Genomic DNA, 72,089 nt, shown 5'->3' on the forward strand with positions numbered 1-72,089 from the left:
GTATATATGAAGCAAAACTGTAAATGAAACAAAACGTGAAGTGTCCTTTTCATACATGAGATAATGAAATTTTGAAAATAATAAATCAAAAGGGTACGAGTAAAATATACCCAATTAACCCAGTAGTATCACTAGGTTTTTTCCTCCAAATAGAGGACTCAAAGATATGTGTAGTTGGTGAATAACCTTTTAAAAGTGGCATTTTCAGACCTGCAATTTATAAAGTAATTTTATTAAAAGGTGTATTTTTGAATTGTGATTCCAAAGACACCAAATTCCAATTTTCTATCAGCTCCCAATTGGAAGATAAACTTGTAAGGGGAATGTAAGATGGAGGCAGATCCAATGCTAATCTATAGGAGAGATAGGCTTTGCTGTAGTGAAAAACGTAACTAGCAGTACTTCACAACCAGGACATGTAAAACACAACTGTACATGTCCTACCTTTTAAATACACTGCACCCTGCCCATGCGGCTACCTTTTCCTACCTTAGGGGTGCCTTACATGGCCAAAAGGGAATGTTTTGGCCTGGCAAGTGGGTGCACTTGCCAGGTCATATGGCAGTTTAAAACTGCACACTTAGACACTGCAGTGGCAGGTATGAGACATGTTTGCAAGGATACTCGTGGGTGTCACAAACGGTGCTGCATGCCCACTAGTAGCATTTGATTTACAGCCCCGGGGCACCCCTGGTGCACTGTGTTAGGGACTTACTGGTAAATCAAATATGCCAAAATTGGAGAAACCAAATACCATTACATTTTAGGGAGAGAGCATTTGCACTTTTGCACTGGTTAGCAGTGGTAAAGTCCTAAAGCTAACATAAAGAAAGTCAGAAAAATTCAAAGAGTTTGGGGATAGTCCTGCAAAAAGGGGCAGGTGCAACAGAAGTCTATTGCTCTTTGTTTACATGCAGCTATTTTCTTTTCATCAAAATAGCAGCAAATATATCTCAAAAGGCACAATAACCTCCCCCCCTCGCTCACCCACACCCTACAAAAACTAGCCATCACAGTAGTGGGATCACATACTGCACTCACTGATTCAGTGACACAGGAAGGAGGAGACACATCTTCCTCCTGCCGATGTTATTATTGTGTATTTTATATAGCGCGCAGCTACCCCAACGGGGTGTCCCGGCGCTTCTGAGTGAAAGCAGAGTGATAATCCTGGGGGGGTTAACAAAAGAGGAAAGTTTTTAGTGCCTTACGGAAGGGTAATTCTTCCTGAATCATCCTAATTGCGATCGGGAGTTTGTTCCAGAGAGTTGTGGCACAGACCTGGAAGGTTTTACCTCCAGAACGTGCTTTCTTGAATCTTGGTATGGAAAGCAGATGTTGGGAGTTGGAACGGAGGTTCCGAGAGTTACAGTAAGGTAGCTAAAGATGTTAGCTAAACTCTTGGAGAAATGTGTGAATAGGCAGCTAGCTCACTTTTCTTGAATGCAACCTTCTGCTACATGACAGCCGGTCGGGCTTCCGCGTGGGTTATAGCACAGTCTGCCCTACTCGAAGTTTTGGAATTCGTAAAGGAAAACCTTGAATTAAATGTATCTCTCAGGGTGATGCTACTTGATCTATCTTCAGCATCCAATACCATTTCCCATTCCATCCTACCTGACAGACTCAAGAGAGTTGCCATCAGAGGGCTTAAAGATTCCCCCGCGAGCCTCTGTGTCTAAACATCTTCACCTTCTCCCCTGGCACCCAGTTACTAAAAGAATTAAATTTAAGTATCTTGTTTTTGCTTTCAGTGCCTCGGTGCAAAAGGGACCCTTCCATCTTTGGAAGAGGTTCAAGCCTACATTGTCAAGTCAGACTCTTGAGATCGAATAACCTCAAGCATTTTCAGCTACCTCGCATACACAAGGCTAGAAGAGGCGGTAGATCCCTGGTCTTCCTTGCCTCCAGGCTGTGGAACGCTCTTCTCCTCCACTTGCACTGCAGCCCTTTGAAACCTATTTCTTAAAAAAATACCTTAAAACCTTGCTGTTCGATTTTTGTTTATATTCTCGCTTTCTTTTCATGTGCCGCTAGCACCGGGCGGGACGCCTCCTCGGAGGCAGCTGTACACTATGCACATTTCCTGTATTTTGTTGTATTGTACTGTGTACAGACTGACTTATAAAAAATGTGGTAGACTTGCACTTTAACTGGTAGGCAGGGGCGGCTGGTGACATTTGAAAGTGGTGGGCGTAAACTAATTTGTTGGGAAAGCCAGGGTACGAAAGGAGAGAGATGGGGTAAGATTGGTCCCGAAAAGCCTAGCAGGATATGCACACCGTTGATCACATCTTAGAACGGCTGGTCTTTATGCGTTTCCTAAATAGCTAATGCTTGGTGTTGGAGCTCTGTAATCAGCAATACTTGCATTGGCTTCTAACTTATGTGATTTCAAGTCCTGGCTCAACACGATCATGTCAACATATCACCATAGCGATACCAAAGGGGATGGACTCACCCCCAGTCAACTGATCTGGGTTTAATCCATCATCATTCTTTAGCTCACTCCACCACCCCAGTTCAGACAGGCTGGACTGTTCCCATGAGGCACAGGGTCAAGACTGATTTGCATATGTCTGAACTGGGGTGGCGTGGTGAGCAAAATAACGATGGATTAAACCCAGATCTGTGACTGGGGGTGAATGTTTTGCCAATGTGCAACATTCTGTCCATCATCTTGTGTGTTTTGAAGATATCACCGTAGTCGTCATGAAACTAGATCAAACAAAAGAGGGTAGTGCTTAACTGCCCACCGCCTAGGATAGCAGCTGTAAAATAAAGTACTCACCAATTCCCATCTCAGCCCTCAACCCTGAGATCAACTCGGGCCTCATGTCATTCTCCTCCCCCCTTTCACAGTCGCCTCATTCACCCCTCTCACCCCAGGTTCGATGATCAGTCTTGGACCTCCACCATCGCTGTGCGCCCACTTCCCAGTAGTGGTGTCCAAGTGAAGAGGCGTTGAGGTCGTGGAAGAAAGGCAGGAGCCAATAAAACCTCATAGCTAGCAGAACATAAACTTTTATAATAGAGAATTGTCGCTCTGGGCAGGGTATGCCTTTCCTTGCATCTGCAATATCTGAGATCTAATGAGCGTTTTAAATTCCTTCCAGATGCCACAGTCAAAATCCATTAAAGGTGATCGGTCGTTTTAAAATGGATTCTAAAGGACGCGAGTTTGTGCCTAATGGACCCCCTCATAGAAAATATTTATTTAGAAAAGAGCTCTGGCGCAGGCTCCGAAGTACTACGGGACACAGGAGGGAGCACAAGCGTCTGTGTGGTCGGCAAAATCATTTTAGAGCCAGGGAGGGGAGCTTTGAGGACAGTTTAGTCAGAGAGAACATTTAATGTCACTGCATTTTCAAATTATCCTCTGCCAGCAGAAATCCTTCATAAGCGAGAAGGTGAAACGAACTGCAGTTTGTACAGTAACCTTAGTCTGCATTAAACCCAACATGATTGCCACATTCCGAGAGGAGAGGACTGGCAGGCAATACAATCTAGTCACCCTGCGTAGTAGAGGGAAATTGGAAGATAACTGCTCGACAGGAGCCAGGCTGATGGACAGGCCTTGCCTTTGTGAGTGAGATACTGTGAAGGAACAGATTAAGCTAAAACTGCAAGGCTGAGAAATACGAAGGCGTTGAACCTTCTGGCCACCCACCACCGCCAGTCTGAGCCTCCACAGATCAATTCCAATCACTCATTGACCATCTCGAGGAAGCAAAACTGCTACCTTATGACAAACCTGTATCGCATAGGAGGGCCTCCACAGCTGCCCGGAAAAAGCACTTAAGAGTGAGGTTAAAGGGATTCGTTCAGAGCTTGTGAGTGAGGTTTACAGCGTTGGCGGACCCCTCAGTGGGCAGAATGCTCCTGTTTAATAACTTGGCTCAGGGCCTCAGTGTGCCCAGGCCGTAATGTGCCTGCTCTTGAGATTGACGCCGTCGGCTCGTACCATAAATTCTATGAGCACAGACAATGGCACACTTTATTCATAGCTTTCTACAGGTCTTCCTGAGAGGCTTGTGCAAAACCCGGTTCCTTTAAAACACAAACAAGTGACGCTTTAAACAGATCCCGCCGAACCTGGATAGGGGGGGCACGATGTCTGCTCGCCCAGTCCCCTTTGCAATCCCGGGGGCTGCGGCCCGCCCCCTGCTCCTCTCTCTAAGGGGAACTTGAGCTGGGAACCTATCTGCACATGCGCGGGCCAGTTTCTGCCCAAACTTTCACTTGCGCAATACTGCTGCAGCTGAGTGGACAGTCACTCAAGCTGCAGCATGCCCAGCCCCCCCCCCTTCGCACTCCGGAAAAGTCGGGTGTCTCCCGGATTCCCGGCCGACAGGTAGCGCAATCATTAAATATTTGTATTTTTATTTTAGCGATGACTCGGTGGGTCCATGGGACTTAGTGGGGCTAAGCCCCTACGCCCCAATGGACGCACCGCGCTGTCCTTTCTTCCTACCACAGGTCTTGTGGTAGGAAGAAAGGACAGCAAGCTACCTCGGAACCTCCTTAGCTCTACACCACCAGTAGGATACCTCACGCCTTAGCTCCCCTTCTCATCCCCAGAAGCATTCTACCTGTCTCCCTGTCTCTGTCCCCCACCCCAAGCACAGAGACCCTTTAACCCCTCACACTAATGCCTCCTCTTCCAGGCATTCACCTAAGACTGGATTTATCTCTTTTCACTGGACAAAAGAATACAGACACTATGGGCCTCACTCTATGTACCATCCCACCCCGGATGGTAACTGAACACCGGGAAAATATATTTTTACCTTGTCGTTATTGTAAAGCACGGAAAACCACCTGTGGCAGCCTGAGAGTGCATGTACCGATAGCAGGGAATTAGGTATTTACCCGCTGAGCAATTTGTGCACGATTTTATGTTTTAGACCTTAGGACGCCAGTTAACATGCCGCACAGATTTTATGGAGTTTGCATGTAAGATTTCCACCAGATGTTACCTAGCACAAATCTTACATTCAAACAGTCGTGAGGTGCACATCTAGCGTGCAAATTAAATCTCAAGCTGGAACATGCATCTGGATTTGTGCAAGAAGAGTAACAAGTCCCTTTGTCTATTTAGTACATTCAAAATAAATGTGGTTTGAAAATATATTTCTAGTAACTACTAGAGCCTGTTTAGCATTTGATTGATGTGTTCAAAAACCCCCCGCCTTGCCATCCCACTCATCTCTTGAATGTTATAGCAAGCCCTGGCCCACACATACTGTGCAGGGAACTTCACCTGAACCTGCAGGTACGGAAATACACCCATGAACTTGATAACCTTTTAAGATCCCTTTCTTGTGGTATCTACTCAGAGGTTATACTGACATTTCCTGCTGGCAAACACTTAAATTTTTTTTTTTATCGCAATGTTTGTGTTAAAGTTGAATTTATAATTAGCAGGAGCAGTGCTTGCCTTCACCACAATCAATGAAAGAATAAAGCATAACACTTTGCACACAGTACCAAAAAAATAAAAGACTATGGGGCATATGTACAATAAAGTGGCGGAGCGCGGGTCAGCTAAAAAATAGCAAATGCCACTTTAGGAGCGCAGGGATGCACCGTATTTACAAAAATACTGTGCATCTCTGCATTTCTCCCTGCTCTAGCGCTAAATTAAGCTGTCTAGTGTCAACACAGGCACCCTTGCACCATAGCGCTATGGTGCCTTCGTTGGGGGAATGGTTGTTTATGTGCAGGAAGGGACACCTTCCTGCACATAAACAATAATTTATGGTGTTTTGCTGTTTCTATGTGTGTTGCACACTGCAGCACACATAGAAACAGCAAAAACAAGGAGAAATAAAGCATTTCTCCTCTTTTCGCCATGTTAAGACCAGGTTTTCCCTGGTCTTAATTTTGGCGCTGTCTCCTATTTACGCCACCCTTGTAAATAGGGGGCAGCATCAAAATCAACCGGTGTTGCAGTGGAATGTCCACTGCAACACCCATTGCCTGCCCCTTTCATGCTAAATATTGCGTGAAAGGGTGCCTTATTTAAACTTAAAGTGGCCTAATGCTGCCTTGTAAATAAGGCGAGGCTCCTATCATCACAAGAACGGCACTAAAAGTGACATTCCTGTGGCGATAGGGGCTTGTAAATATGCCCCTACATCCTTGAAAAATATGTAAACAAGCCCCTTCCTTTTTCGTCACGTTCCTCAATATGTGTTTAATTTCGACCAAATGTTGTTGACATGTAATTTACAAACAGACATTTCAGAAGAGCGTAGAAATCGTTGGCCACTTCCCATCCGACAGTTTGAGAAATTTCTTAATTTCACCACCGTCTTAAAGGGTACAAATGCCCAGGCCTTGAAAGAGGAAGTTCTTACTAGCTCTCTCCTATCTTCCTGAAGTAAAAAAGTTAAAAAATTGAGCACATTAGGAAACCCTAGCCACAACATGACTGAACGTTCCAGATCTCTCCCACTTCCTTCCATGCATATATTCTCACGGTATCACCACTGGGAAATTGTATCATTTGAAGCAACCCACTTCCCTCTTCTACATGACTAGCTTGCTACTTCTGCCATCTTTGCTCCTCTGGGCAAACAAGCATAACAGCCTTAAATAAGAAATATAAAGAAGAGCCAAAACAAGCCCATCCCAAAATGACATGAACTGGTTAAACATGTTGCCGTTTGATTGCAGGGGTTGGTCAATGCTATGGGGTGGTGGAGTATTATAGTCAAAGAGCAGATCTCGATTAGGAGTGCACAGTGTTTCGCGGAAGCAGGACTCATTTCAGTCCTATCATTTACTCTTTCAGAATTAAGTGTGTCTTCTTTAATCTGCAAATGGCCACACTCCATCTCTTTTAGTCAGCTGAGCATGAGCTGTTGATGGTGAATACAGAGGCTTTCCTGAGATGCTTGATCACTTTACACTTGAAGGGTGTCCATAGTTCTTCTTAATCTCTTGCAGGAACCCATTTGCCGATAGCTGTTTTTAAAAGTTTGCGAAATGTCCTTTTGTTCACCATCTCGATACAGCAAGACATTTTATAGTATGACCGAAGGCTCATGTTATGTCTATCATTCAGTTTAATATAACAGCAGCCAGTTCAGAACAAAGAAGCTATAGAATAGCAAAATTGTATTTTATTTATAAAGTTTTATATAGCGCTAGCTAGATCCTGGGGCATCAGAGCACTTTACATACACAAGAAAAGAAGAAGATGCATTACATCGTAGAACATGAGGAATCATAAAATATATAAGCAGATACATCACACTTAAATATACATTGGGGGAGTGAAGAACGTAGGTGGATTGAAACAGTCAGATGACCCCCCTCCAAGAAGAAGTCAGAGTGAGAGGGGAGACCATTAGTCTATCGATGTCTAGGTTGGTTGACTAGGTCAGGGAAGTATTGGTTGAGGAAAAAGTAGTTTCAGGTCCTTTTTGAAGCAAGGGAATGATGGGGTTGCATCTGAGGTCCGTAGGGAGTGTGTTACATATCCTGGGAACATTACCAGAGAAGGATCGGCACTAGGTCGCTTATCTTTTCAGTTTCAGGGGGGTGAGAAGAAGTGAGTTGGTGCTTCTCAGAGTTCTTGATTTTCCTGCTTTAACCAGTTTGTTGTTCAGGTAATTGGGGGATTGTGTGTGAAGGGCCTTGTGAGTGATGCAGGCCAGTTTGTAAATACATCTGCCTTCCATGGGGAGCCAGTTGAGAGATTTGAGGGTAGGTGTGATGTGTTCACATCTTTTTCCACCAGTTATGAGTCGAGCTGCCAAATTAAGGACTGACCTTAGTGGGGCAAGGTGAGCTTTTGGTGCACCTGTTAGGATGGCGTTCCCGTAGTCTAGTTTAGAAAGGATTAGGGATTGTACAATTGTCTTAAGATCATCCTGGGGAATGAAAGGTTTAATATTCTTGAGGTGTTTTAGAGAGTACAGTGCACCTTTTGCAGAGTTCTTGATGTGGTATTTAATTGACAGGTTCTTATCGAGGGTAATGCCTAGAGATTTTACCGAATCCGATATGACAAAGGAGCAGTTTAGAGCATTAAGATTTTTGAGCCAGGCTTGGATAGGTTGGTGGTTACTTTTCGGGGAGAACAGTATTAATTCCGTTTTGTCCGGGTTCAGCTTTAAATGGTTTGCGTTAAACAAGGATTGGATTTTGGTAAGCGTGGTATTGAGGTGTACGATATCCTTAGGAGATTTGATTTTGTGGTATATGTGGGTGTCATCGGCATAGAGGTAGTATTGAACCCCTGCTTGCTTCAGAATAATTGCAAGGGGTTCCATGAAGAGATTGAAGAGGTGTGGTGAGAGAATTGATCCTTGAGGGACTCCAAGTTTGACACATGATGGTGCAGAGAGGCAGGAGTTGATTTGAATTTGTTGCAAACGGTGCTGAAGGAAGGAAGTGAACCATTTAAGAACTGTGTCATTAATGCCAGAGCGTCTATTCAGAGTCTCAAGTAAAGCTGTATGGCTTATTGTGTCGAATGCCACTGATAAGTCAATAAGGATGAGGAGACAGGCCTCACCTTCATCTAAGGCTCTGTGGATATCATCTGAGATATTGAGCATCACTGTTTCAGTGCTACAACCTTTCCTGAAACCCGATTGAAGGGTGTCCAGCAGGGTTAAGTCGTCCATATGTTTGTTGAGTTGTTGTCGGATGGTAACTGAACACCGGGAAAATATATTTTTACCTTGTCGTTATTGTAAAGCACGGAAAACCACCTGTGGCAGCCTGAGAGTGCATGTACCAAGAGGAGGGAATTAGGTATTTACCCACTGAGCAATGTGTGCATGATTCTATGTTTTAGACCTAAGAACGCGAGTTAACATGCTGCACAGATTTTATGGAGTTTGCATGTAAGATTTCCACCAGATTTTACCTAGCACAAATCTTACTTGCAAACAGTCGAGAGGTGCACATCTAGCGTGCATATTACATTTCAAGCTGGAACATGCATCTGGATTTGTGCATGAAGAGTAACACGTCTCTTTGTCTATTTAGTAAATTCAAAATAAATGTGGCTTGAAAATATATTTCTAGTAACTACTACAGCCTGTTTAGCATTTGATTGATGTGTTAAAAAAAAGACCCGCCTTGCCATCCCACTCATCTCTTAAATGTTATAGCAAGCCCTGGCCCACGCATACTGTGCAGGGAACTTTACCTGAACCTGCAGGTACGGAAATACACCCATGAACTTGCTAACCTTTTAAGATCCCTTTCATGTGGTATCTACTCAGAGGTTATACTGACATTTCCTGCTGGCAAACACTTTAAAAAAAATAAAAAATCGCAAAGTTTGTGTTAAAGTTGAATTTATAATTAGCAGGAGCAGTGCCTGCCTTCACCACAATCAATGAAAGAATAAAGCATAACACTTTGCACACAATACCAAGAAATAAAAGACTATGGGGCATATGTACAATAAAGTGGCGGAGCGCGGGTTAGCTCAAAAATAGCTAATGCTGCGCTCTGTCACTTTAGGAGCGCAGGGATGCACAGTATTTACAAAAATACTGTGCATCTCTGCGTTTCTCCCTGCGCTGGCGCTAAATTAATCTGTCTAGTGCCAACACAGGACCCCCAATCACCATAGCGCTATGGTGCCTACGTTGAGGGAATGGTTGTTTATGTGCAGGAAGGGACATCTTCCTGCACAGAAACAATAATTTATGGTGTTTTGCTGCTTCTATGTGTGTTACACACTGCAGCACACATAGAAACAGCAAAAACAAGGAGAAATAAAGCATTTCCACTCTTTTCGCCATGTTAAGACCAGGTTTTCCCTGGTCTTAATTTTGGCGCTGTCTCCTATTTACGCCACCCTTGTAAATAGGGAGCAGTGTCAAAATCAATCGGTGTTGCAGTGGAATGTCCACTGCAACACCCATTGCCCGCCCCTTTCATGCTAAATATTCCGTGAAAGGGTGCCTTATTTAAACTTAAAGTGGCCTAATGTCGCCTTGTAAATAAGGTGAAGCTCCTATCCCCACAAGAACAGCACTAAAAGTGACATTCCTGTCGCGATAGGGGCTTGTAAATATGCCCCTACATCCTGGAAAAATATGTAAACAAGCCCCTTCCTTTTTCGTCACATTCCTCAATATGTGTTTAATTTCGACCAAATGTTGATGACACATAATTTACAAACAGACATTTCAGAAGAGCGTAGAAATCGTTGGCCACTTCCCATCCGACAGTTTGAGAAATGTCCTAATTTCACCACTGTCTTAAAGGGTACAAATGCCCAGGCCTTGAAAGAGGAAGTTCTTACTAGCTCTCTCCTATCTTCCTGAAGTAAAACAGTTAAAAAATTGAGCACATTAGGAAACCCTGAGTTTAGTACAAAAACACTAGCCACAACATGACTGAACGCTTCTGATCTCTCCGACTTCCTTCCATGCATATATTCTCACGGTACAACCACTGGGAATTGTTATCATTTGAAGCAACCCACTTCCCTTTGCTACATGACTAGCTTGCTACTTCTGCCATCGTTGCTCCTCTGTGCAAACAAGCATAACAGCCTTAAATAAGAAATATAAAGAAGAGCCAAAACAAGCCCATCCCAAAATGACATGAACTGGTTAAACATGTTGCCGTTTGATTGCAGGGGTTGGTCAATGCTATGGAGTGGTGGAGTATTATAGTCAAAGAGCACATCCCGATTAGGAGTGCACAGTGTTTCGCGGAAGCAGGACTCATTTCAGTCCTATCATTTACTCTTTCAGAATTAAGTGTGTCTTCTTTAATCTGCAAATGGCCACACTCAATCTCTTTTAGTCAACTGAGCATGAGCTGGTGATGGTGAATACAGAGGCTTTCCTGAGATGCTTGATCACTTTACACTTGAAGGGTGTCCATAGTGTAGCGCCGTAGCGCTGGGGCAGTGGAGACCTAGGCCGCAGAGTGGGGCCTGACTAACTTTGTGAGTAAAGACACGTACACACTAGCTGCTGGTTAGGGCCGAAGACCCCGAGCGGTCTCGCGCCCATTTATTTATACTCAGGGGCTGCCCCGCCCCTGAGGTGCATGCGTGCGTGCGTGCATGCATGTGAGGACGGTCCGGGTGGCACTGTTACTACATCCCTCCAAACTCACGGATCAATAGTCCCGGTCATGGCAGTTTCTGGAGGGGACGCAGAACCCACACTTAGTCCTTAAGTCTTTGGCTGGGAGTCGGGTTGGGCCTGAGATGGTACCTTTGGCTCTGTTGACTCTCCGTCGCTCTCTCCTCTCTGGACTGCCTTCCTGGGTCTGGGGTTTCTCCTGAGGTGCCTTCCAGGGTATCGTTGTTCTCTGGTTCAGGTCTTGATGACAATGTTTCCCCTCCTCCTTGGCTTGTCGGCACTCCGTTGTCAGCATCACCAAGGCCCTCATGCTCCGCTTCCTCAGATGTTTGGCTTGCTTCGTCACACTCTCGAGGGACGCGTTTGAACCACAACACATTTCGTGTGACTGCTCTCATGCCTCGGGTTGCGGATATCATGGTGCCTTGAATGTTCACAATTTCCCACGTTTCGGGCTCATAGGCAGTGTCATACTTCCAGTTTGGGTGACGGTTCTTGGGAACAACTTTGTCGCCGACCACAAGGGACCTGGGCTGGGCTCTCCTGGCCCGACTGGCTCTTTATTTGGTGCGTCTCCTCCTGTTTTGGGTGGCGTTCTGGTCTAGCTCTGGCGGGCACCAGGAGGGGCCGTTCGGGACACAGTCTCTTGGTACTTTCTTGAACAGCAGATGTGCCGGGGCGCATCGGGTGGTCGAGTGAGGGGTTTGCCGATATGCGCACAAAAACTGGTACAGACATTCCTCGGCATCTCCACCTCTTTCTACGCCAATCTGGAGCGCTCAGTTCAATGTTCGCATGAACCTCTCGACTTCCCCGTTGGCTTGGGGCCACTGCGGGGTGATCTTTCAGTGACGGATCCCTCTGGCCGCCAGGTAGGTCTGGAACTCTCTTCCTTGAAAGGGTGGGCCATTGTCTGACTTTATTTCCTCAGGTAGGCCCATCATCGCAAATATTCGTGCCATTGGTTTCCTTACATGTGTGAATGCAGTGGATGATACCACTTCTACCACTGGGAAGCGGGAGTATGAGTCTATTACCACTAGCGTGTGGCGCCCGTCCGGGAATGACCCAAAGTCCACACTGAGCTTAGACCACGGCTCATGACACGGGTTTTCAGTGATTACAGGATGCGGAGCTGGGTCCTGGCCAGTGATCGTACACGAGTGACAGTTGCGGACCTCCTCTTCGACCGCTGCGTCCAGTCCGGGTTGTCTGGTCCGGGACGGTAAGTGACTTCGAAACGGTATGTCTGCAGGTGGACAGCCCACCTCTCGATGCGGGGAGGGGCAAGCCTGGCCGTCCTGGTGAATAGTGGCACTAGAGGTTTGTGGTCGGTGACGACTTTGAATTCGTGGCCATATAAGTACAGGTGGAAATGCTGGCATGCCCACTTAATAGCTAACGCCTCGCGCTCGATTTGCGCATACCTCATTTCCGTGACGGTCAAGGCCCGACTGGCATAGGCGGTGGGTACCCATTCATGGGCTTCCGTCTCTTGCATCAGGACGGCTCCGAGACCGACCGGGCTCACGTCTACAACCACTTCTGTGCGCCGGTGCGGCCTGAAGTATGCCATGACCTTGTCATCAATCAATGCGTTCTTGACCGCTGTAAATGCTTTATCCTCCTTTGCGGACCATGTCCATGGCTGACCTGCTTGGGTCAGCACCTTTAAGGGTTCAGAGAGGGATGCTAGGCCTGGGATGAAGCGGCCACAATATGTGGCCATCCCTAGGAAGCTCCTGACCTCCGTAGCTGATGTTGGTTTCGGCGCTGATCTTATTGCTTCGGTCATTTTCGGGTCCACCTGAAGTCCATCCCTTGAGAAGACACACCCTAAAAACTCTACTGATTCTTTGTAGAAGGAGCACTTGGCTCGATGTAAGGTGAGGCCATGATTATCCAGGCATTGTAGGGTGGCTCGAAGGTGTATGTGGTGTTCTTCGAGTGTCTTGGAGAAGACCAGGATATCGTCACTTAGATTTATGACTCCTGACAATCCCGACAGCGTTTCCCTTATGGCATTTTGAAAAACTTCGGCGGCAGATGACACACCAAAGCTTAGCCGTTTATACCTTCGAAGGCCACCGTGTGTAGAGAAAGTGGTGATGTTGCGGCTGTCCGGGTGTAGCTAGAGCTGGTGGTACCCGGCATTCAGATCTAGTTTCGAGAACCAACGGGCTCCGTTTAGGTCACTACGATGTCGTCCATCGTGTCCGTCAGATGACTTTCTCTCTTTACTGCTTTATTGGAGAGGCGCATGTTCACGCATAGGCGTATGGCACCGGGTTGCTTGGGTTTAGGGGCAACCACAAGAGGTGAAACCCAGGGCATAGGGCCTGACACCTTCTCTATGACACCCAACTCCTCGAGCTTCCGCAACTCCTCCTCCACTTGTGGTCGTAGGTGAAACGTCACCCGTCTGTGTCTCAACGCCGTTGGCCTCACTGTCTGGTCTATGTGTAGCTTGAAAGTTTTTCCCCTCAGGCGGCCGAGTCCTTGAAACAGTGTAGGGAAGTCTTTCAGCATCGCGTCTGCGTGTAGCTCGTGCACTTGGTGCGCAAACAACACCAGCTGGAGATCTTCGGCAGTATGGCAGCTGAGCAACGTGCCACGCTTTCCTCCCGTTACGTGAAATTTCGTCTTCACCTCCTGGTCGTTGCATGCCACTACTACTTCTATTACCCCTCTCAGGGGGAGCGGGTCATCACTGTCGTAGGTATAGATCTTCGCTTTCGATGGCGCTAACTGTGGACGTGGGGACAGTTTTTTGTACTGAATGCTGTCCATCACATTTACCGAGGCCCCAGTGTCAATCAGAGCCTGTACCGGGGAGCCGGCTATTGAGATCTCACACATGGGGGGTGGCCGTCTTCTCGACCCCTCTCTTCCCACAAACGACACAAAGAAAACATCGTCTTCATCATTCTCCAGGTGGAACGCGATCGGGAGGCGTCGCTGCAAGGTCCCGGGTCTTCCAGCGACAGCTGTCGCACCGCGTGGGCGGGGCCTCTCGTGCTTGGCCCAGGGCGGCGACCGCTGCTGCTGTGGCACACTTTCACAAAGTGATTAGGCTTCCCGCAATTCGAGCATATTTTGCCTTTTGCGAAGCATCTCCCACCGCAGTTTCCACATTTAGCGCGAGGCGTAGTTGGCATGTTCCCTCTTGCTGTGGGTGGTCGCCGGCGGATCATGTCCACCTGTTCTTCCTTAATGGTTGGTGACTTCGCCGCTACTCCAGGCCGGCTCAGTGCAGCCTGCATTTCATCCGCCCTGGCATTGGAGAGCTCGTGCGACCTTGCTAAAACGAGGATTTCGTCCAGGGATATTCGTGGTTGCCTGAGGATGAGGCGCCTGAGTTGCACTGACCTGCAACCCTGGATGAGTTGCGCGCGTATCTCCAGTCTATGGTCTGGTAATACGCAGGCCGTCGCAAGCTTTCTTAGCCTTGCGTAGAATGTGTATAGCAGTTTTTAAAAGTTTGCAAAATATCCTTTTCTGGATTCAGCAAGACGTTTTATAGCATGACAGAAGGCTCATATTATGTCTTTCATGCAGTTTAATATAATAAAGCCAGTTCAGAACAAAGAAGCTACAGAATAGCGAAATACTACAACGCAACTACAATACCCAGCAAACTTAGGTGCTGAACTACCAATGTTACCCACACAGGTGTGCCATTAGTTCTCTAACTATAGGCACTACAGCAGTACTGCATTTCCTCTTTCTTGCTGCTGGGTAGTCAGTTAATTCTGTGTCGGGACCGGAGGTTTCGGATCATGATTTCCTTTATTGCTTTTGATTAAAATATTTAATTACAGCAGCCAATCAAATGAAACCTTTAACATAAACTACATTTCCCATCATACTTTGTTATGCCATCTTCATCTCTGCACCAATCAGCATGTCTGCGTAGTTATAAAACATATCAGCACCATTTTGAACCCTCTCTCTTTTGCTGCTGCTACTCACAACTAAGTACAGTTTACCTTACTCATTCAGTGTGTTCTGCAATGATTTTGTACAGTCAATATGATCTTGTAAGCCAGATCGGGCTGCTGCGTTCATCTCGCACCCAATGGGGGTGCCCAGGAGGTGGAAAAGCATGCTCCGACCATCTCAAGCGAGCTAGTCCTCTTTTAACTTTGTCGCTGCATGTGCTCGCATAGCACAACGCCCGGTCCGAATGTAGTAGGCACCAAATTGACACCACAGTTGTTTAACTGCTTGTCTACAAGCACCTGAGGCCTGTACTTCACTTCCCCAATGCCCTTCTTCTTGGGGCAAGTGTAAATTACCTTATACAGGCACCACCTGAGGGGAATACATCGATCTACCCCTGATAAGCAGGCCTACCACAAGGGTCTTCCCCCTCTTCTGTTTTTAGCCGTCACACTTTGCCCTGAATTCACCTCAAGACTTCCTTTTTAAAGCGCAATGGCAGAAAGCTACTGTGAAGAGGATGATGTCCAAGAGCATACCCTCAATGATAATTACTTTCTAGAAGACTTGCCTAGTTGAAGCGCTTGACAACTCAGCCACACTCTATGTCAAAAAAGCCCTGGCCGCTGCTCTACAGCCATGGATACAGCATCAGAGAAAGTACACTATACACATGCCACCGCTCCGTACCTTGCCAGGCCCCATCACACCACTCCTAGACTCTGATAGACCCAACGGGGGCAAGGCAGCAGTCAAAACCTCTGACTGGCCACAGGCAGCCTCTTTACTCTGCTGCTCATAGCATAATCTCCCTGATCATGCATACTCGGCTCAGGATCCTTCCTCCAAACCCACGCATCCCAACCCCCTGTAAGATGGCGATTAATCCGAAGCGCTCTCTGCACTCACTCCTCCTACTCGAATGACATCCATTCCTCCCCTCGCCCCTCCAAGTGCTCCAAATTGGACCTTCTGTGACCCTCTTATTACCCAGATCCTTCTAACCCTTTAGATTTTGATCCTGATAACATTGTTCACCGACGCTCACCCGACTGGACCCCAATTTACCCAGTATCTGACTAAGTCCACTGTGCAAAAGCTTTGACCAAGATGTCTGCAAGCGACTATGATCAGAGTACCCCAGGCCTGACATCCCTGACAAAGTAACCAAACCCCCTGAATTAGACACCAATTAACTGAAACCCCTGAATTAGACCCCTATCTGGCGATATTTCTCAAGCACTCCACGAAGGACACAAAAAGGCAATAGACAGGTCATGGAAGGACTTTTAAGAAAAAGTTCTAGACCTGACAGGCCCCCTCTGCAAGATCTTAGAAATGGTGGTCCCGGTGAAAGATTCAGGTACACTGATTGATCCCGGCATCCTGGCAGGATGGGCCCAACGTGCCCTGTGCCTGCTGTACAATGCCAACTGTGCTTTGTCAGTTGAACATCAGAGATCAATACTCATAAGAATCGATCCCAAGCTACTGAATTAGCAATGGCAGTAGCAGGTCCAATGGCAAACAGACTACTGTTCAGCGACAAATTCTTCAAAGACCTAGGAAAATTTGGCTACACTGTCATGGCACTAGACTAGGTCCAATCATTACATTGCAAAGTTTTCCACCACCACCTTTTTGGCTGGGCTGGCCAATAAAAAGGACAATCAGCCGGCCGTGACACCTCTCAAGGTCCTTCAAGAGGTTTCCATGCTCGATGCCGTGGCTTCATCGATCAACAACGGGGATCCTTCTATCCCAACAGATATCATGGAGGTCAAATCAGATATGGGAGAGGAAACTTCTGTAATCAAGGAAGCTTCTCCACCAATTCCTCCTCAGGTAAGTCTCATTCCTCCAACATCTGTAATCCGTGAGGGCACAACACAATATTTTCTTCTATTATGCACACGCGACAAGCAAAACATGGGTCCTGGAGCCTGCCTAAGAGTTTAAAATAGAATCCTGTGGGTCACCCTCCCGGCACAACCTGCGGCTGCCTCTCCATTTTTCCAGTCGAGAAGAAAACTTCATAGACCAAGAAATATCACAACGTCCAAAAAAGGACGCAATACACCAAGCGTTTATCACCCAACAGGTTTTTACAGCAAATTCTTTGTGGTGACCAAAAAATACAGGGGCTCCCACCTAGTTATCAACTTAAAGGAGTTCAATGGCTGAATACTGTACCCCCATTTCAAAATGGAAGGCATCGATCTGTTTCAAGACCTTCTCCAAAACAAAGATTGGATGGTACATCTAGATTTTAAAACATGCATACATCATGATCCCTATTTTTATTCTTAAAAGGAAATATCTTCAATTTTTCTGGAAAGACCACTGGCACAAATTCAAAGTTCTTCCCTTTGGGCTCTCCGCTGCCCCTTGTGGTTTCACCAAGGTCATGAAACCAGTGGTTGAACACCTCTGCTCCAGAGGGGTCTGGTTGATTATTTATCTGGACAACATTCTGCTGATGATCCAGAACAGGTCAACACTCATTTGTCATTTAGATTGGACTATACGTCTTCTTTGGTTTGTATTAAATGACTCCAAAACTTGTCTTATTCCCATCCACAACATGAACTTTCAGGGTTTTCAAATCAACTTTCAGTTCTTAGACTTCCTAAGCGCCTTCATACTCAGGAATCAAGCAGAACATAGCTATATGTCATCTGAGTGTTAATAGATATTAAATTGTAAGATATACAATTATTATTTTGAAATTCTTTCCTTAGAAGGCCACCCGAACTACAATTACCATGATTCCAAGGGCTGAATACTCCCCAGCTGATTGGAGGAATACTGGGAAAAAAGGTCTTCTGCACTTCGGCCATCGTGCGTAATTCCTTTCTTCCGATTTTTTCTAGTGAAGGAGTGTGGGACTGAGGTGCTGGTGGTGCAAGCATTTGATACGGTCCTGCCCGCTTTGTTCGAGGGAGATGCACCTGTGTTTTCCTTTGAAGCTCATGCTGTCGTAAGCTCCATATGGTCAGGGACTCCCGGAGGACCCCCACCCTTCTGTTAACCAACATAACATTATTAACAGGACGTGAGAGGGCTTTCTTTGGAAGGCGGGGGATCTTTCGACCCCCCCGGCCGTATTTATTAAAATATACAAAATAAATAAAAAATTGAAATTAACAATATTTACACAATTACGCAGAATATGTTACAATTGATATATACAGGTTTTCAGATGGCTAACCTTAACATATTTCTAGTAGAAGGTATTTCTTATCCGAAACTAACATATCAATTCACATTATACAATAGTTAATTTTCTGCGTACCTATTTGGGCCTACGGCAAGGTCAATAACTGGTGTCAGATCCTTATTTCTAAACCACGCCCTCCTGAAGGAGGGCGCATGCGCAGGGGGGCCCGTTTACCGTGGAGGCACATCCCCTCCCCGGTTACCCCGTATGCCCTAGTTAACCATGTCCTCCTGTCGGAGTGCGCAGGAGGGCCCGTTTACCGTGGGGGCACATCCCCTCCCCGGTTACCCCCGTACGCCCTATTAAACCCCGCCCTTCTGTCGAAGTGCGCATGCGCAGAGGGCCCGCTTACCATGAGGGTACTTTGGTCCCCCGGTTACCCCGTACGCTCCATTAACTCCATTAAAGGGGGCCCTTGCATCTCTGCGCCATTTACTGGTGTCATTGTGCACGTGCGGGGTGGCCAAAGAGCCTAGAGAAAGCGTGACTGTCTCCCCCGCACCCATGTAGCCAACAGGCTGTACCTGCCCCTGGAGTTCTTTGAGAGACCACTCGTCTCTCCCTTTGGGCGACCCCATTCGAGAATGGCGCTGCCCCCCTAAGGACCTTACATGTACTGCTCACCAATCATGACCTTACCGCCACAGGCCAGCGTAGTTGACCGACTATCTGGCCCCCCCCTACCCTCCTACACTGAAAGGTCATGCCCTAACCTTAAATTCTCACACCTAGCCATCATATGTTTAATCCAACTATCGGGCCCTACCAACTCCTTGCAAGATCATATCTTCGCCCTATACTCCCTTTCGTAGGCAAGAAAATTCTCTGCAATGGTTTCAACACCAGACGTGTAAAAACGGCCGCCCTCTTTCAAGAAGCACGACTCCCCCCAGATGCACCCCTGGGCTACGGTCTACAATTAGCATGCCTCACTACTGTTGTTACTAGGTATTTGCTTCCATGGGCACAATATGGCCTCACAGACTCGCTTCCCCACTTCGGGAGATCTGAAATGTCCGAGCCAGGGTGTACCCCGAGTACGGACAAGTCGATACCCCTTCTACCCAGGAATCCTGGTGTACCTGTTCATTCAGGCCCCCCCCCAAATGTGTGCTAATTATGCTAGGGCTGACTGATACAGGGCAATTAAATGTGCCGCCATAGGCCACCAGTTGGGCTTAATTGAATGGCATTACGCTGCGCCCGAAAATACACGGCGCTCCTGACGCTGCAACCCAATGTCAGTGCTTCTGAAAAGGCTACCCGTCATTTTATGTCTATCCCCTTACTATGGAAATACCCAAACGCGCTGTGTCTATTAAAATGGCAACTGTGGACTCGGGCCCCCGTAAAGGCAGAGTCCAGCTTCCCGACAAGGGGTGCTGAGGTGTTGCATAGACCTATTACTCCTGAGTTTGGCCAGGCTGGCCAGGCACACCCCTGTGCACTGCCACATCACTATCGTTGTCCCTACCAATTGGTGACCTATGAATATGTTATGTTATGTTATGTTAGGTGCCATTTGTAGAGCGCGCTGACGCCGAAGCTTCCTGGCGCTAATCGACAGAGTGGGAGAGGAGAAAACACGAGAGGAAGAGAAGCCTAGCTGAAGGATAGGAAGAGATGGGTTTTTAATTGTTTTCTGAAAGAAAGGAGAGAGGAAGAAGATTTGATAGGTAGGGGAAGAAGGTTTCAGAGAGTGGGAGCAAGGTAGGAAAAGCGTCGGCCACCGAATTTCTTGGTTTTGTTACGTGGGGTGACTAACAAGTCACAGTGGGCTGACCGGAGGTTACGTGTAGGGTGGTAGGGGCGGATAAGGGATTTAAGGAACCCAGGGCTGGAACAGTGAAGAGCTTTGAAGGTGAGACACTATGGTGAGATACTATGACGATCACGGTGGCCCTGCGTGCACAGGCGCCGTTACTGTAGAAATACAGTTTACTGATAAGGAACATACTGCCATCTTATGTGAAGCAACATCCCACTACATTACTGCGGCCAGCCAAATCTAGGGTTAACACACCAATAAACAATCAACCCAGTGTTGGCACCTCCTGAGTCCTTGATCCATCGCCCATCACACTTGACGTCGTTGCTTGACATTCCTGTACCTGACGTACGCGTCCCTTTGGCTGTCCACCTCTTGCAGTTGTTGCGGTGTTGAGCACTTCCCAGATATCCGCCATGGACCCGGCCATACATAAATGGAAAAGACAAACACAAATGATTAGTGTTTCTGGCTTCCTGACGAATTCTGCAGCACCCATGCCCATATTACATTGCCGTCACATGTTAAGCCTTGCTAAGATTAGCACCAGACGCAGTCCCATAAAGCTTGCAACTGCAAGTGTTTAGCATAGCATCAGTCTGTGTCACATGCGGAATATTTGAATTAGTATTACAGATAGGGTGCCCGGTAGTATGACTCTTATTAAATAATAGACCTGGGGTCCACAGTGAATACAATAGCGCCTTCATGACTCCTTAAGGACGATACACAGTGTGAAGTGCAGTGACTCAGCGCATTCATTGTTACTAAAATTATGCTGCAGACAAGGACATTTCTACCCAGGCCCATGCTAACGGTACTCCGGGAGTCCGTCAACACATAAGTGGATGAGCGAATGTGTATGACATGACACCCCATCAAAGCTTACGAGTACCAGGAGATGATGCCAAGGGCTTTAAACACAGGCCCCCAAATTCTTAAGTACCGCCGCACTGTGCGCAGGGATACCCTTAAAGGTATGACAACGTGGCCTGAGGTGTACTGCTTTGACGTCATCAGTGTTGGGAGGGCACCTGAGTGACCCTCCCCGCAATTTCTCTTCCCACCACTGTCCCTGAGATTACACATCACAGTACCTCAGTGAGGGATCTAATCCTATCACTGCGTCTGCAATAGCATGAAATACCTATAGGTGGCGTAGCCCTGTCCTCTGTCAGTAATAGCGTGTCGGCATCCTGTGCATCATTAATGCCTCTAAACCCACACAAAATTTCACAAGGCTTCATCCTAATCAAGGCAAAATCAGACATGATGGGTTACCTTGTGCTTGCAGTACCTGGGGGCAGATTGAAATCAGGCTTTCAATGTGAGCACCTAGCCTAGTACCCATTCCATTACCTTCAGATTACCTTCAGACCCCCCACTGAGGAAGCTTAGCATTGCACCAGTGGCATGCTTCGCGAAACATTGACATTAGGCTTACAGTGACAGTGCTTAATAAAGCACCAGCCAGACTACATAGGGATCCCTCCGTATGCCGCTGCAAGAGATTCACAGACTTGCCCAACCTCACCTGAGGTCACCTAAGGAAATGCTGATGCTACAAACGTTTTGTCAAACTAAAAGCAGAATCCCTAAAGCATATACCTGGAGCACAGAGTTGAGCATATTAGCACTTTAGTAATACTTAAATAGTGCTGAAGCTAAAACGTTTTATATTGGAAGACTGCATGCAGGTTTGGTTCCCTTTCGCCTCGTTTTGAATAGTAAGACTTACTATTCAAAACAGAAGGAGTGTTTGGGCCGTAAAGACAATCGCTCAAGCAACATACATATGGACAATTGAACAAATCCATCCGAAAAAGGAAGAGGTTTAAAGATATTGGGCCCTTACCTTTAAAGTTGAAAACAAAGAGGGAGTATCGAATCCTGCTCCTGATATCAATAAGGAAGACAAGGCGAAAGGGAACCAAACCTGCGCAGCTTCCTAATAAATATGCTATAAATTAAGGGGTTGCACAATATACGAATATGGAATAATTGGTTGCAGCTATACCCACATGCAAGACTGACTATCTACAAAAAGGTTTTTTAAACAAACAGGTGCCAATAACTGGTGCAACAACCTTGTGGTCCATCGTATCTGAATTAACAGGAAGATACGTGAGAGGCTGGATAATAGAATAGTGTGTTTTAACTGTCCTGAGGAAGGTGGGGCATAAATCTGAATCCACCGAAACGCGTCGACAAACAAACCTCTTGGTTTTTATATATTTCTTTATGATTATCTGTTTCATTGTTTTTATAATTTTGTTTTATTGGCACTAGGCACTGTATTAAAAATGAAATGTTGATGCCAAAGTATTTATAATATAATGAGATGCTGCTAAAATTTCTTGAAAAAATCATTCTTTAAGCAACAAACGCACAAAACTTTAAAAAAAACTTTTTTAATAAATGCAATAGAATGTACACTTGGAACTGTTGATTTATTTTGAATTTATGCCTTTGTGGTTCTACTCTTTCGCACGGGGTAAGAAAGGAGTACAGCAGATGTGGTTTTCTTAACATATATAATGAGTGGTTATGCTGGATGAGAGGAGTATAACTGAGTAGAGTGCTCTAATAGACAAACACAAAAAATACCCAGGGAACGTCTTTACTTTTATACTGTACTTTACCCAGTTCCTGTGGATTCAAGGGTTACTCTCTTTCTCTTAAACTTCTTTGTGTGCTGCACAATGCAGCACACTTAGAACCAGCAAAAATTAGGAGAAGTAAAGCATTTCTCCTAGTTTTGCCCTGGTAAGACCAGGTTTTCCCTGGTCTTAATTTTGGAGCTGCCTCCTATTTACGCCACCCTTGTAAATGGGAGATAGCGTCAAAATCAATGGGTGTTGCGGTGGAACACCCACTGCCACACCCATTGCCCAACCCTTTCACTCTAAGTGTGGCGTCAAAGGTGCCTTATTTACAAGGCAGAGTTAAGCCACGTTAAGTGGCTTAACACTGCCTTGTAAATAAGGCGAAGCCCCTATCGGCACAAGAACGTCACTAAAAGTAACGATCCTGTGCCGCTAGGGGCTTGTAAATATGCGCCTTCGTTTCATGATATCTCTCTACTGCCTCTATTTGTAACCGCCACCCAATCCCTACTTGTAGACATTCATCTTGTGCCATATTAAGTTTCCTCCTCAAATGGAGCACCTTTACTTACTAGGAACACTTTCTTTAGCATCATCAGCTTTATCATAGCCCGGTGCGGGTGCTAGCCAGAGCTTTCAATTCTTGGCCAGTTGTTCATCTGGTAATCCTGTCGCTGCAGGATATATTTCTCATTTAGATGAGGACAAGAGGTGTGGATCATTGGAACAGCAGCATGAGTGACTTGTGATCATTCATTACTTAGAAAGAATGGCCATAAACCTACAGGTAGACAATGCAACACCACAAAGGATTGAAGTAGCTTATTTTTTTAATATACGAATGCCTGTATGCGTTGGTTCAGAAGCCCTACCAGCATAGCATTTCAGTGAGCTGGTTCTTCCCCCTGAAGTACCATTACTCCATTGTATCCAATGGCACTTGTAATATGGCAGACGGGATATCGTCACATTTGTAACAGAGTAACCCATCCGCCAAACTGTAAAACAGGCCCTATATTTACCAGAGAAGCATCTTAATTTGAAATCCACTGACACCAAACAAATTAAAATCTTAACTTAAAATGTCAGTGTCAAACTAATTCTGAATACTTTTTGATATACTCTAAATGGCAGACCAACCTGTTGCACAAGCCCAGCAGGCTGCAGGCACGTGCTCCATACCTGCCTATACCCAGAGATCTATCCTTAATGTCACCTGCACGTGAGAGCGGCGGTTGCGGCTATGGGAACATGTAGTCTTCTCAGCGACTTCCTCGTTCTTCTGTTAGCATTAGTCTCAAATCAAAGGGCAAGCTTTCCCTAAGGTTCCTGGCAACGTTTACTTGCCTGCAATGTTGGACTTTTACTTCCTACTAGGACTTCCTCAAACTCTCTGTGAGACCTTTTGCTGACTATTATAAAATGTTTACTTCTCTGCCTTACAGTCAGAATGACTTGGGCTTTTTTATTTTGAATTCAAACTTCCTGACCTCCTGCTGCAAACGGAATCATTTTCTGATAAAAAAAAATGTGCTATTGTAATGTAACCTCTTTCCTTCTCTTCCCTTTGCTGACTTTTAAGGCGTGCACCTCATGTAAAAACAGAAGGAAGAGGGACTGTGCAAGGATGTCAAGGACAGCCAGGGTATGAGCTGCTACCCCTGGCACTGCTCCTGTTATATCCGGTCTTATGGTTCATGGAGACAACAGCAGAAATAACAAGCATGGCCAAAATAATAGGTCTGTCTTTAATGTGGTAATGCATGGAAACACATGCATTCAAATTAAAACTCTTAAATGCAATAGCAAATTCAAGCTGGACCTATTGGCTTTGGTAAAGCTGTTTGGCATTGACATTTTGTGCATCCATATGAAAGTGTTGGTTTCACGTGCCCCTTACAAAGCCCACTGGTTTATTAAAAACACTAATTCACCCACCAATCAACAACCCTCATATGCATCCTGGAGTCTTGAATGGGATTCACCACCAATGTCCTTCACTGGTTTTTCTACCTTGTCAACCAACACCAGTTGAAGAACCACTTAAAAAAAAAATGCTAGATCACATTGCATTGACCATCCACAACCCAGCGTCCCCTACTAATAATCATTGACTTTATGCTTGTGTTTGACCATGCACAGAGCTCTGCTGCCTTTTGGCTAGGTTTGCGCTATGAAAGTACCATATATAAGTACATAATACATACATTCATAAAAAAAAAAGTGCCTGCTGATGTCAAAGCAAGCTTTGGCAAATCCAATAGGTTGGACTTATAAATGAAAGGATGCCTTCAGTTATTTTGGATTAAGGCACTCAATAAGTCAACATACATGCACCATCTCATTCATTCTTGCACTCATGTATCCATCAACTCACTCATTCTTGCATTCACCCACCTACACAACCACAATAAAACCCACACACAAACTCAACAGCATATGAAAGATAAATTAAAAGATAACAAGTAGAAAAAAATTAAGCATGCTGCATCTAACCATGGTATGTAATCACAAATAAATTAAACAAAACATTGGTATTGCACATAGCGTAATGTTGTTTTAAAGTTCCAGTATGTCACCACCTTTAGATCCAATGTATTGACCATCTTGGAATGGTTAAACATTGCCACACTATGGATAATACCATTCCCTGATGATTGGGTGTGCAGGATTCTATGCACTGCAGATGAAATGAGTGACAAGCAAGCAACCTGTGTTCACTGTTTGGGGAATGTAATATGCTCTAAAATATGAAAATAAAAGGAAGAGAAGGACAAATTAAAGATCTATAAAAGGAGAAAATGGAAAAAAATATGACTGGCCCAACAGCCTTGGCACTGAAATACACTTATTTTCAGGCAAATGTGATGAAACGAATGCGGTCATTCATGAGAGCCAATACCTGAAGTGGGCTATATGCTGTCATAATTGAGCAAAATACCCAAAATCATGCCGAAGCCCATTTAATTGTAATCAATATCAAAGTAATATCACTTAAAACTGTCAAAAATGTAAATAAATATCAGAAGTCCATGGATATGTCATCAGATACATCACAAACATTAAAAACGAATGAAGACCTAATCAAACAAGCACCACTTTGATACTCTATCATTAAACACTTGGGACCATATTTATGACCTGTTTTGCGTCACTCTTGCACCAAACAAGGTGGCGCAAGAGCGACACAAACCTAAAGTCATATTTTTGAAGCCAAGCAAAGCCACTTTGCATTGCTTTGAATGGTGTCAACAATATGGAGTAATGGAATGCAGCTTAAATCCCTGCGCTGCATTACCCAACACAAGAGAAGTGTTCCATGGGCGTTGTGCGGAAGTACCCATGTTACTCCCATGGTTTGTGACGCATTCCCAAATTTACCAAACCTGATCAGCCTGGGAATGCACCAAAAAGATATATCTCCCCAGATGAGGCGTAACGAGATGAACAATCTTTAGTTTTCCTTGTTTTTCCCTCTTTCTATTTGGGCTGCATTCTGCAGATGAAAACGCCTCTCAGGATTGTTTGTGGGCAGGAAGGTGCCCCTTCCTACACAAAAACAAAAACAATTCCGCCTACAACACAGGCACCATTGCACCATGGTGCAAGGGTCCCGCATGGGGGCTAGGCTTTCAAAACGGCACCAGTGCATGGGGAAAGGACAGAAGTGCACCTTTTTGGATAAATACGGTGCTTACCTTCCCTTTTCCTGTGATGCAGGGCAGTACAGCAAGGTGACATGGGACTAGGCTTCCAAAATGGAGCCAGAGCAAGGGAAATGACAGGAGTGCGCCATATTTGATAAATATGGCGCATTCCTGCCTTTATCCTGTGATGCAGGGCATAGTAGCAAGGTGACTTGCTGCACTGCCCTGCGCCACAAGGGTCCAACCCATGTGGTACATTCTCCTTATTCAAATGTACTTTCCACATTTGAGGTAGTTGCTATCAAGCTCTTCTCCACCAGGGCTAATGTCCAATGGAATAAAAGGCCAGGTCTGCCCTGTATCTGTTGGTCTGACGGCTATGTTTTCTGTCGACAGTCTGAGATGCTGCCTTCCTTTGATATAACCGACACCGCACACATTGCTGCAAGCCAGACAGGCAGCAGAATACACAAGAGCAGCACGGTCGAGATGGCTCGCAAACTACAACTCACAAATAAACCTGATATTTCCCACAGCAGCCTCTATGTCCGTGGAAATCAGTTCCTGAGCCCAGGGCTGTGGGTGACCACTTGTCCCATGCAGTTTAACCAGGGCTTTAAGTGGGATGAAAAAACTGGGGGGTCTCTCAAAGGGGCGTGGTCAATGTAATTTAGGGTGCGGCTTAAAAAACACGTAAGCTAAAAATCTGTGTTATGAAGGACTATTGGCTTTGTCAATGGTTACTAGTTGCATAAGATAAATAAGCAGCAACTATGGCTTGTATATAATATTGAAAACATTTCCACTTAAAGCCCTGGTGACACCACTTTTAAGTGGGATTAAAAAACTGTGTGGTCTCTCAAAGGGCGTAGCCAATGTAATTAAGGGTGTGGCTTAAAAACAAGTAAGCTAAAAATCTGTGTTTAGCAGGACTATTGGCTTTGTCAACGGTTACTAGTTGCATAAGAAAAATAAGCACAACTATGGCTTGTAAATAATATTGAAAAAACTTCCACTAAAAGCCCTGGTGACACCACGACAATGTTGCTGCTCCTGAGTTTCTAAAAGAGAAGGGAAATCCAGAGAGAAAATGATTCTCCTTAAAGGATTTCCCTTCCACTACAACGCTCACCACATGCACATCAATGTGCCTGCTGTCACTGCAGGCCGGAAAAACAAACCTGACCGCCTGTGCCAGTGCACAAAACAAAGCCCGATAGAGACCCGTTTCGAGGACCCCTTAAAAACAACTGCTGGTGCTCAGACCCGGTGCGACCCGGCACACTTAAAGCCCTGACTTTAACTCCCTGCTGCCCAGATGAGAGATGGCATAACCAGGGAGACCCTGGCATTCTGCGGCACTGGGGCCTGAAGTGAGATTTACTATCAGGGAACAGCTGTTGATTAACTCAATACCCAACGCAGCTGCTGTGCCCCTCAAAGGGCAACTCACTCTCCTCGTCAACTGCCTCACAAAATGGCTGCTCCTCCATTCCATTAGAATCTTACGCAACTCATGCCGCGTGCACTGCCCCGCAGTGTCAATCAGCAGGCGGTACCGCAGACGTCACACACACTGCACAGTTCTACCTGAATGACCCTGACATGCTCTCAGCCACATACACAGAAGCATGCAGTCCATGTACTTGTACACATTTCTTTTCCATTTAATGATGGCCTCACATTATGGTGATTATATCTCACCTACAAAAATGAGGAGGTGGCTTACTAGTGATGCCCATGGCTCTGGGCCACTCGCCCTTGTCACATTATTTACTGGCTTGGCAGGAGCCTGTCTCTATAACTCACTCGACAGGGAACACTAAGCATAAAGGAGGAAGTTTATTCCGGTATGTGTTACATGAACAGATCCCAAGGGTTTATATACTTGTGAGTTGATTTTAGAATGCATGACATAATATGGATGCACGTACACCCTTCAATGGATGGTTGTATGTCATGCCAAAACGCCTTGCTGACAGTGGCATCGCTACAATTTGACTGTATTGTTATAGAAATTCTACATAGCTTATTTACGAGCCCATTGTGCCGGTGTGCGCCACTTTTTTTTGCGCAGAGTGCAGACCCATATAAAAGAGTCCACACTAAGCCACTCTGCGTGGCTTTTCATGGCCTCGTAGATATGGAGTAAAGCAAAGCAGCACATGTCGCTGCGTTACCGTACTCTGCGTCAAAGAGGCATTCCATGGCTGTTGCGGTGAGTGTTCCAGCGCAACACCCATGCATTTTGACGCATTCCGAGATTTCCAAGAACTTGTAAACCTGGAAATGTGTCAAAAGCCACGCTTCCCCAGGGCGTATGCACTGTGCATGTTGTTGAGTCTAGAGTTGTCTACTGTGTCCACTACTAAGACACTCGGGCCTCATTTATGAGGCCGTGCGTCACTTTTACGCCGCCGGTGCGTCACTTTTTGTGACGCACCAGCAGCGTAAATAATGTGCCTTGTTGCACCATATTTACAAAGTGACGCATCTAGGTAGATGCGTCACTTTGTAAACCCCTGCGCCACATTATACCTGCGCCAGGTATAATGTATGCAAGGGGGCGTATTGACGCAAGGAAGGGTCGTAGAAGTGACGCAGTGACATCTATGAGATTTCACTGCGTCACTTTTAGGACGCCGTTGCGTCAAAATCTTGCGCCTGCCTCACAGCAGGCGTAAGACTGACGCATGCACTTTCACATGGGGCTTGCCCCATGTGAAAGGGAGCATTGCTGGAGTTGCGTCACTTTTGTGTCACACTCCAGCAATGCGTCACTTTTGCGCTTACAGATACGTCAGAAATACTGACGTATCTGTAACTCCTTGCGACATGATGCGTCATACATTAAATATGACGCATCATTGGTGTCGCAAAGAGTGCGCAGTGAAAAGTGACGCATCGCTGTTTTCACGCAGCGATGCGTCACTTTTCATAAATGAGGGCCTAGGGCCCTCATTTATGAGGCTGTGCGTCACTTTTATGCCGCCGGTGCGTCACTTCTTGTGACGCACCAGTGGCGTAAAAAATGCACCTTGTTGCGCTGTAGGAGAGTAGGGTCTGCTATCCTATGGTCACCCCAAATTTTTGCTTTTTGCTTCACTGGTTTTGGACTACTGGGGCTGTGGGCCTGCTAATCAGACCCCCAGCCTGCTGTTCTCTCTCTAAATTATTAATACATGTGCTATAGGTACATACCACAAATTGGAAATGGACTCCTTGTCAGCCCCTGTACCATGCACTATAGGTGCTCAGGGCATAGGTGCCACCAAGGCCTACCAGGGGCTGCAGCATATCTTTTGCCACCCCTGGCTGGTTCTTAAATTGACACAACTGGCTGATCACTCAGCTGGGGCAAGGTGGTGTAATCACCTCTTGCTTAGATATAGTATACCTATATCTAAACCTATATCTGGACACATGTAAACCTGTGAGTCACTCCTATGGAAGGCCTTATCAATCCTGGAGGCAGAGTGCGTGGTTTAATGTGAGATGGAGCTCTAGCATGAGCTGAGCCTGTCTGCAGCCGTCGGGAACAAATCCCTAAGCTGTTTCAGGATAATGCCATACCATATACTATTAAGTGCATTATAATCCTCGCGGTTATATAGCAACTTTGGTTTGGCTTTATCAAAACATGTCGTGTAAGGTGTCATACGATTTGGAATACTATCCCCTCGCCAGTTCTGGCGACAGGGATAGCATTCCACCCCTCTAGAGGGGTAAGACGTGTTACTTTACTGAAATGCAGTTAATTTCTAAAAGGGCCTCAGATCCACAAAATGGATGCTTCTGCCACAGACACAAGTCTGACCCCCTGAAGCTGACCGAAACTCAGCCAAAGGGGCCTGGACAAAGGGTTTCCTGTCGCAGGGAGGTGTCACACCCCCCCAGACAGGAGATAGTGGATTGTAGCAGGGAGGTTTGAAAGAAACCAGACACTGCATGGGGAGCACAAGGCTGCCCCTTGCATAATCCGGTCAAACCGGTTCTGGGGCACACCAGCCCCAGTCCCAGCGCAGCCTGGATCAAAGAAAAGGGGTGTATCCACCCCCTTCCTGGGTCCCACCCATAGGAGGGGACCTAGCAGGTAATCCAGCCCCCCAGATTCGAATAAGAGTGGCAGCAGTGCCAATGCACTTCAGATTATCCTGATGAAACATAAGAAACGAAACTCTGGACCCTTCGACATCCTACTCAACATTGAAGACTGAAGAATCTCCCTTGTGGTCAAGGAGTGACCACCCTGTGCAAACAGGCACCATCCAGCACCTCAACGTCTGCTTTGTTGCAGTTCCCGCCAGAACTCGAGCGACAGAGATCAACGAGATTAAGCTTGCCTGCCTTCTAACAGCCCGATCCACAGTCCCTGCAGAGCTGAGACCCGTGGAGGCGACCGGAAGTGTGGGGCACGCCATCTTGGAAATACCACAAGACGCTGACCGTGCAGCCCACGAGTGACCCTCAAAGCTGTACACCGGGGTTTGAGAAGCCCCAACCCTGAGCCACTCTTGCACCGAAGTTCAGCCCTCCACACTCGACGAGTGCTGCGTGGGGCCCTTCTGCTTCTTTTGGCTCAACGGGTTGGCCAGTCCCTTGCCAGCTGGCTTGTGGCCCCTGTGCCGACGAAAAACAAAATACAACTTGTGATTCTGGTTGCTCCAGATTTGCACCAGCTCCCCTGAAAAGGAGCCCCTACTCTGACCTTCCTGGTCTGAGTGAGAAGCAATCTTCTAGTTCCGTGTGGATTGCTTTTACCAAGTGTTGTTTGCTTCAAACTTGAAGCCGACAGCGCCGACGGCGAGAGCCTTTGTGGGATAGATCGTGACCTGCTCCTGGACTTCGTAGATGCCCCAGAGCCCACGTGACAGCGGAGAGAAGCTCCTCGACAACCACCTGATTGCGACCACCGACATTGCCTGGTTCCATCCTGGTTCCACCCTGGTCACTGCTGAGTGACCCAGACTCTGTCCCCTCTGCTTTCAGGTACTTTTTGACTTCGATCCACCCTTGGATCCCACCGGACACTTCTCCTTCACAGCGCATGCAGCCTCTTCAGCTCCAAGCACCAAGAACCAGCGTGACGAAACCCGACACTACTTCGACCCTGTGCACCCGCTTCCTGTGGGTGAGGTAACATTGCAACGCCGGTGTTCCCACACTGGTACACACCTCTAGGGTCTGTGTCTTAAGTTTTGTCTTTCTAGGTTCAGCGGAAGTGTCCTAAAACTCTATTTGCTTAACTTTTACGCACCATTGACTTGCATTGGTGCATGCGTGTGCTTTCAGCACTGCACCCGAATCCCGCGGGCTTTTCCCGACTTCAGCATTGCTTGTCCTGACTGCTCCCAGCGATTCCCTAGGCCCTAGGCCTAACCACTGTTCGATTGGTATCTCTTATACCACTTTTTTAATATATGGTCTGAGTGGCCCCTCGCCCTCATCCATAATTGTGCAACTTTGTATGTTATATTGTGCTTTTGATTTAACGCTTGTGCCCCTTTGTTCATAAAGAATACTGGGGATTGTTTTTAGTAATAAATACATATATTTTTATAATATATACTTGTGTGGTGTCCTTTCATTTGATATTACAGGATTGTATGTGGTAAAACAGCTCGCTTAACACGACCTCTTAAGTTAAGCCTTTAAGGCTGCTTAGTCCATGCTACCCCTAGGATAGCTTGTCTAATAAGGTTGACTTACAACCAGACACCATAAGGGTTGTTTGGACTGATACAAGGTGGTTCCAGAATTGGAAACATCATATATCAGGCCAACTTCTCACATGCGCTATATTTACAAAGTGACGCATCTAGGTAGATGCGTCACTTTGTAAACCCCTGCGCCACATTATACCTGCGCCAGGTATAATGTATGCAAGGGGGGCGCATTGACGCAAGAAAGGGTCGTAGAAGTGACGCAGTGAAATCTGTGAGATTTCACTGCGTCACTTCTAGGACGCCATTGCGTCAAAATCTTGCGCCTGCCTCACAGCAGGCGTAAGACTGACGCAGGCCCTTAGCCCCATGTGAAAGGATGCATTGCTGGAGTTGCGTCACTTTTGTGACACACTCCAGCAATGCGTCACTTTTGCGCTTACAGATACGTCAGAAATACTGACGTATCTGTAACTCCTTGCACAATGATGCGTCATATTGTAAATATGACGCATCATTGGGGTCGCAAGGAAGGCGGCAATGAAAAGTGACGCATCGCTGTTTTCTCGCAGCGATGCGTCACTTTTCATAAATGAGGCCCTAGGAGTCTGTAGAATGACCTTTCTATGCAATTCACAATATGCTGTGACTATGTGATGTACTAGCTCTTGAGGCGGGGGCTTTGGCTTCTGGTCCATCCATTACGTCTTCTTAGCTGCTTCACGTGGGTGGATGTCTGCAGGTTTTCCTCGTGGCAGCAGGTGAGTCAGGCACGGGAGCCTCCAAAGAACGCCACGAGACCCGTCCAGGAAGTACCATGTCCAACTTGTCACGCATCTTTTTTTTTTTTTCAATGAACAGGAACAACACCCAAACAATGCTTGCCAAATGTACAGCTGCAAACCAGGAAAATAACGAGTTACTCAAGCGCGAGGAGGAAACGAACGAGGCGGAAGGGACATGTAAATAATGTGCGTCTGAGGATGAAAGAGAACAATTGCTCAACACTGCATCCCTTTCCAAGCACACAAAATGGCTTCAGTGAGTGGCGTTCAAGCATCATACATTTCTCTTTAAGCATCTAGGATGCTGGCAGCTGCTACACCACAGCTAGGCAGAGAAGATTTAAGGCATGGGCAAAGTGGGGCACTGAAGGAGTATGCAGTTCCTGTGGCCCCAGCTTTTCAGGGGGGCCCCTGATACAGTTAGCTCTGTTCTGCAAAGAGTCTTGCCTGATGACCTTCAATAATTCTTAGGCAAATTGTTTTAAATACCGTTTTCCATTGGTTCATTGTTAATGTGGGTGATGTGTGTGAGTCTATTACAGACGTCATGCAGACAAATGTGTTTATTTTTCATGCAACATCCATAAAAATAGGTTTCTTTTAGATCGCAAAAGGAATTCACATATGACAAATGAGAGGGTGTCACAGAGATTATTTGCGTCACAGAGATTATTTGCAGTAATATTAGTGAACTGCTCCTGTGTTACAATACTGAAAGACAACCTCACCATCCCTGAATGTTAGATGGAAACATATTTGGGGGCTTATTTTCAAGCCCCTAGCGCCGCTAGTGCGTCACTTTTTGCTGTCCCATAATACAAGGACAGGAACAGCTACCCAGCGTGGTTTTTCCTGTCCTTGTAAATAAGGCCCCTTTACACGCAGCACTTTGCATGATAGGGGCATCCGTGGGTGTTGCTGTGGGTGTTCTACGGTAGATGAACAATTCCATCATTCTTTTTTAGGAACCTAATTATAGTTTAGTCGCTTGAATACAATATCCTTAATGGCAATAGAGAGTCAAGAATCTGAATAACGCACCTGTAGGAGGTACGGGGAAGAGGAGGACACTCGAAAGGGATGATAGTGGGACAGGTCCTGGACTATGGGAAGGTGAGGAGCTCTGGCATGGTTGACATTGCTAGCGTATCCGATGGTATGTAGACAATGCTTTGTGCCATTTAAATTCAATAAAAATATTTATTAAAAAAAGATACTCTGAATAATGTAGTTGTGTTACTCAATAAGTACGATATTTTTAAACAATAATTCAGTTTTAGAAGGATACATCCCCACTCAACCATAAGAGGCCCTTGAAACAGAGGTAGTATAACAATGTGGCCTGTGTGATTGCAGTGATACTACACTAAAACATCCTATCTTTGTTGATTTCAGGGAAACTATAGGCCCAATGTAAGATATATTGGTCTGACCTTTGTGGAGGCCCATTGTAAGATATATTGGGATGACCTTTGTCAGATGAACAAAAATCTTGTCTCTTCAGTCCAAAGATGCTCGGGTAATTGCCTAATTCTCTATCGAGTTCTCAATTATTTGACCAAAACAGAATTTATTTGGTCTTTTTTACTCATATATATATTTTTTTATTTTGTTCATTTGGTTCTAATAGCCACTTTGGAAATAAAATTCTCCTTTATGCTACACATACCAACTGATACAATTGAAGTCTTCATCGCCTTAGCAGTTGGCTTCTTCCATAATTGCATCATTTGGGAAGAGCATGTGTCACATTCTTGTGAAGTAAATAGCCACTGATCTTTAATTGTCCCTGTTGTTTCCCAGGGTCAGTGGTTGACTCAGTTATCTCGAAAACAACTAGATTTTCCCCTTTCGGAATGAAATAAATCTTAGGTGGCCAGGAGTTTCAGAGCTTGGCTGTTTGGACTGAGAACGTGGATCCCCGGGTGATTTCTTATTGCCAGGCATGTTAGAAAATGTTCTCACTCGTCAAAGGACGTCTCAAAGAGTTTATTGACAAATGACAATGAATAGTCAGCGGATCACTGGTTCATTCAGCCAGGGTGTTCCCTCAGCAAATCAAACTGGATTGGAGCAAGCTTAACAAGCAAAGGCAAGGTACACATGTGTTGCCTTATACAAATGGGTCTTCAGTTTGCAACACATGATGGATTCAAAGAAAGGAAGAATACAGGTGTCCGAAGACTGTTATCACGAGAAAAGAAGAAGAAACCTTCAGGATTTAACAAGATGCAACCATATCAGCTGAGTTAACTAATCAGCACTTTCTCATTTCTGGAGCCAAGATATTAAAGACAGGCTCAAAACGACAGACAGGCACTTCCTTTAGGCTTTTGTTAGCATGTGAAGAAAAACTTGGCTGATGCAAGTTAAGGCTATTCTTAGAAAAAAATATAAGTCCACAATCCCCCTCTCTTGCACTATTTTGTTTGCAACATTTTAAGAGACTCCTCGTTAATCTTCGCTTCCTAACCTCCAAATATGTCTTTCAATCACGACCATACCTTTGAAATCTGTAGTGTCATCTGGGGTGTATAATCAGAATTTAACGCATGTGATCAATCTGTTCATGTATGCCTAAGGAGACATTCTGAATAAAGGTACAACATTCTGCATCTATGATTGCCAAATCTCAACGTTGACACTCACGGCACAATCATGGGACATTCTCTTTTGTAAAATCGCAGTCCATTGGTCAGAGATCAAATCTAAGGAGACTGCAGTTGAGTTTGCTACCTCCAGATCAAGAAATGAGGGTGTCCAGCTATCACCGAGCCAGATATGGGATCCGGGCCGGCATTAGTGAAATATGCCGACTTTGCCCAATGTCGTTTTCCTACACCAGGAGACATTCATTGTGCCCCCCACTTTGTTACTTTGCGTTCAGAGCAGCAACCTGCAGGAGGTGAGCAAAGCCTCTTATTTTTACTTCCGGCTGGGTCCAACACAACTTCTCCACTCCAAGGGCCCTCGTCACTCTTTTAGTTTGAGTATCATCTTGGCTGGGAGTTAGCTGGAGCTTAACTCTTTGATAAAATGCCCTTTTGGAAACTCACCTTGTCACTTCACAAGTTCGTGAGAGATGAACTATGATTTTGGACAAGTTTTTAATTTTTCCACCCTCTATATGTAAGATACATGCATGCACTATTAGAATATCAGCTGCATGTGTCTTTAAGAGTAACCACACTAATACCCATTTATATAATACTTTTATTTTTCTCTATATAATTTCATTAATAGAGCTGCGCATCCCAATGTAGGGTGTCAGTGTGCTTTACGTCATACAGAGGCAATGAATCCTACAAGCGTGTAAGTCTCTGTACAGGAAATGTGAGAATTACAAGCTGTAGGAGTTACATACCATCCATACTGGTAGGCATTAAGAGTGCTTAGTCTGGATAAACACAAACATTTTTTTTTAATCCCTTATTTTTCAGTTTTAAAGAACAAGAGACAGCAGTACGGGGAACACTATACACAGCACATCAAAGTTCGTAATGGAGAGCACCAATATTCAACCAGCAAACGCTCGAATGGCCTATCTCCAGCACTCCATGGTGCCGAGCTACACACCAAGCTTGCAGAATAAACACCCTAGCATTGCTGGGGTTAATCTTCCCCCGTCTGGATTCATGTCATCAACGGCCCCTCGCGGCGGGATGCCTGACTTTCACCTTGTGGATACCCTGCTATCTCACAGGGGAATACCAGGAAGGGTTCCCTAAGCAAGCGCCGGGAAACCCACTGTGGGTAGCTGTGCGCTATATAAGCTCAACTACATTTACATTTACATTTACACTCACACCCGTATCATCGCTATCAGCAGACTCCGTGTCTGCACGTGGGTTTAGAAATGTATCACACATGTCCCTCCCCGTCCTCCAATTTTTCGTCATCCCTACTCAACTTCATGTGCACCTCCTCAGCCAGTGCCCACTCCTTTATTTCCCTGTACTATTGTTCGACTTTGGGGGTGTGCTGACCCATCCAGGTGTTGGCTGCTCTACGCTGGGTTAGGAGTAGCGCCAATTGTAGAAATTTGTAGGCCATCCTGCAACCCTTTGGTCTCTCAACATAGCCCATAGTATAGCGGGGTGCAGTCAATTTGCAAATGTGTGGTCCTCTGTAAGTCCATCACCACCAGTGTCCAGAAGTCCTGCACTTTCCGACATTGGCATGCCAGGTGCAAGAAGCCCGCCCCACTGGCACAGCAGTGCAGGCAAATGTCCGGTTAGATGGGGAATATGCAATGAAGGCTCTTAGGAGTCATACAGGTCCTGTGGAGGAAGTAGGAGTGTACCAGCTTAAAGTGGGTGTTACAAGACATTGTATGTGTGAGTTTGAAAATGTCAATCCACGCTCTATCGTCTAACGGGGACTCCAGGTCTGTATCGCTTTCGGCACGCCCCCAAGGTGGCGGAGCTGCTGCAGTCACTCTCATCATCCTATATAGAAGTGTAATCAGGTGTCTACCTGCACCACAAGACAGTAAGACATCCAGTGTACGCGTGGACTGAGGTGCAGCGGGATATGTGGACCAGGTCAATGTGGCCACTTCAGTCAGTCCAGCATGGTGTAGAAAGTGTCCTGGCCCTACTGCAAAGTCTTCACATGCTTTTTCAAAGGAGGGCAACCACTGTCCCTCTGAGCCTGTAAAGACCTAGGGCCAGATGTAGGAGCCAAAATACCGGTCGGTAACGGCCGATTTCGGCCGTTACCGACCGGTATTTAAGAATTGGCATGTAGGTGCATTTATTTTACAGAATCGGTAAATCTACCGAATCGGTAAATCCAAATGTAGGTGGGACTCTTCTGAGTCCCAAAGGCCTTACAGATTCGGTATTTTACCACCCAATTCAATTGGGTGGTAAAATACCGAATACAGGTGTGCATGCACATTGTGCATGCACACCTATGCCATGTGACAGACAGACATGCCCTTAGGGCATGTCTGTGTGCCACATGGCACACATGCCTGTTTTCGGGGTGCTAGAGGGTGTCAAAGTGACACCCCCTGCACCCTTGCAAAAATCGGTATTTACCGAATCGGTAAATACCGATTCGGTATTGCCCATTGATTCCTATGTGCTTCAAGGCCCATAGGAATCAATGGGCATTACCGAATCGGTATTTACCGATTCGGTAAATACCGATTTTTACAGATTCGGTAATTCAATTACCGAATTTACCTAAATCTCCCCCCTTCTATTTTACCGATTCATAAATACCGAATCGGTAAAATTCGGTATTTATGAATCAGTAAAATAGAATTACCTACATCTGGCCCTTATTGTTCAGCATTTTCCGCACTGGCGCCAGTATCCAGATCGTGAGTTCTTGGTGAAAGGGAGCGCTCTTCAGGACCACTTCTACGTAGCGTTGCCATATTTGCACTGTCTGACGAACAACATATGGCATGTCCCTTGATAAACACAAACTTGGGATGTAAAACTTGTGTTATGTCTACAGAAAGTCTCAGTTTCAGTTGTCCATATTCATAAGTCTTCTTTCACTACTCAAAGCCACCTTTTTTATTAAACTTGGAATAACAAAGCATTAAGAAAAACCCAAAGAGTATCTAAAGTTATGCCTTACGATCCTGGCAGCCTCACGGTGATGCCAGTGCTGCCTGGTTGTGTGACCTTACAGTCTGAGGAGCTCTCTATGGGGGAAGTCCATGCTGCACTCTCGCCGGTTGCCTTGCAGGTGATGGATGCCATTGGGAATCAGCAGCACCCTCAATCGTCCTCTCGTCCCAGATCTGCCTCTGCGGACTCTAAAACCCCCACATGTGGAGATGCTTCGCAACTGTTGCAACCTGAGGGATACACAAGGTTACTCTCTTGCTGCTATGAAAGGGGCTCTGCACGATAAACTTCTTTCTTCCTCAGCTGAGGGTGAGGCAGAGGTGGCACATATGGACTTTGAGCAGGCTTTGTTATCACCATCCTTGAATGAAATTGATATTAATAAAAGCAATATTGCTGAAGTTATTTGGGCGACCACAGGGATAAAACCCAGATAAGTGTACCTTCACTAATTTCTCTATTGATGAAAGGAGGGAAGGAACCCCCAGGGTAGGGTTTAAGGCATTAGTGGGAGAGTGATGAGCTACCCCCCTAAAGTCCAGGCCATGCTTAAGATAGGGGAGGGGGTACGACTAATGGCACAAAGGTGAAAATAAATATATCAGCCCCTCCTCAGATCAGGGCTGCTGATAAAGGAATCCCCTCTCAGGCCACTCGGCTTCGGTGCAGGGAGGCTCCAGATGATATTGTAGGGGATGGTAAAATGCCTACTTACCCCACCGATTCCTATTCAATTAGTGCAAGATCACTCTTTGGGGGAGATCAACATTGGCTTGACAGACCTCACAACAGAGACCTCAGAGCAGTCTCTTTCATCCATTTTCCAGCTGATTCAATCCCATCGTTCTGACACTACTAAAGATTATATTCAGCTTAGGGAGGATAACTCAAGTCTTCATCAAACTATGATGGAGATGGATGGGAAACTTACTACCCTGACCTCTCAGATGCAGGATCGCCTGCAGAGAGTCACTGAGGTTGAGGAGGTTACAGCATCTTTGGCACAGACAGTTACAGAACATGATACCTTGGGCTTGTCTGCCCAATCAAAGCTAGAGCACCTCGAGAATAGTCAATGCCGGAATAACTGGAAGTGTCTTAGGGATACTGGAAAGCAAAGAGGGTAACGATGCCGCTCATACATAGTTTGCCTATTTCAGCAGATCTTTCCCGATCTGTTGGACTGGAAATGGGACTGTCAGATTCACTGTGCACTTAGGCTTCTGATATCTAATCCCTATAGCTCCGGCAACAGACCTCACCCTCTACTGATCTTTGAGGGAAACTTACTTTTGCAGCAGGCTATTTATTTTAAGGTTTGTCCAACTGCACCAATTTCTGTAGATTCTGTTTATTTTTTTGTTCGACCTGGCTTACGTAAACTAACTATGAATCGCAGATGGAGGCTGAGACAATTGATAAAACCACTAAAAGCAACTGGTGCTCAGATTTATCTTCAGGAAACTGTGTGCCTTAAAATAGAGTGTGGGGGGGTCAGATAGTTTTTGTTTCACAGATAAAGAAGCTGTAAATGTTCACCAGCAGCAGCAAAAACTGCAGGATGGGGTCTAATCAGCTTTCTATCAGTAGTCTTGCTGATTATCTAAGTGGCAATATAGCATTGTGGATTTCAGCCCACTTGGTGCTGTTTTCGTGATCCTTGCATTTTTGTATTTTATGTGTATGCAGGCTGCGGGGGTGACGGAGTAGCCGGTCGGTGGTGCGCGGTTGGCTGCCTTTCATACTGAAAGCCAAGATGATGGGGGTTGTTTTTTTCCTAGGTGGTATATATGTGGGTGCAAAGCTGGTGGGATAGTGGATGGATTTTTCATTTGTTGCTGCTGAGAAACTGCTATATGCACATGTGGGGGGTGTTATAACTGCAAGATAGAAAAGGTATTGGTGTGGTCACATGGTCTGTGTTATATGTGTGGAACATGCTTTCAGACCAGATTGGTTTTTATTTGGGGAATGGTGGATTTAATGGCTATAAGCGGGACAGAAGAGAAAGTCGGAATTCTTTTCATTCCTCATACCACAGCTTAAGATATGATAACAATGTTGCTGGCTTCAATCACCTTTGATACAACAGTTAAAAAGGAGATAATTGCTTAGTGGCCACATCTCTTATGTCTTACAGAGACTCATTTAGCATTTAAAGACAGGATACCTCATCAGCAATTAGGGTATAATATTATTTATTGTACAACTCAGCATGTCTCAACCATTTTAAACCTTAGATCTTTTGAGTGTAACGTACTATGGACTACATCTAATCTGTATGGTAGTAGGGCAATTTCGCAGATTGGGGTAGCTAGTCAGGTCTATACTATCTGTGCTGTCAACGGCCCCAATAAAGACGACCCAGAATTACTGGATATGCTAAATCTTGAGCTATCACAATGGTCTGGTGATACATTGATCCTTGGTGATTTTAATTGTATTATGAGCTATACGTTGGATAATACTAATAGATCTGCTAATCCACATATGACTAAACCTCGGCAGCCTATTGAGGAGTTAACAAGTATACATGGGAAAGTATATCTCTGAAAGATATTGCATCCGCCTGTCACCAGGTATACATATTATTCTGCGTCTCACAGGCATTATTCTAGAATTGATATGATATTAATATCTGAGGGTCTAACCGGGGAATCCAATATGGAACTGTGTCCGAAGATCACTACAGGTCATAACTCCTTGATACTAATGCTTCATGTCTCTGATTCTGCGAAAGGATCTTGAACCTTGACCGCTATAATCAAATACTGTATTCACAGCAAGGATGCATACACAGTTGGCTGAATTTATACCAGCTAACGTGGGCTCCTCTTCTCCTAGTATGGTCTGAGACACTTTAAAAGCTTTAGTTCATAGGGCCACTGCACAGTTTGGGGTATATTTATTAACAAATGATGCAGCACTACAAGTCACCTTGCTGTGCTTCACTGCGTGATAGGGAAAGGGCAGGAATGTGCCGTACTCCTGTCATTTCCCAGCACTGGCTCTCAATGTGCTGCCTAGCACCAATGCAGGCACCCTTGCACCATGGTGCAAGGTTGCCTGTGTTGTAGGCAGGATGATTTTTGTGCAGGAAGGGGCACTGCCTGCACAAAAGCAATTCAGAGACATTTTCTTCTTTCTAAGTGTGCTGCAGAATGCAGCACACGTAGAAAGAGGAAACAACAAGGAGAAATTATATTTCAACTCATTGCACCTCTGGTGGAGAGGCGTACAATTCTGACGCATTCCCATGTGTGCCACTCTTGGTAAATCTGGGAATTCGTTAGAAAACATGGGCAAATGTGTGATAACACCCACGCTCCACCTAAGTAAAGTCCTCACTATGCAGTGAACGCAAGGCAGCACAAGATTTGTTAAGCCATGCAAGGTGGCCTTGCATGGCTTGATAAATCGCATTATAGGTTTTGCACCGAGTCCCCTGGCTTGGTGGAGGGGGAGGCAAAACCTATGATAAATATGCCTCTTTGTTTCTGAGCATAATAGGCTCCATAAGTGTCAAACACAGCTGCTGTGTCTTGAACTACTTAGGTGGGAGCAGAAACATTCTCAAAACGTTACAGAGAAAGACCTTAATGAGCCAAAGATATGATTTGATATGATTAAGTGTTGGTGTAGTGCTGACGATATACAGAAGGAAAAGGTTGCTGTGGCTTGTATGGCTGATAGGGTGCCCCTATTCAAATATGAAGATTAAGGGGTCTATTACGATGGTGACCGTAACGGTACACGGGACCGACCGCCAGAGGTGCTGCGGTCCCATCATGTCAATTAGGATGCGACCGCCACTCTGGCGGTCGCATCCCGCATATTACACATTGCGGCAGGCGGTGCTGCAAGCAGCACCCGCCACAATGCAAAATATTCATGTTGTGCATTGGCATGCACAACGTGAGAGGCACCGTGTGGTGCCTGCCACCTTGTGGATGCCAATTACCCCCCAAGCACAGACGCCCACCCCCTCATCCCACCGGGGGCCCACAACGGGCCCCCAATGCCAATCTCTGCATGCCTTTCCATGGAAAGGCAGGCATAATATGGATGGCGGTGCCTGAAAGTCACCGCCACCATATTGAGGGCCTTTTCCACCTGGCCAGCAATCCGATCGGCGGAAAAGCGGCGGACAGTCTTTCCATCCGCCGCTGAACCCCAGCCATTCTAATATGGCGGGGGAAAATCAGGTATGGATGGCAGGCTGATCGCCACCGCCGGGCCATGGGTGGCGATCCGCACGCCATCTTAAGAAACCCCTTAGTTGGCAAGGTAATGGCATATAAAACACTGAAAAAAAGAGAATCCGAACATGGTTAAATGTATTAAGGATAAGGATGAGAAAATGTATTATGAACCACAGGTCACCCCTGAACAATTTAAGAGCTGTTATAAGGATTTATATACTGATACACAGGCTCTGAATCATGGTGAATTTGACAAATATTTATATTAGCAGCTAATATTTCCAGGTTAAGTCTGCTGCAGGTAAAGGCACTTGATGTGATCACTCTTGAAGACCTTAGGGATGCAATCGGATCACTTCTGCCGGGCAAGGCAGCAGGAGAGGACGCCCTGCCATTGGAATGCTGTAACATATTTATAGATATACAGGCACCTGTGTTGCTTATGGTTATTCTTCATTTTGATCAAGGAGGAAATATACCAGCCTCTTGGAACTATACTAATATTGTTATCTTTCTTAAAAAGCACAAGCCGGCGGAAGAGAAGAGGTCAAATCAGCCTATATTATTAATTTTTACAGATGCTAAACTACATGCAGAATTATTAGCCACAATGCTGACTTCCTGTATCCAAGACTCAGTATGTTCACAACAGTACGACTTTATCCCAGGGAGTGATACCACCAATTATAATTATTGTGCTATAGCATTATTCGATGCCTACAATACTTAGGGCAGAAACTGGGAATTATATTATCAGATGCTGAGAAGGCATTTAATAGGGTCTTGTGGTCTTTTCTATGGGCAACCCTGCCAACTATGGTTTTTGGAAATCTGACCTGGTCAGAACCGGTCGCTCCTCCCGCTGCCACTGCCTTCCTGAGCTACGTTTTGTGCCTGCATTGATTTAATCGTGTCTTTGTGCCCCCGTATATGTAGTGGTCCTGAGCTAAGTACTGACCCAGCATTTTGTGCCTGCATTGATTTAATCGTGTCTTCGTGCCCCCGTATATGTAGTGCTGTTTGAGCCTTCATATTGTGCATATTGTGCCTGTAGTGATTTTAATAGTGCCTCCGTGCCCCTGTATTTATTTACTGTGCCTCCTGCCTCCATTTGTTTGGGTTTCGATTCTTCCTCCATTCCTGACGCTGCTCCGGCCCCACCCCCGCTCCCTCCAGCTTCACCGATCCCCTCCCCACTCGCCACCCCGCTCCCGCCTCCCAGCTGCCCCTCCCTCGCTCCGCCCCCCTTCACTATCCACTTATGACAGATGCACTTTCGCGCAGCGGACGCGCCCCATGCGCGCCGAAGGGGCGCCAAAGGTAAGCCCGTCTACGCCCGTCCACGACTGGACCGCGCCAGACCCCCTGGCCCCCGCAAAATCCCTACCACCCGCCTAACATACAACGCTGCAACCCTCCATGCTCTTAACACCGGCCGCCTCCCCGTCTGCCACCAAGCCGCCCCAGGACTCACCCATGGACCCTTCACCTGCCACTCCTGCAAATTCTGCTGCAACAAGACCCACACTACACCCACAAACGCCAAACAGAGCTCCGACAACAACCACCTGAAGTGCATCCTGCTCAACACCCGCTCGATCCACAGACACGCCATTGAACTGTGGAACCTACTAGACACCACAACGCCGGACGTCGCCTTTCTTACAGAAACCTGGATGAACGCATCATCAGCACCCGACATCGCAATAGCCATCCCGGACAGCTACAAGATCATCCGAAAGGACCGCACCAACCAAACAGGAGGAGGCATCGCCATCGTCCACAAGAACACCATCCGCATCACGACCGGTTCCGACGCCCCCCTCTCAGCCGCTGAACACCTTCACTTTCAGATACACACCGACCCTAAGACCACACTCAGAGGCACCCTCATCTACAGACCACCAGGACCCCGCACACAATTCAGCGAAGACATCGCTGACTTTATCAGCCCACAAGCCCTCCCCTCCGAGGACTACATTCTCTTAGGGGACCTCAACTTCCACCTGGAAAAGAACAACGACAGCAACACCTCCACCCTTCTGGACAACCTCGCCAATCTCGGACTCAAACAACTGGTTAACACCCCCACCCACTCCGCCGGACACACGCTCGACCAAATCTTCTCCTCCAGCAAGCACATCTCCTTCAATCACGCCACAGGACTCCACTGGACGAACCACAGCTGCGTCCACTTCAACTTCAGAAAGACCACGACACACCACCACACACAACAAGTACCCCGCAGAAACTGGAACAAAATTACCACCGACCAGCTCACCACATGGCTAAACCAAAACCCTCCCGCCAAAGCATCGGACCCAAATCAAGCAGCCATCAATCTCGCACAATGGATCACCAATTGCGCTGACGAATTAGCACCCATGAAAAACCACCACAACAAGCCAGGTAGCAAAAAAGCCCCCTGGTTCAATGACGACCTCAAAAACTCCAAAAAGAACTGCCGCACCCTCGAGAAAACCTGGCGAAAAAACCCAACCACAGACAACATGACCGCCCTCAAGGACGCCACCCGCAAACACCACCAGCTGATCCGATCCACCAAAAAATCAGCATTCAAGGATCGTCTCGACAACAACGCCCACAACAGCAAGGAACTTTTCAGCATTGTCAAAGAGCTCACCAATCCCTGCGCCGGCACCAACGACATCACTCCCTCTCAAGACCTCTGCGACTCTCTAGCCTCGTTCTTCCACAGCAAAATCGCTGACATACATAATAGCTTCGACGACCAGTCCACCCCCCCCACCACCGAATTGAAACTCCCCACCACCACGCTTTGAGCCTGGAACCCGATCAGTACCGAAGACACCATCCGCTTGATGAACTCCATCCACTCCGGATCACCAACCGACCCATGCCCCCACCACATTTTCAACAAGGCCGACTCCATCATCGCACCCCATCTCCGAGATATCATCAACTGCTCCCTCAACACCGCTACCTTCCCGGAAAGCTGGAAACATGCCGAACTCAGTGCCCTCCTGAAGAAACCTACAGCAGACCCCACTGAACTCAAGAACTACCGCCCCATCTCGCTCCTCCCCTTCCCCGCCAAAGTCATAGAGAAGACCGTCAACAGTCAGCTTGCCGCCTTCCTCGAGTCTAACGACTGCCTCGACCCCTCACAGTCCGGCTTCCGAGCCAAACACAGCACCGAGACCGCCCTCATCGCAGCCACAGACGACATCCGAACACTACTTGGCAATGGGGAAACAGCTGCCCTCAGCCTCCTTGACCTCTCCGCAGCGTTTGACACGGTCTGCCATAACCAAAGCCTAACGAGAACTGGGGGTTTTTTAGAGTTAGGGAAATACTGGGCGCACTGCTCACGGTGGTACATGTAATACTGATAGGTCAAGGTGCAGGTAGGTGAGGGGACAAATGCCCTAAACCCCTCCAAAAAGTGTGTGCAGAGGCACACACTATACAAATGAAAATACAAAACCTATTGCACACCAGTTAAGGAAAGTATAGATAAGGATGTCTCAATGGACATTAGTAAGTACAAGTTACAACATTCGCAGAAAAGGAAAACGATGGGTGATGCGATTCCTGCAAAGATGGCCAGCCGACACGTGTTTCGTCGTCAAGCGGTAACAATGCTTGCACGACTCCTCAGGGCTGGGGAGGATACAAAATACATAATGGAATTTCGCGGTCACATAACATTGCATGATACTTTTTCTTTGGTCGTTTATTCTAGTGCAAGTGCAGGGTGCAGGTGGAGATCGTAATAGTAGAGAGTGACTGTCTTGTGGAAGCACACAAAAACGCATGGTCGTTCCGGAGTGGATATCTAGGTGAAGGTGCATAAAGGATCGTGGTTCCCCAGGGGGCACGTCTATGTCGTAACAAAATTCGGTGAGAAGATGTTTGTAAAAGTATAGTTCCCGTGACTGAAAAAACGGTGCAGGCAGGGATAGTGTAAATGGATAAAAAATATATATAACGATAAATGTGGATCAGTGTGTACAGGACAAAAATAGGGCGAGAAGAAGGTGCGCTTCCTACCTGTAGCAGGAGGGTACTGGACCACAGGTCTGTAGCATTACCCAAGGGAGGGAACAAAGGGGCAAAAAGATTTCAGAACCAGTATTTGCATGGCAAGACGACAAAGAGCACTTAAAACAGATCGTGAGAAATGCTGGGAAATAATTTAACAAAATAAATATTTAAGAAATCATGAAGCTCACCGCTTAGCCGGTGATAATTCCGACCCGGCCCCGCTCGAGACCAGGTTGAGTATTTTCGAAAACGTTTATGTAGATCCAGAGTCACAAAGGGTTCATGCGATATTAGAGCTGGATAAGAGCAAAAAATAAATTTACAGATCACTGAGTTTTATCTGGTTCGCAGAATATTGGTGAGAAGCGCTCGAAGTTTACAATTTGTACAGTATTGTTATTTGGTATCTCACCTTAAAAAGTAGGTTATTGGTGCTCATGGTCGACTGCTATTCAGCGGTATCGCACGACGGTAAAAGCATCCACTCGGATGATTGTGGTCAGTAAAGGGTACATCAGCGTGGCAACTGAATGTTGTGTAGTTACATCCAGGAATAAGAACTATGTGCAAGGAAAGAAGGAGCAAGAGCGTCAGTATGCTCACTCCAGTAAACAAATGTATATGTATTTGTATAAGTGTTTAGAAGTAGATCGGAAGGAGATCAATAATAGTTTTGACGATAGGGCAACTCATAAATCTTACCCGTGTAGTACAAAGGAAGCCGGCAGGACGAGTAATCCCACGGGATGGTTCCGGGTGCGGACACGTGATGCCGACCCGGAAGTGGTTAAATAGTCAGGGCAGGACCCGTATGTAGGAAGACTAGAACGTATGGTTGTCAGGAAGCGGGTGCGCTTTCCTGGGAGTCAACCATTGTGTCATACTATATTGTAGCAAGCTAGGCGGGCATGGAAAAGGGATTTCTTTGGATATAAAGGCAAGATGGTCTAAGAAAAAGATAAAAGATAAAACCATGCAAACGTGCCCGCTCATGCATCCGATCCACACCATGCAATGGTGACGATAGTACGATCTATTAGGACTGTAAATTATGCAAATATTGCCAATTTCTTTCTATGCACACATTGGATATAAATACGGCGATTATTAGAAACAGGTAGTTTGAGCTACAAATATGACAGTTCGCTTTTAAATGCAAAAAATTAGAAAATTATGACCCATATTATGTGAATAAAGTGAATGCAATACCATTCTGATGTCAGTTAATGCTTCATACACTGTGATAATACACAAAGGGGACCATCCTATTCGTTCCAATAGATGCCCCATATAAACCTCATTGGGGGTGTAACTGAACGTAAGACTGAAAATGAAGACATAGTTATACAATGTAAGTAACAGTTCATCAACTACAGTAAATAACAAAAATTATTGTGTGTATCTTAGCTTCAAATAGGAATTTGCACATTTAGTACATATATATGCAGGAGTAACGAATTAGATAGATTTAATCACCTAAGAAGTATTGCATCTCTTGGTCAAAATTTAACCCATGAGACACGGTACGAAGGCGAAGAATCCACATTGCCTCCAAACGTCTCAATTTCAATTCTCTGTTCCCACCTCGTACTCCAATTGGTACAGTGTCAATCCCATAAAATGAGATTTGTTTGTCCATGGATTGTTCGTAGCACCAGCCGCGTGCAAAGCAACAGGGTACCTTGGATCCTGTTTATGAATAGCTCTAATGTGTTCAGCTATTCTTTCTTTAAGGGGGCGGATGCTGCTACCCACGTACATTTTCTTGCATTTACACTCGATAATGTATACCACGTAACGTGTAGTACAATTGATGTTGGTCCTGATGACATATGTCTCTCCATTGGTATCATGAAATTCAGTAGTCTTGTTTTTAGCCCACCGACACATAGAGCAGAACCCGCACTTATAGAAACCTGTATTGCGTTTGGTTAGCCAGTTATCATTTGTGTTGCTGCGAGGGATTGTCGGGCTCAACCTGTTCCTCAGGGTCCTGCCTCTCCTATAGGTGATCTGTGGATGTTCACCTATAAAGTCTGTAATGTTCTTGTCTTTCCTGAGGATATTCCAGTGTTTAGTGAAAGTTCTACGTAGTACTTGGTGATGGCTGTTGAAGTCAGTGATCATGCGGATTGTCCCAGATCCACTCTTCCTGTCAGTGTGCTTTTCTTTCAGTGTGTCTATTCTTTTGATTTTCATGACCCGAGAGGTGGCTGTCTTAAGTAGGTCATCTGAATAGCCTCTTTTCTTAAAGCGTTCCTGCATTTCCTTCAATGTCTCTTTGAAATCTTTGTCATTACTGCAGTTTCTGCGAGCTCTTAGAAATTCACCAAATGGGATAGTGCTGATCTGGTGGGATGGGTGAGCGCTGCTAGCATGCAGAATCGCATTACAGGCAGTGTTTTTTCTAAAGAGTTTACTATTGAGCTTGTTGTCTGAAATATATATTTCTAAGTCAAGGAACTCAATTCTGTTAAGGCTAGCCTCCATGGTGAAATTCATGTCCCACGTGTTGTGGTTCAAGTGTCTGTGGAATTCCATCAAATGTTCATGTGTGCCAGACCAGATCAATAGACAGTCGTCTATGTATCTTCCCCAAAATACTATAGAGTCTATAAATGTCGCTCCCTTGGTGCCCCAGATCAAGTCATTTTCAAGTGCGCCCATGAACAGATTGGCGAACGATGGGGAAAATTTGGAGCCCATGGCGACCCCTTTTATTTGTCTGTACCATGAGTTATTGAACATGAAAACATTGTTTTTTAAGATGAGTTCCATCATGGAGACAAGCATGTTGGTATGTTGCCACATGGTGGCAGGTCGGTTCTGTAAAGTTTTGGTTATAACCTCCAATCCAAGTTCAGGTTTGATGCTAGTGTACAGAGCTACCACATCCATAGTGACTAGAAAATTGTCTGGCTGCCATTGAAGATCAGAAAGTATGCTCAATATATGTTTTGTGTCCTGGATAAAGGATGGTAGATTGCGTACCAAGGGCCCTAAAAATAAGTCGACGTATTCCGCTAATCTTTCGGTCGGACCCCCTATACCAGAAATGATAGGTCGTCCAGGAGTGAAAGGGAGATGTTTGTGTACCTTAGGAAGGGTGTAAAGCCAAGGGTAGGAGGGTTTGAGTATTTTCATGTAAAGATATTCATCTTCATTGATTAGGCCATTTTCTTTCCAGGTGAGAAGAAATCCATTAATGTTGGTGGTGAGGGATGCTGTGGGGTTGTAATTAAGGCATTCGTAACATGTACTGTCTTGTAGTTGACTGAGAATTTCCTCGTCGTAGTCTGTTTTGTTCATAATAACAACATTACCTCCCTTATCTGCTTCCCTGATAATTATGTCATGATCTTTTGTAAGGCTGTTCAGGGCTGCCCGTTCTCCTGTTGTCAAATTATCCTTGTATATGAAGGTACGTTTATCTCTTTTGTGTTCTAGTTTATCAATGTCCTCCAATACTCTTTTATGAAAGTTATCTATTGAATTGCCTCCTGGTAAAGTTGGAATCCATTTGGATTTAGATTTGAGCCCACTGACAATACTGAAATCTGATTCAATGTTAAGTTCTTCTAGTAAAGTTTCCATATCCTGAGGAGTTTGTTCTAGATCATTTAGAGAGAGTAAGAGGTGTGTAGCTTGAATGTCGTTGATAGATAAAACACCAGGTTCAAACTGAGTAGGGATGTTCGTAGAATTTTTATTAGACATGTTTTTGTTAGAAAATGTTTTTTCAATTTCAATTTACGTGTAAATTTGAACAAATCCTCAGCCTCAGCAACGCTGGGATACAAGGAAGAGCATTGGATTGGATCATCTTGTTCCTCGCCGGAAGAACCCAGAGAGTCCGCCTCCCCCCTTTCAGATCAGAGGCTATCGAAGTCATCTGCGGCGTACCACAAGGTTCATCACTCAGCCCCACCCTCTTCAACGTCTACATGAGCCCCCTCGCAGCCATCGCACGCCAACACAACCTCAACATAATCTCCTACGCTGACGACACACAGCTGATCCTCTCCCTCACCAAAGACCCAAACACCGCCAAAACCAACCTACACGAAGGGATGAAAGAAGTAGCCGAGTGGATGAAGAACAGCCGCCTAAAACTGAACTCAGACAAGACGGAAGTCCTCATCCTAGGATCATCCCCTTCCGCATGGGACGACTCTTGGTGGCCACCAACCCTGGGCAGCGCACCCAAACCAACAGACCATGCTCGCAACCTGGGATTCATTCTAGACTCCTCCCTCTCGATGACCAGACAAGTCAACGCCATCTCATCATCTTGCTTTAACATCTTACGCATGCTCAGAAAGATATTCCGACGGATCCCCACCAAAACAAGAAAGACGGTCACCCAAGCACTTATCACAAGCCGACTGGACTACGGAAACACCTTCTACGCCGGAACCACAGCCAAACTACAGAAAAAACTCCAACGCATTCAGAACGCCTTCGCCCGTCTCATCCTAGACATACCCCACCACGATCACATATCCGGTCACCTGAGAGTGTAGTGTAGTTCCTATTATCCCAATAGGCTCTGCGCATTGGAATAATATCTTCAATAGTATAGACCTAGGGCAGAGGTTTACTAGGTCTTCTACTGACGATATTAGACTTAAAGTTTTTGGTTTTGCCAGCTAGCTCAGAGTTCACTAGAAACTTTCTCGAATAGACAAGGAGGAGTTTAACTTCCCTGGATAGACAAGAAGGGATTTAGTTTCTGACAACCATAGAACATGACAACTTTGCTCTCCCCTAATCAAGAGTGTATCTCTAGAGTCGTGTGAAAACAAAAGACAACTTATTTTACTCAGTCAGTACGTGCATTCTTAGTTTCACCAGATTGTAGAGAAAAGGAAGAGACGGGCGTGTTCAATAAAAGATGGTATTTATTGATCAGTCTCTTTTCTCGTACAAGAGAAATGAATCGATATTATTGCGATACTTATGGTTAAGTAAAGTGCATACAATAAAAGCAGAAGTATAAAATAATACTGCAGAAGCATTGATATGGTTTCTAAGCCATATGATATTTAAAACTGATAAAATAGATACATACATATATACATTTGACTAATCGTACTCAACTGGTGCTTCTAACCACGCCTACCCCAGTGTACCTGACCTAAGCCTAATACGTGGGCGGGAGTAGATAAGTAGCAGTTTAAGTTAAGTTTGTTTTGCCAAGTGACTGACTCAAGAATTCTCTGTAAGGGGTGGTTCAGTTCTATACCTGAGATCTAGAATGGTTGAGGGCTGGTATCTCTCGTCTCTGGTCTTGATATTCCAGCTGCCTGCGAGGGCCGCTTGGAAGTGCCGGAGCTGGATTTCTCGGCAGGAGAAAAGCAGCGTCTCGTTCTCAGCGCGTCAGGAAGGCGGGGCAGCGCGTGTGGGCTTCGCTCTCTGCTGGGCTCCTCAGCGCGTCTCGCTGCTCCGATCTCGTCACCACCGCATGTGTTTGCTTAAGGCAACGTCGGTAATATTTATACCTGTAAGGTGTCGAGATTGACGTAAGGATGGACATGGATACGTCAATAAGGATGTCATACGAACGGGCTTGTTCGCACATTCTTTTGCTGAAGTTCTCGGTGAAATCAAAACAATGGCCGCAGGGATTTTCCCAGGTTGTCATAGGTTTGATTTGTTTTGAGAACTCCGTATGCCTTATCAGGGGCTGGAGGAAGAGTGCGTGTCTAATTAGATGGCATGCGTTATTACCTAATCAGATAACACGTTTCTGTGCCGTGGTGTGGCTTAATCAGATAACGGTTTTTTGCACCGTGGGTCGGCTGCTGGTTAAGTATTAACCAGAACAGGGTCAGGAATAGGGGGATCGATACAGAACCTATAGGAATACATCCTGGCTCCCCGTTAACAAGAGAATAACGTTCCGTCTCCTCACCCACGCACACAAAGCCCTCTACGACCTAGGTCCCAAATACCTCAACTCGCGCCCGACCTTCTACATCCCCACACGCCAACTTTGATCATCTAATCAAGCCCTCGCCGCGATCCCACGCATCTGAAGAGCCACCATGGGTGGAAGATCATTCTCCTACCTAGCGGCCAAAACCTGGAACTATCTCCCCACCCACCTCCGCCTCACACAAAACCATCTCTCCTTCAGAAAACAACTCAAAACTTGGCTATTCGATAAGTAGTTAAAGCCCCCCCGTGCGCTATACAAATTTTCTGACTTGACTTGACTTGACTTGATATGATGACTGTGGCTAGTGCTTATATTGGCCCATGTGGTTCTGGCTAGACAATGCTCCTCTGTCTTTAAAATTCCCCGTAGTACACGGCAGGGATGCCCATTATCTCTGCTCCTATTTTCTCTTTATCTGGAACCATTATTTACAGTATTTTATTAGTAATCCACGGATAACTCCAGTACCCTTGAATGGAATTGAGATTAAGATTTGTGCCTACGTGGACTATATAGCTGTGTATTCACCACAACCAATTGAGGCCATCCAATTCAATGCTGAGGAGGCTGAGAGATTTGTGACAGCTTCTGAGTACACTCTTGGGGCCAGATGTAGGTGGCCAATTACCGGTCGGTAACGGCCGAATTCGGCCGTTACCGACCGGTAATTGGATTTTGAGATGTAGGGGGAAAAAAACAGGCATTTTCGGTAATTTTACCGAATCGGTAAATATACCGGTCGGTAAAATTACCGAAAATGCATTTTCGGTATGTAGGTGCCAAGTTGCACATTGACACAGGGCTTTGAAAATCGGTATTTTACCATGCAATACAATTGCATGGTAAAATACCGATGCAGGTGTACATGCACATACATCCCCTTAGGGCATGTATGTGTGCCACATGGCACACAAGCCTAAAACAGGGGTGCCAGAGGGTGTCAAAGTGACACCCCCTGCACCCTTGCTAAAATCGGTATTTACCGATTCTGTAATTACAGAATCGGTATTGCCCATTGATTCCTATGGGCTTCACAGCCCATAGGAATCAATAGGAAATACCGATTCGGTATTTCCAGATTCGGTAAATACCGAATCTTAACGATTCGGTATTTCCACATCTGGAAATACCTACATCTCCCCCCTTCATATTTACCACTTCTTAAATACCGAATCGGTAAAATTCGGTATTTAAGAGGTGGTAAATATGAATTACCTACATCTGGCCCTTGATCTTCAAAAGATCCAAAATATTCTTCATTTTGCTTCCATTAGGAAGGAACCAACCCCCAGATTCATCAAGAACACATTTTGCTATTCCTTAATAGCGAAAAATACAGATTCGCTATTAAGGAATAGCAAAATGCTATGCATCAAGAAATCACTACAAAAATAGCGATTTCTAATAATTCCTTAATTGCGACTCGCAAATTGCGAGTCGCAATTAAGGAATATCTCCCCATTCATTCCTATGGGCCTTGAGGCCCATAGGAATGAATGGGGAGACAATCTCAATTTGCTAATCGCAATTAGCGATTCGCAAATTGAGATTGCGATTTCAAGGGTGCAGGGGTGTCCAAAGGACACCCTGTTGCACCCCTGAAATTGATGTGTGCGCAATATGAAATTTTGAAAAATGCACTTTATTGCATTTTTCAAAGTTTTTGCAAATTACCACGGAGATGTACTTCATGGTAATTTGCGTGCCCTAATAGCGAATTCGCTATTTTTTTCACTTTCATGCATTGCATTTAAGGAATCTCAATTTGAGATTCCTTAAATGCAAAGAATCGCAATTTAGCGAATTCTTAATTAGCGATTTTTGCATTTGGGATGATGCATCCCAAATGCAAAAATACCGCTCGCAAAGGGCCAGATTCTCAGAATCTGGCCCTTTGCGAGCGGATTTAAGCTTGATGAATCTGGCCCCAAGTGTCACGCTTGTCGCAATTTCTATTTAAGTTAAGATCACCTCTTCCGCTAATAAAATAATTAAATTAAAATATGAGCAGCCACTTTATCATTACAAATTAAAATGCGTTTATGGCTTATGATCCATAGGGATTAAAGCCCTCTTAGAGCAGTGAGCTCTCTTGGGGCAGTCTTAAATATTAGCGTATCAATTTTGCAGGAGAGGGGAGGAATCAGATTGATACAGTCCATAATACACCGCCTAGTCTCATATTGGTAGGAGAGCAACTATTTGAACATGAGAAAAATTACTTGGGTCAATGCTGTCCTTCTTACTAACTGAAGGAGTGTGTCATTCAAGAGGGGATGTTTTTTTCAAGCTTTCTTATTCTACGTCCTGGAGTCATCCTTAGACTATCCTGAGTGGTAAACTGAAAACACCCGATTGCTTAGATCCAGAGCTTCGGATTGGTAGGGTACTAACCGAGAGTGCATTGGGGATGTCAAGTGGTGTGTCAGTCTCTCGTCTCATTCTTGCGCCTGTCACACTGTTGCCAGTCACCGTGCTCACCTGCATGGTGTTTGCTTGGACCCCTCCCATCAGTGTATTGACTGACTCTGTTCCCAGGTATTCCTTGTAGTGCACCTCCAGCATCTCCTCTCTGTATGGGGAATCTTAGAACCTCTAGAATATCCTTTTTTCTACTGATTTTAGGGTTTTGCTAGTAAATGGGGTAACATATAAGGAGGAGGTGGCGCTTTAGGGGCACAAGTCCTACGTCTGCCCCTCAGGTGACTCACCCCAGAGATTCCTGCTTTTGTTTCACAGCTTCCAAGTGCTCATTTAAAAAAAAGCTGCATATTGTTTTGGACTGAATTAATACTTATGATCATTCAATCATTTCTTAAGGTTATTTAAGTACTCCAATATCAAAGGTACCTGCTTCTACTTATTAACCTCACCACCAGTGCACCAATTCTTTTATATAACTGCATAGGCCTTTATCAAACTGGTGGTAGATCACATGGGTGAAAGTCTCACTTTCAATTTACCTGCCCCAATTTTCTTTCCTATCAATCAGTCAATCAGGAGTTTGTTAAAGCGCGACTACTCACCCGTAAGGGTCTCAAGGCGCTAGTGGTAGGGGGGTGCAGGTTCCATTCCATCAAGGAGGGGGTCTGTTAAAGAGCCAGGTTTTGAGGTTTCTTGCGAAGATGGGGAGCGATGGTGTCTGTCTGAGGTGGAGCAGAAGGGCGTTCCATGCTTTGGCCATGAGGAAGGAGAAGGAGTGGCCTCCCGATCTGGTCTTTTTGGTGCGGGGGACCATGGCATAGTCCTGTTTCTATAATCAATGGGCATCCCACAAAAATAGACTGGAGCAGACCTGGCAACTTATAAAACTATTTTTATGTGTGAGAAAGGGATTTGGCAAAGGAGGGGGCTGGGCTCATACTGAGGGCTATCTAAGAGGTACTTTGCCCACTCCTCCCCTGTAGGAAAGTAGGGCCTGCTTTCATGGTTACCCCCACTTTTTGCTTGGTGTCAGTATGTTTTTCACTAGTCTAACTGGGATCCTGCTAATCAGGATCCCAATCACGCTGCTCTCTTCCTAAATTAACCATGGTAAGTACTTCTGTACCTCCACAGTTGGCCACTGGTGTACCCTTGTGAGTCCCTAGTATATGGTACTAAGGTACCCAGGGCATAGGTACACCAGGGGTCTCCCATGGGCTGCAGCATGTATTGTGCCACCCATGAGAGACCACTTAAACTGTGACTACCGGCCTGCCATTGCAGCCTGTGCGAGTTGGTGCTTGCACCCCTCACAACAGATATACGTTTTCTTATATCTGAGGTCACTGCACTTAAAACCTTTAAGTCACCCGTATGGCAGGCCTTTCAGTTCTGAAGGCAGGGGGCTTGATTATAAGTGTGAGAGTGCCCCTGCATGAGCAGGACACCCCTACAAACCCCGGAGTCGATTCTCCAGGTCTTGTAAGTGCGGTCAGCCATTTTAATACGTATAGTAGTCAGTCAATATGAGATGTCTAACTATATAGTAGCTGCACCAAACCCGGTTCGTCTTTGCTATTAAACATGTTGGAATAATACCCCAACATCGATTCCAGTGTTGGAAGTATGAGCCCATGGGGGCACCCCTGGGCTATCCCCTGTACTACTGGTACCAGCCTTTTAGGGTCTGACAGCAAGCTAGTACTGGTGCCGACCACAGAGACGATTCTGTCCTCCTTCTGCTGAACCAAGCTCGAGCAGGCAAGGTAGAACAATAGGTTTCCTGCTGATGAGTCCTCAGATTCATCGTTGAACTAAACTCAAGATTGAAACCACATCACTCTTCAACTGTCTGGACACTTGGACTTTGCCTGAAACTTGACCAAGAAAGACTCTTGCTGCTCCTCGTCTTGCTGTTCTTCATCATCTGTGTCTGTGCTTCTTCCAGGATCTTCAACAGGCCTGTGGGCATCAAGGACAACCAAAGTAATCTCTCTTGGAGTGAAGGAGTCACTCCCCTACATCTGCAGGCACCGCAACAAAGCTGACTGGTCTGCTACTCTTGATGTCCCATGGACTTTGAAAGACTCAGCAACACGGGTGGTGGTTCTGCAATTCTCTTGATGCCTGCCTCCTCTATCCTGTCTGCAACTTTGTATGCCTTGTCGGAACCGCTGGGACCAAACCCCTGTGCACCATGTTCACTTGCCGTTGCCAAGGCTTGTTGGCTCTGCACTCCAGAGGTCTTCAGGCTACAAGGAGCTCCAGAATCTCTTCCTGCCAAGTACAGCATCCTCACCACATCCTCTGAACCATGGGCCTTCCTTCTTGGTGTGCTGCTCGAGGTTCTCTTTCGAATCCTGTGCCTTTGTCTTCAGACTACAAGAAGTTCCAGCATCTCTTCCTGCCAAGTACAGCATCCTCACCACATTCTCTGCATCGTGGGCCTTCCTTCTTAGTGAGCTGCTCGAGGTCATCTTGTGACTCCTGTGCCTTTGGCCTGGGGGTCTTCCTGAGGGTCTTCTTCTGCTTTAGTGGGCTCCCCTGCTTGCTCAGGGCCTGCTCCTGTTTCTGGTGAGTCTCTTGGACCTTGCTGGTCCCAACGTTGCTCCTTCTTCGTTCTCCATGTCAGTTGCAGCTGCCAAGTCTTGTTGGTGCTCCCACCGGACACCAAACCCCCTGGTTATCGATTACCGACATGGGACGTCTCCTGCACAGCTCCTGGTCTTCCTCATCATCGCCTGCTCCTCACAGCTACAGCGACAAGGTCACTGTCAACACTCCTGAACCGGCTGACATCGGTGGGCCTTGCTCATCCATGCCCCCTGTTCATCTCCGAGTAGCATAGACTCTGTCTCCTCTGCTTACAGATTCTCCACTTCAAGAGTCCACCTTTGGATTCCACTGGACTCCTGCACAGTCTTCTCCAGCAGCATCTTTTCTGAAGTCCTCTATTGTGGTCTATGGCGGTTTTTGACGTCACTTTGCATCTACGCACCTGGCTTCCCTGATGTAGGTATCCTGGTTCCTGGTGTATCCACGGGTGGAGTGACTCTTCAACCTTCTGTCTTTCACAGGGTTTCTTCAAGTTCCACTGGGAAGGGCCCTTCTTCTCAAAAACTGCTGCTGCGACTTCCCTGTTGACTTCCATTGGACACGTGTCTGGGTTTCCACTCTGTACCCAGATTCCGTGGGGTTCCTGGGTACTTATTTTGGGTGATTCCTTGTGTCACCAGCTCTTCTGAGTCTCCTGGTCCAATTCATGACTTCGGTCGTACTTTGCATTTTAGTATATGGTTTGGTCTCCCCCTGGAGACCACTGCTTTTTGTGCTTACTTACTTGATTGCAAGTTAAGTATTGTGTATTTGTGTTTATATCTCCAGGTAGGAGACTTACCAATATGTTAGTGAGTGTTGTATAATAAATAGACATGTTTTTATATATACACTATGTGATTCTTTTTCGTTTAACCTACACTCCATGAGCTGAACTGGTAAAAACAACCTGCTTAACACTCTTTCAAGATAAGCCTGAAGGCTGCTCTCCACAACTACCACTTTGAGAGCTTTCTATGGTTATCAAAGACCACTAAAACCACCACAAGGTTTGCTTGGATTTGTGCAAGGTACATGATTTAAATAAGCGGAACCATCTACTAAGTCAGCTTCCTACACCCCCCAAACACCTTCCCAAAAAGAAAAAAGCTTGCTGAGGCTGCTGCCAATATCCTGGGGTGTTTTCACACCCCTTAATGCCACCATGTGATTTCGGCCCCAAACCAGGTGACTGTGTGAAGGAAGCCGATATCATGTGACACACAGTGGCACCGTGTGAGTTGGCAGGTCTGCTACAGCGCTGACTACCAAAATGGCATCTCTTATTTGCCAATGAAAAGAAAATGTCCCCAATAAAATCTTCCTTAAGTTGCAACAGTTAGCGTCCCCACCCTGAATTTTTATTGCACAATGCCATCCCCAAAATAATAAAAACAATAAAAACAAATTCAGAGGCTAAAAAACAGACAAATGCTTAAAACTTTCAACAATCTTAATTTCAGTACTTTGCCGTTCAGCTCGTCCATGCTGCAGCCCTGTTTTTATAATCTATGGGAATCCCACTAAAGAAAGACTAGAGTGCTGAAGGCAACTCTTGGTATACAAAAGTGCTGGTCGGCTTCTTGCCCTCGGAATATTAGTCGCTAACTAGAGAAAGTTTTTTTACGGCCAAACAGTTAAGAGAAAGATGGGGATGAAGAAGGGGCCTCAGTCCACAGCTAGCTGGGTGCATTTGAAAGACGATAATTGGTTAGAGATTACACATTTGGCAAGTCAGCATTGTTCAAAATTGTACTTGTATTTATATAGCACTTAATATACTTATAGTATAGGGAAATATAATTTAATTCGAGGGTTGAACATGTCAGTCTGTTAATTGATAAAGGAGGGATGGTGAAAGAGGGACGCTACATTTTCGGCGAATCATGGCCACCTTTAAATACTGACATACCTACATTTGTTCAGTGTTACAGCGTTAAATAATATATGCATTTGGAAGTTTCTAGCAACACTTACTGGATTTCATCTACTGGCTGGGCACCAGGTGGCGGTTAGTTTAATTTCATTACAGACACTGGACAAAGGATCTGTGACAAACAAGCTGCCGTATAATATGACAGGTTTTGGCTTAACATTGTTTCTCAGCCTTGAAAAAGTCTTTGTGAAGAAACGTGTTGGCTGCCTTTTCGATGATGTGTTATGACATAAACAAGGATTAGGAGAAAACTTGTGGAATAAACTACAATTTCTGCTCAACTCTACACCCTTGAATTAATATTTATTTTTACTGGACTTTGTCGCGTGCTTCGGTACTTCTATTTCTACTAGTTCACCGTTCTGGAACTTTATTCCAGGCCGAACGTAGCACCCTTGATGCCAGGGTGACTGTACTAGGACAGCACAAATGTATGGACAGTCATTATAAAAACAAAATTCTTTCTTCCCCACTGTGGCCGTTTGTGGATGTGCGTTGGAATATCATCCAGCACAGATATAAACACAAATAATTCAGTTTAAAAACTCTATCAGTGGCTCCACAAAGTTTTTGATATCTAATACCACTAAAAACGGCAAAACAGAACAAAAGAAAACAAGCTCCTTGGATCAATGCAGAACCAAAAGAGATAAAGCAACAAATTGCAACTCTGCAACACAATTGATTCAAACCAAATAACGACCAAGTCAAATTTCACCTACACAATTATAACACACTACACAAGCCAACAAGCTGAAAAAGGTACTATTCAAACAGAATTAAAAATGATAAATGTGCAAATAAGGAATTTTGTAAAATTCTCACAGAATTACGTATACCCAAATGCACAGAATGATCTCTTTCCTTTTCTCAAGAATTTATTGACAAACTGGCAAATCAATACACAACCAAAGCAGAGATGTTGGGCTCCTACTTAAAGCAAAAGTAAACCACTAGTGCCAACCCATTTCTAACAAACCCCTCCAAGACTAAGCTACCCAAGCCTCTACATTCTTTCAAACAATTATTATAAATGTAATTTATAATTCTTGTCAAAGCAAGCAGGCCAACCTGCTTTCCTTCTGACCTTGTCCTCCACAAATCTTTGAGAACATTATTTTAACTACCTCTGCTGCCATACCAGTCAGAACAATCATCAGTAATTCTTTAACCACAGGAGTCTTTCAACAGACTTTAAAAAGTCATCCATCCATTATTAAAGAAAACAGACCTACACCCCTATGACCCAAACAACTACAGACCGATTACAAATTAACCTTTCCTGGGAAAACTGATAGAAAGAGCAGCATTCACCCAGATGTCAAAATTCATTAAAGATAAATCCATACTTTTGGAGTGCCAAACAGTATTCTGTCCAGGAAGAGGCAGAGCATCTGCCTTCATCGCCATCTCAGATGACCTTAAAAACACAGTAGACCCGAATGGGGTCACTGCACTACTTTTCTTGGACTTTTCAGCTACCTTAGATACAGTTCATCATGATACTCTAATCCAAAGACACTACAATGCCGGCATAGAGGGGACTGCGCTCGACTGAATCACATCCTACCTTTAAAACAGAATAAATGTCATCCATATTCCCCCTTTTTTTTCCCAGCTGTACTTCACAAAAGCCGATGTCCCTCAAGGTTTTATCATCTCACCCATGCTTTTCAACATCTACATGAAGTAATTACCGGCAACGATCAATTAATTTTAGCCCACACCTTACAACTATGCAGACAACACACAAATACCTTTTGAACTGGAAGACCCCCATCAACATTGAAAACTCAAAAATCTTCAGTTGTCTCAGAGCCGTTGATCAGTGTATGACGTGGAGCCATCTCAAATTGAATGTATTGAAGACTGAAATACTCAAATGTAGCAATCGGAATAACGATGACCAACTCTGAGCCTGGCCTGACGATTTGGGACCATCTCCTAAAGTATGCAAGGAAATAAGACAATTTAGAATGATCATGGACTCCAAGCTATCAATAAATGCCCAAGTGGATAAGTTAGCAAGTTCAAGCTTCATTACTATGAAACCTCTGCAACACATCTTCCCCCACCTAGGATTTCCACGCATGGTCCAAGCTTCTATCTCTGTTGCACTGTCTAAACTTGCCTACGTCAATGGCTTCTATCACTGATCATATTTATCAACTATTGAAGAGGGTCAGTTCCTCTCTGTCAACAATAACGTACCTTTATTATCATTGTATTTTTCCTATTGAATACAGTGGCTCTGAGGGCGGGGTGTGGCCTGGCAGAGCAGGGAAGTAGTGGTTTTCACTCCTTTAGTAGACATGACTGCTTGACCGGCCCTATCGGACCACCAAACAGTCATGCGCACTCTGTATCTTCCTCACCAGGCTGCGTTACACTGCCTGGTGAAGAACATGCAAACCCTCCCAGTACCAGTCTGAGCACCGATCCACGGCGCTCAGACCAATCACAATGCTGCATTGCAGCGTTGTGGAGGCTGGGTGCTTCCTGCTGCCGGGACTGCAGGAAGGAGGAAGCTGAAGAAGACGGAGGAGAGGCGGAGGCCGGCGAAAAAGTGTTTTTATGTTTTTTTATCCCACCCCCATCCCTCCTCGCCCCCCACCTCACCACTCCAATCCAGTAGCAGCCGCTACTGTCCACTAATGTGTTCAATTTCAATTATGCCAATATGTCAAGTCTCCTTGTCGAAGGAAGCCTCACAGCCTGCGGAGGCCCAAAAAGGGGGATGGCTGGCGGATATGGGGCCACCATCTTAGTAAGCCATACCACACTGGTAAAACACCACATGGCGACTCTGAGAAGGTGGGGTTAGGCTAGGAGCTGGTGCATGTTAGAAAACAGGAGTCTGTTTAAATATTCTGGATATAATGGGGCCTCCACTGTGTAGGTCTCCTCGAGGGACAGGCCTGCCAGCCATCTACTAAGCCTCTGTTATTGAGCAGAAAGGAAAAATAAGTTAGGAGCTCCTAAGCTGCCCTCCTCAACTTTGAGGCACAGTTTGGCCAAGGCTACTCTGCGTCAGCCAGTGCGCCAGAGGATACTTATCTATGCTACACAAACAACATTCTCGGTAGGGTGATGGGCAAATTGGAGAAAAAGTATATCAGATGGGGTAAGATCATCATCTTAGCAAGGTCAATGCCTCCCATGGAGCAAGAGGAAGAATTGCCCGTCACGCCACCAGGGAATAAGGGCATTACTGCTCTTGTCAGGTTTCCATCTACCAGATTCCTCTCTGTGTAATATATTGCAATCACAAGATAGTGAAAGGTATTACCTTCCCATTTAAGCGGCCCTTATTGCCATGTCCTTCAGCCTTTCTGGATTACTTGGGCCAAGGGGGAAAATGCAAGATTTGAGCCAATTGGCCCGACTACTGGAGGCGGCAGAGAAGTCACCAAAGGCCTGAACAATCTCGTAATGATCTCCTCGGAGGTCTCTGATATAAATAAGGTGATCATTGGCATACAAATAGATGGGATCCGTGCTGTCTACAAGAGAGATACCCCATGAAACACTCCCAGCATACAACTGCACCGCAAGTGATTCCATGGCCAAGTCGAAGAGCAGGGGAAAAGGGGGAAACATATCTGGCACCCCAGCCAACCGGAATGGAGGGAAATATGAACTTGCCAACATGCACACGTGCTTTAGGGCTCCTGGATAATAATTTAATGAGACGGATAGTGAGGGTCCAAAAACCAAAGTGTTGCAGGACCTCAAATAGGTAATCCCAAAGCAGAGGGTCAAAAGCCTTCTTGAGGCTAAGCACTGCAGACCACTGCCACGTCTAATTGGCAGCCCCGAGAAGCCTATAAAGGTGCCTTAAATTCAGAGAGGTGCTTCTGTGGGAATTTAAACCATTTTGATCCAAATAGATCAACTGGAGTAGGACCAAACCTGCCTGAGAATTTTGTAATTTGAATTGGCATGCCATTTGGACTATTGGAAGATGGGTCATCAGGAGGGCATTTCATTTACAGAGAGGCACCAAAAGGGCCTCTCTGAGTGGCTGTTGAAGGTGGCCACTTCATTTAAAGCAACCATCCTAGGGGCCAGCAAGTCCAAGTACACATGAAAGAAGTCCAGGTAGAAACCATTGGTTCCTGGCATCTTGAGCGCCGCAAGATCGTGACTGGTTACCTTGATTGCCTAAGGTGTGATAGGTGTATCTTTGTACTCGCTGATGTCTGGTGGACCCTGGGGTAACAGGAGGTCTGCAAGGAATGCCGTTCTTTGGGGTGAGGGGTGACCAAGCGCTTCCTCATGTAGATGATGGTAAAAGTTGTGGAAAATACCTGGTCTGAGTCTAGGTTTTTGGAGATTATTGATCCAAAATTAAATTATTTTCCTCAGTAAAATTGAAGAGCCACTCTATGGAATAATTTACCTAAGAATGCACCCTTTATTATAGACCAGTAGTGTGGTAGGTTGGATAGATGAACACAAGTGCTCCCAAAGGATTTCGAAGTTCAGTGATTGGGATCTGCGTTTTGTCTCGAGTGGACAACGGGGTCAAAAATGTACTTGCTCTGTCACCAACCACATGTGCTCGTACAGTATACAAAGAGTAATTAAGACATTGAAGTTTCTAATTCTGGGAGGCTTCACTGGTCTGTAGGGAGTCACGCAAATTGGGATCCCGGTGAGTAGTGGTCAACTGTCTCTCCACCCAGTTCCAAGCCTACTTGAGAAGGTGAAAAAAATGGGATTGGTTGTCAACATCGATTCCGAATTTTTCCACTAGAAAGTACTTTAGGCCCATCTGTTGAAGTTTATGCTTCACCCAGTGAAGGAAGCTCATTGGCGCAGCATTGCCATAGTGTAGTATAGGAAAGGCATTACACGGCTATGTCTATTTCCAACGTGGAGATCTGTCTGGCCTCTCATAAGATCTGATCCCGATCTTAATGCTGGAGTAGGTTTCAAACATTGGGCAGAGCGAAGCACCTCTAGATTCTCCCACCATAACTATGGGCAGAGAGGAGCTGCAAAACTGTCACAACCCACCTGGGAACTCAACACCCATAGGGCAAAGATAGCTTGGGGTGGAGGTAATGTGAAGGGCACAAATACAAGGCAGCTCCCGATAGAATCAGTTTTCAAAATGGATGTATGTCATTACAACGTGGGCTTTACACCGTGCTACCATTACGACGCAGCCATCACAACGCAAGTCGTTACAACGACTTGCGCTGGAGGTGCTGGATTTAGGAATAGTATGATTTACTGATCCAACTCCAGCCTACGTAACAGTAGGGAAGGTGTTGGAATAGTAAATCATACTATTCCTTAGCAGATAGCGCCATCCAGCGCCAGTCGTTGTAACGACTTGCTTTGTGATGGCTGCGTCGTAATGGTAGCGCGGTGTAAAGCCCGCGTTGTAATGGCTGTCTCCCGGCCAGGTCATTCAATTAGGGCAGTACCTGCACTTCCCACTTGCATCCCGCATGGATGAATCAACAAGAGTCTCCCTGTGGGATAACCAGTTCCCCTGATTCACAGCACAATGGGGAGCGCCAGGAGGGAAAGAATGAGCGTCACTCACTCCCAGTCAGTCCTGCACCGCCCCGCAAGGAGGGTCCAGCTGCACTTCGAGGGCCACTGCAGGCTTCCGCATTCACCGCCAGTCTGAGTGTCCGGAAGCATGAATCCCCCGCTGGATTATTTAAACACCGGCAATCACTGTATCCCCTCTGTGTTGGTTTTGGTGGATGTTGCTCTTATGAGGGATAACAGCAGGATTTTGCGGGTGTAGGCAGCAGAGCCCACCAGTTACGCTCCCGCCATCTTAGTGTGTGTAGCCATACCCCCCCACCTCTTTTGGAATGGCTGGTGTGGCATCAAGTTGCTTGTACCATATTGCCATAGGCTGTTTGTGCCAATGTACACAGGTCTTGATCGCTATTTTGGCTGTTTTGAGCTTATGTAGTTACTCATCATCTGAGCATCCGTGGTGCAGAGGCCGTCATCAGGTCGTGACCTGTAGATGTCTTGTGGACCAACAATTTTAATTATGATTTGTGTATAAGCCTCAAAGCTGCAACATGTAGGGTTAAATAAACTGATTATGTCTGGTAAGTTTGCTAGGTATCTGTTGAGAGGGAGGAGCTGATGGACTTCTGAGGAACACTTTAATATAAGGCGAGCATATAAATACCGCACTTTTTGTCTTTGAGGTGGGCTCTAATCCATTTTAGAATGTTTTCTTATATGACGAAATGGTGGAGCCTGTGTAGTAATGTCTGATGGTGGACCATGCTGAAAGTTGCCAATAGGTAGCCACTCCGTTCTTGTCCAGTATGTGTTTCAAGCCTTCCCAAATGGTTAGGAGGGTTGTCTCAGTAACTCTACCTGGTCTGAGTCTATATTTCTGTAGACTGTTGATCCAACATCAAGTTATTTTCTTCAATAAAATTGGAGAGTCGCTGTTTAAAGTAAGTTACCCATGAATAGATCATTTGATATAGACCAGAAGTTTGCTGGGTTGGATGGGCCCATGTTCTTCTTTTTGAGGAGTGATCTGATATATGAAGTATTAATCTCCAATTTGAAATATCCTATTTCCAAAGAATTGTTCAAAAAGTTTCTAGCTGTGTCTGCTACACAAGTTGTGTGAAATATAATGTGTGTGTGTGTGTGTGTGTGGGTGTACTTGTAAAGCGCACTGCGACTCCATGGAGTATCCTGGCGCTGAAGACCTCTGGGGAACCCGTCCTGGTTTTCCCTGTGAGAGGATCCCTTTCTGGGTATCTCCAAGGTGAAACCAGGCATCCCCGGCGTCTGTGGGGGGCCGTTGTAGAGATGAGGCAAATTTATATATCTGAAGGTATTACTGATGGTCAAGGCAGATTAATGGTGTCCATCTTTGTGAGGATTCTCTCACTGTCACAAGTGTGTTGGTTGTTTTGTTTTGTAGTTTACATAGTTTCTAACTTTCCAGTTTATGAGATCAGTTACGTGGAGATTTTGTTTCTGAGTTGTGGCCATGACCAGCTTTAGAGCTGATGGTACCCAGTGCAACAGTTTTCATTGTTGCCTCCCCCCATGACCTACTTCTCCATGGATTCCTTCACTACCACCCTCCATCGGTGCTTACGAAGTTCCTTTGAAAGGCAGTCTGCATCAGTTATATCTGTGAAGTAGTAATTCCTTTTTGTAGTTTGATGGGTGCTTTGTAGGCCCTGTATTAGTGGTGCAGTAGAATTTTATGTATTTCATCCCTTGATTTCTTCCATTTTCACTGTAGGATGGAGCATTGAGATTTCATGTGTTTCAGCTTTGCACAATTTCTTTTTGCGCCCGTCCTCCAATGACCTCCTTCTCCATGGATTCCTTCCCTACCTAATGTAGTGTTCTTGTCTTAGAACTGCACCTAACTTACTGTTCCTAGGTTACCAGAGTTGGAATATGGAACCTGTGGAACATGGCGATGTGAGGTAGAATGTAAGCAACTGGTCAGTTGGCCGTTGCAGGGTGTTGATGCTGGATGGGGTCGTTACTTCTGGACTGCAATAAACCTACTTTGAATTCATCTACTTCGGCTGTGCCTCTCTACTTCTTGTAAGAAGCTGATCTTATATTTGGCGACAATTGGAACTTCACCTACGCACTCAAGATAGACCCCAACACATCAAACCTACCATCTTCGGTCCCAGAGAAAAGGAGCCCCCTGATTGTCAGCGACTGCCCATCAAGACCCACGATCTCGTCTTTGCTGGTGTTCTTTCAAGACTCATCTCGATGTTTCCCTTGTTTCTCCTGGCTCGAGAGAGACTGGACACCTAGTTGACATAGGCAGGGTTGGGCACCCAGCTGACGTAAGTACTGTTTTCTTTTCTTCACGTGCCTCCCGCGTGAAGCCATTTTCAAATTTGCCAGATCCTCCGTGCTCCAGTGCAGACAAAGAACACTTGTTCCAACATTCGGCACGGTCTCCAAGGTGCCGAACAAGGCCAGGCAAGCGTAATCAAGCTTCCTGTGCCGATGCTGCACGCCATGTCTTAGAGTGATTTCGTCACCGGCGGCCATATTAAGGTTTCCACACTATGCGGTATTACCCTAGCAACGCTGTTTTTTGTGATGCACATCGCTGATGTGCACAGCTTCTTTCGTTAAAGCCGTTACGCTGATGTCTTTTGCCCATCTTCGCTGATGCGCACAGGTGACCCGCATTAACTTTATTGTTTACTACTTTATGTGCATTCACGCTGTTGCGCACAGCTGATTACTCCGGACCAACCTGACTCTCTTTATCTCCGCTGATACGCACAGCTGGTAACTTTGACATTGCATATCAAGGATACAACGCTACGCGTACTCTCACTGATGCGCGCAGCTGATTACTTCAAATCAGATCGTAATTTTGACATCGCATTCTTCGTAGTTTTTCTTTTTCACCTCTCCTTCTCATTTCAGTTTCCAAGGGTCATAATTTATATCTTAGAAGGTGCAATTCTTGCTGTGTTTTTCTTTCTGTGTTAATCTTCCTATGGGCCCCTACAGCTATACGCATACTTACTTTAGCTTGACAACTATGCAGAACGTACCAGCCCCAACATTTTTTTTGTCATCATCAGGTGAACCCACTATACCTTGGTTGAAGTGGAAGAAAGTTTTTAATCATTATGCTCGTGTGTGCGGCACATTCTTCAGTGCTGAAAGAAAAACCTCCCTTTTAATGCACTGTTTGGGACCTGAAGGGCAAGAAGTGTTTGAGCATCTTCCTGACCTCTCAGACACTGATTCAACAGATCTCAACGTCAACGAATTTGAAATTTCTATAAAGAAGCTTGACTTACACTATTTGCCCAAAGTGAGTACTGTCCTTGAAAGATATCACTTCGGCAGACGCCGAATTTCCAATCACCTATGGGTGACCCTCAACCTGCCGGTCCTAAGAGTTCCCAGTTTAAGTGTTTCAGATGCGGACACTTGGGGCATGTAGCAAATTTCAAGGGCTGCCCTGGTTGGAAAGCAGTCTGTAACACGTGTGGGCGCAAAGGCCATTCCGCTAGATGTTGTAGGTCTGGGAGAGTTCAAAAGAAAGTTAGAGAAGTATACTTGTTTGAGGAAGAAGTCCAGGAAGTCGATGTTTGCCAAATTAAAGGGTCTGGGGGGCCCACTGATGTTGTTTTAATCAACGACACCCCTGTAAAAATGTTATTTGATTTTGGGGCAAAGGTGACATTAATCTCTGAGAAATGTTTTGATCAATATTTGTTGGGTAAGGTCACCCTAAAGAACCCAGACATAAGACCAAGAGGTTACAGTGGGGAAATCATTGATCTCCTAGGCTGGTTCTGGGGATCGATTGATTATATAGGAAGGATTGTCCCTTGGAAGGTGTATATTTCTATGAAAGGAGATTCACTTCTCAGCTGGTTCCACCAACGCGATTTGCTTGTTCTCTTAGACCCAAATCGGAACCCCTCTGTGTGCCTAAAAGATATACCTTCGGTCTCTCAAGTTACTGCGGGATCTAAGAACTGGGTTAAGGAGTTCCCTGAAGTCTTTGATATTAAATTGGGGGTGTCTTAAGAACTGCATGCACCAAATTAAAATCAAGCCTGGTCCACTTCATAAAGTGGCTAAAGTTCACAATGTTCCTCTTGTGGCAAAGCAGAACATGAAGGCCGAATTTGACAAGCTGAAGGCCAATGGGATTATAGAGGAAGTCGAAGCAACAGAATGGCTTTCTCCCCAGGAAGGCCAATGGGGAGGCCAGGCTTTGTGTGGATCTAAGGGAGCTTAACAAGGCGGTGGTAGTGGATCACTATCCATTGCCCAATATCAATGAGATGTTGTGCTCCCTTGGAGGGAGAAAGCATTTCTCATCTCTCGACCTATCTTTGGCCTACCATCATGTCAGATTACACCCCTCCTCTCAAAGTCTAACAGCATTTGTCACGCCTTATGGCATGTCTAAATTTTTCAGAATGCCCTTTGGCCTAATTTCTGCAGCCTCAGTATTCCAAAGGGTCATGGAACGTGTGTTGAAGGGTGTTGAGGGCATCAAGATATACCAAGACGATGTTCTTGTGTTTGGGGTGAATTCTGAAGAACATGATGCTAGGCTAAGGACAGTGTTGAGGAGATTATGTGACACTGGACTAACATTACGGGCTGACAAATGCAAATGTGATGTGGCTGAAATCGAATATTTGGGTCACCTAGTCTCTGTGAATGGAATTAAGCCCAAGCCCAAGGAGTGTATCGGAGGATGATTGGAGGAAAGCTTTGTTTGAAGATGAACTTTTACGAAAGTGATTGGCATGGTTTCTAAAGGTTGGTGTGATAAAAAAGATTGTGACTAAGATTTGGTAATTTTTTGGCAGGTTAAGGATGATGTATCTGTCGTGGATGGTATTCTTTTGAGGGGTGGCAGATTGATCCCATCTCGTACCTTGTGGGATGGATTACTGAAGAGCGCCCATGCCAGCCATATGGGGATTGTTAAAACCAAGGAGAGGCTGAGAGAGGCTTATTGGTGGCCGGCTATGGACGTCTGGATTGAGAGTGAGGTCAGGAGGTTGCTCGGAATGTACATGTAGTGATACCGTTTTGAAGTGTAGAACACAGCCCATGGTTGTGAGAGAGCAGGCTAGTGGGTCGTGGTCAGACATTGCTATCGATATTTTTTGGTCCTATCAAGATAAAGTCACGTGACTTGTACATCCTTGTTTGCTTGGACATGTAATCTCGCTGGCCGGAGATTAAGGTAGTAAACTCTGTAGAATCTTCTGTTGTGTCTGAATTTTGGATAGTCTGTTTGAAAGGGAAGGATTTCCCCTGTCCTTGCTTTCAGATAATGGTGTACAATTTACCTCAGCTGTAGTTAAAGATTACTTGACCTCTAGAGGCATCAAACATAAGAAGGCAGTGCTCTATCATCGCGAAACTAATGTAATTGTCGAGAGATTTGTGAAGGTGTTGAAGGAAGTCATTCAACAAGCTGTTGCTAATGGCACTGACTGGGAGTTAGCCTTGAAGAAAAAGGTTAGGGAGTACAGATTCACTCCCCACTCTTCCACGGGTGTCTCACCTTTTCGTTTGTACAAGAATTGTGTGGCCAATATGGAAGTTTGTCCCTCATGAGTCTCATCTAAGAGATTGTTGGTTGATGAGAATGCTGATGGTGTGACAGGCTGGAGAAAAAGAAAGACTGTGATTAAAGAGAAGAGGAAGAAATGGTACGATGAAAGGAGAGCAGTCAAATGGACAGTCGTCTCTGTAGGCGACTGGGTAAAGATAAGATCTCCTCGTTTGGGCAAGTCTGGCTCAAAGTTTAGTGCTCCTTTCAAAGTGATAAAGGTTTTCAAAAATGCTGTGAAGATTAGTAATTATAAGGCTTGGAATTTAAAAACAGTAGCGAAGTGTCAACTCACAGAAGGGTTGGGGGAATCTGAGGTGGTTCCACCACAAAGTAATGTCAGACTTTGCAGGCTCGTTCAGCGCCCCGCCTCACACCATGATTATGTGTAAGTTCTACACCGTTTCCTCGTACATAGCCCCTTCCTAAAGTTTTTATGATCTCTGTACTTTGTTTGCTGTTAAGAGGGGATATGATGTAGTGTTCTTGTCTTTGAACTGACCCTAACTTACTGTTCCTAGGTTACCACAGTTGGAATATGGAACCTGTGGAACATGGTGATGTGGGGTAGAATGTAAGCAACTGGTCAGTTGGCTGTTGCAGGGTGTTGATGCTGGATGGGGTTGCTACTTCTGGACTGCAATACACATTTGAATTCATCTACTTCTGCTGTGACTCTGTACTTCTTGTAAGAAGCTGATCTGACATTATCCTCTACTAGTTCTCCTCATGTCTCCATAGCCCCTCTCTCACACACATTTCATTTGTTTGAAAGCTCCGGTTGCAGTTGGCTTTACTAATAAGAATATATTTCTACCCAGACAACAAGTTTTCAGCTACTTTAGTAATAGATAATGAAAGACTGGAGAAAAACACATAACATGTCCTAACCTATGCCATGCAGTTTGCATGCAGCTATTTGATGGCAATTCATAGATCACTGTGCTATATTACCATTGTAACTTATGAAAACTGCAACTACCAAAAGGATCTCTGTGATGTACATAAAAAGCTTTTCTGTGATCTGCAAAGTACACGTTCTTTCTTTACTACTTTATGATGAGTCAAGCTGCCACTAGACAAAACTCGAATCACTCTCCAGCATGAGCATTATTCACCAGAGTTATCTTGACATTTTTATTGTTGCCTGAAATCTGCTGGACACACACGAAAAGCTGCAGTAGGTGCCTGTAAACCCAAAATGTATTTCTAAACACAGCACCCCCAAGGTCATTTTGCAAGTGTGGCTGCACCAGTTGCACTGCCTGAAAGCCACCCCAGGTTGTGGCACTATTGATTGTGGAATTCTTTTGAAATCTAATGGAGTTCCTTTGATAGACAGCCTGCATCAGTAATATCTGTGAAGTATTGATGCCTTTTTGTAGTTTGACGGGTCTCTTCTAGGCTCAGTTATAGTGGTGCAGGAGCATTTTATGTTTTTCATCCATTGATGTCTTCCATTTTCATTGTAGGATGGACAATTGAGATTTCATGTTTCTGAGCTTTGCATTAGTGTGAGAAAGTGGCTCTTCAGACATGGTTAGCGCCCACTTTTTGC

This window comes from Lissotriton helveticus, chromosome 2_2, assembly GCF_964261635.1.
Source record: "Lissotriton helveticus chromosome 2_2, aLisHel1.1, whole genome shotgun sequence".
NCBI lineage: Eukaryota > Metazoa > Chordata > Amphibia > Caudata > Salamandridae > Lissotriton > Lissotriton helveticus.